Here is a 60948-nt window from a genome sequence, read left to right on the forward strand (position 1 = left end):
ATGTGGCCTGAAGGCAGGGTGTTGTTAGTAGTGAGATAAGGAGAAAGGAATGGTTACAATGAGCTTGGCAAAAAAAAAAGTGGATAGGGCTTGCAGCTACTTGGCTATCCAAGGGAACATAGTTAAGATAAAGATTAGGAATAATGCTAGGGGACCTACCACCAGGAACACAATTATGGTAGCTTTAAAAAATGATAGTTATGAATACTACAAGCAATACCGAGGAATGCTTTTGATATAATGATAAGTGGAAAGAACAGAATTTTTTTAAAATCACATGTACCTGTGATTACAAATATCTTTTTAATGCACAAAGAAAAATAAACTCAAACAAATTAAATTAATCATTTTACCCCAAAGACTTATTTCTACTTGGTTAGCATTACAAAGTGAATTGTAGTCACCCCCACACACACACATCTAAAATTCGTATGTTGAAGCCCTAACTCTCGACATAACCATATTTGAAGATAGGACCTTTAAGAAGATAATTATAGTTAAATTAAGTCATAAGGGTTTGGCCCTAATCCAATAGAACTGATGTCCTTATTTCGCACAAAGAAAAGGCCATGTGAGCACACAGCAAAAAGGCCCCATTTCCAAGCTAAGGAGCAGGGCCTCACCAGGACCAATGTTGCTGGCACCTTGGTCTTGGACTTCCAGATTCCGGAACTGTGAGAAAATAAGTTTCTAAACCCCGTCTGTCGTATGTTGTTATGGCAGCCTGAGCAGACTAATACAGTTAGCCAATTAGCCATCAAGTCCTGTGGATTCTTCCTTTACAATTCTCCTTGCATCTACTACCCCATTCTTACCTTTCCCACTGCCAACATGGCTCAAGGTCACCTTGTATCCAAGTGAATGCAAAAAGTCTCCCTTATCTTCTCCGGCTTTGTACTTCCTGACTAGCTTCTCATATTCCCAGCCACCGATTCTTACCTTGTTCCATCCTATCATCTCAAAATATCAGTTGTCAGATTCAAACAACTGAATCTGACAACTGATATTTTCCTCTAGCACCAGCCCTCAGCTCCCCCTTTCTAGAACTCTCTGGACTCACCTCTCAGATGTCAGTTCTCTGGCCTCTCCAGGTGAACTACAGTTTTTCTGTTAGAATTGCAGAAAGAAAGACAGTTCAGACAAGCACTCCAACGGCTGGCATGAAGACAGCCTCTTTCCCCTCTCTGGCCTCATCTCTGTGTGTCTTTCCTTACGTCCACATTCCCAGGCTTCTGTTGCAGACAGCATTTCCCACATGGGGAAAAAGAGAACTACCAGCAGCCTCAGCCTAAATCAACCCAGTTTATCAGACTTCGTGGGTAAACAAAGTTTCTTCCTCCAGCGTCCATATGTCAAATTCCGGGAAGGACAGCAACTGGTCCTTCTTGGGTCAAGTGCCCACTCATGAGTCAGTCACTTTGGCCAAGAGGAGAGGGGATTCTATTAGGCCAGGGCTGGGTCATGACACAATAGTTTGCAAGAGCGAAAGAAGCCCATTTTACCAGACGAGGAAAGAGATGTTGAGCAGATAAAAACAAATGTCTCCTCTTCCAGGTGACACTGCTCTGATGCAGCCCAACACACAAGACACCTTCCCCCATCACCCTCACTGACTTGCCACATCCCAGCCGGAGTGAAGGGAATGGAGCCTCCCTAGACAGAGTCCGACATCCCCGCACCGCCAAGGCCGCCGGTGATCCATTCCAATTGGTAATCCGGCAGAGACGCATCTGAGCACTTCTTGGAACAACAGCAAGGTTTTTCTTCTACAATGATTCACACAAACTTGGCCGTGGGGTTTAAGAGAGAAAGGAAAATAGACGTTGACATCTCTGATGCAGAACTCTCAGTCCTTCCAGAACAAAGCCAAGCCTCAGTTTGACAGGAAGGATTTGGTGGGCCATACAAACAGGGAAAGTCTCCTGGCTGTAAAGGTTAGGCTAACACTGGATCAGAGAGTAAAATGCATCTGCAGCACCTGAAGCCTGGGAGATCCTGGCAACGGGTCAGACAAGGCTGGCAGTGGGGAAGCGCGCCAGGCACACAGGCACGTTGCTGGTGGGGCTGTGAACTAGCACAGCCTTTCCCAGAGCAATTTGGCTGCCATGTCTCTAAAATGCCAATACCCTTTGACCCACAAAGTTCATTTCCAAGAATCTACGCCAAGGAAACAGAACAAAATGCTGAAGATGTTCACTGTGATATTATTTGTAACAGCGAAAGTTTAGAAACAACACAGAAATGGTTAGGTGCATTATGGTAAATCCTCTCCATGGGGCAGTTTTCAGCAATTAAAAACAATGTCTAGTCAGTTCCCGGAAGACAAAATATAAGCAGCTTTAAAAGGTTATTCAGCCTTTCTTAAAAGAAAAAATCTGTATTACAAAAAAACTGAAAGACTATTTTCACCTTTCAGTTTGTCGAGGGTCAAAACATTGTTAATCCTCTGGGCTGCCGATGGCATAGGGAAGTGGGTACTTTTATATGTTACCGAGTTTGAATTGGTACAGCTCCTGTGGAAGGCAATCTGATGGCATCTATCAAAATTTAAAGTGTGCATTGTTAACTGCATCTGTGGACCTAGCAAAATTTCACTGCTAGGAATTTATCCTACAGATATTACTCACATGTGTGCATGAAGGGCAAGTCTGTTGCTTGACACATTGTCTACAGGATCAAAAAAAAGAAATAGTCTTCCATAGGAGACTGGAAAATACATTATGGAACATGCATGCAATATATACTATTAGCTGTTAAAAAGAAAGACTATGTCAAAACCATATGTGCTTTTGTGGGATGATTTCCAAGATGTAGTAAGTGAAAAAGACAAGAAAGCAAAGTGCAAAACAGTATGTCTGGTATTCCATAATTGGTATAGAAAAGTTTTTTTGTGTTAAATATGCACAAAACTTCTTTGAATACATAAGAAAGCAATGACAATGATTCCTCTGGGGAGGATGACTGAGGTCAAGGGTTGGAACACCACACTTCACTGTACTCGCTGCAATATTGGGACCTTGAGAGCTTGTTTGGAGGTTCTAGCAGGGGAGCGTAGCTACTCCTATACCCTTGACCGAAGACCAGTCTTCTCCTCTAGTTGGGAAGGTCGTTCTCTTCGACCGAGCGCACAGCAGCTTTGGGAGGGATGCAAATCTGTGAGGGAGGAAGGGGACACCGGCCTAGCCAGCCAGATCAGCCTAATCAACCCTGGCGATCAATGGGGTGACAGATGTCACATTCAGATTGCCCTCACACCCATGCTGCACTATTTGAATTTTTTTTTAAATGCCAATAAGCCCTGGACAGGTGGCTCAGTTGGTTGGAGCATCATCCTGTGCACCAGAAGGCTGAGGGTTCAATCCCCAGTTGGGGCACATCCTAGAAACAACCAATCTATGCCTCTCTCTCTCCCCCTCCCCCTCTCCAAAACCTATGAACACATCCTCAGGTCAGGATTATTTTTAAGCCAATAAAAATAAAACAAATGGGCTATAAAAAGGATGTCTATATGTAGTTACAGTTATATAGATAAATACCTACATTATACTCATAAGAATATATAACTTAAAAATTGCTCATATAGTACATTCACAATTAAAAGGAGAAAAATGTTTACAGGAAAAAAATGAAAAATATACTAAAATATTAACCTTGGGACTAAGAGTGGTTTATCTTTCAACTTTTTCTGTAGTTTCCAAAATGTCTTTAATAATTATATTTTACTCTTACGATATAAAAAATAAACTTTCATTAGAATAAAAACTAAAAATTATGTTAAATTAAAATACATGCAGAAGGTAAAATCAAAGGAGACAAGAAGTTAATACACCACTCAAATTCTTTTCAGCCCCATGATTCTGCATTAATGAAGTTTGTTATGGTTTCTTAACTCCTTTTTACTTTTTCCGGCTTGGCAACCGCTGCTGATATAGACAAGGCCCAGTCCATAAATCCGCCAAAAGAAAACTGCATTTATAATACCCAATACCAATAAATATGCAGTTGGATGAGCTTTATCAGACATTATTGCACTGCAAATTGATACCACCTTTTTGGAAAGCAATTTGGCTATATAAATCTGAAGCTATAAAAAGTGTTTATGCCCTGTGACCCAGTTATTTGCCTCTGGAATCCTAAGGGAAAAACCTGAAATACTGGAGAACTTTCTGCATAAAGGTCTTAATTAAGAGTGGTATGCAGCCCATAAAAAAATTACAATTACGAATTGCATGTAGCAACACGGGGAAATGTTTACGACGCAGTGTTAAATAAAGGAAAAAGAATACAGAGACGTGTGTGTCCTACGATGACAACCACTTAATGAAATGCTGTGCGAAGCCCTGGAAGGAAGTACACCAGCATGTTCACGGTGCTCGTGTTCAAGCAGTGGGATCTTAGGGGAGTTTGGGTGTGCTTTTTTTTCTCCTTTCCTCTTTTCCAAAATATATATGATATTTTCTTTTTGAAAATAATGTTTTTAAATACTTGAAAATTTGAAGCCTGGGCTGTTTCATAGGAAATGAGTACTCTCTGTGTTGCGCCACCTGTATTACCCTTCAGTGAAAACAGTCCCCTGCATCTCGTGTAATAACAGCCACTGATAGTCACTGAGCAACCACGTTCTGCCAAGCTCTTTACTTATTTTACTTCAATGAGTCCAGTGAAGTGGAGAGTCCTCTTATCATTGTGCAGATGGGAAAACTGAGGCTTGGGCAGGCTAAGTGACCCGGCTAAGAGGTGACAGACTCAGGGCTCAAACCCAGGTCCCTCTAGCTTCAAACCCAGTTCTTCCCACCATATCACAATAACTTCCCGTGACAAGGAAAACGCAGGCACTCTGGGCCTCGGACACCGGGCAGCATTTCTGGCACTGCCATTGTCAAAAAAGAAGCATCTGGCAAGAAGGTGAATGCAATAGGAAGTGGGCTCCCAGAACAGTCGTGGCCGGGTGGGGCCGGCTCTGTGCGTTCTCACACACCTGAGGCCCCGGGCTAGATGAGCTGGCTGGCCCTGCGCACAGAGACGTTCATGTGGCCTGGCCTGTGGCCAGCACAGATGTCACGTCCTCCTGCCAGCGCTGACAGTGCTGGCGTTAACCTGCCAAAAGGCCTTTAGAAAAGCCATTAACGCTTTCCTTAAAGATTCCTGGTTCCAGGAGGTGTGGGGAAACAACACTGCCTCCTCTATGGTAGGAAATTCCAATGCTACCTGGCTTGGCAAAAGAAAGCGATGTCTAACCACCTTGACCCCCACACCCACAGAGCCCTCCTGGGACCCAGATCTGGAGCTAAGGCTGAAACTCTGTGCAGAGAGCTCCTACAGGCTGAGCCAATGGTACAAGCAAGGGCTCAAACTCTCGGGAAAGCAGGAAGTACAGGTCAGCCTGGGGGTGACCGAGCCAGAGATACTCAGGTCAGAGGCCAAGTGAGGCCTGAGTACAGCCACAGGGCCTCTGAGATGCAGACAGGGCTGAGTAGGAGACAAACCAGCAGCAAAGACAGCTTAAGAGAGGATGTGTTGGGGCCCCACATACACTGTTGATGGGGGCGTCAATAGGCCCAAGCCTTCAGAAAATACTTTGGCATTACCTGGTACATCCGGCAGTTCCACTCATCGTAACTTTACCTACAGAAACCCTCCCTCCATGTGGGCCCCAGACTGTTCACAACAGCACTGTTCATAAACACAAGACCTGCAAGTAGCCCAAACACCCGTAGACATGAGAATGGATTAGAAAAATATATAGTCGTACAACAGAATACTATCTAGCCGTGAAAATAAATAAGCTATAACTTCTTGATGAATTCCATAAACACAATGTTGAATGAATCAATGTGTTGATTAGGAACATGTGCCTATTTGGTAAAACTGTACAATCAAAAGAACGGAAAACACAAAATTCCAGATGAGGATCATTTGAAGGGGTGAGGGTGGGATTGGAAGGGAGCTCACAGGCAGGTGACAAAGTATTGCAAACACTGTCTGTGTTAAGTTGGGTTCTGGGTCCAAGGGCTTTGTTTTTATTATGACTCTTTAAACTGATCCCATGTATTATATACACTCATGTGTATACATAAAATATTTCAAATTTTTAAAAACATTTAAGAAAAATCTGAGTGGGGAGCTGCTGCTTGTTCAGCGAAGGTAGCCCAGCACCTGCCCAGCCCTGTCCAGGCCCCACTAATTTCAAAGGCCTGAAGAAGAGGGTAGGGGCACAGGCCCTGGCTGGCCTAGAGAAAGGGAGTGAGGAGGAGAAAGTATAGGTCTGAAGTCAGAAGGAAAGTTCAGATCTCATCTTTGCCTTTGACCGACTACTTGACCCTGGGCCTGGGCAAGTAAATTAAAATTCTCTGAGATCAAATGGCATCTGTAAAATGAGCATAAATTAAGCTTCTAGGCTTTTACCACTGAATCTTCAGCATCTGGCATCTTGTTTGGAATACAGTGATAAATAAACATCAAAGACCAAATCTTATCATAAGGAAAACATCAGATGAATGCTAATAGTGGGCCATCCTACATACCTGACCAGTAAGTAACTCTTCTCGGAACTGCCAAGGTCAACCAAAGAAAAAGAAAGAAAGAAAAAGAAAAAGGAGGAAAGAAAGAGAAGAAAGATCACAAAAGGACAAACACTGCCCAATTCCACTTACTGAGGAACCTAGAACAGTCAGATTCATAGAGAAAGTAGAGTCGAGGTTACCAAAGAGCTGGGAGGGGGGAAGGGAGACTTGCTCTCCGGTGGGTGCAGAGTTTCAGTCTGGGTTGGGAGAAAGTTCTGAGGATGAACGATGGTGACGGTACAACGGTGTGAATGCACTCAATGCCACTGAACTGCACACGAAAAATGGGTGAAATGGTAAATTTTATGTATGTTTTTACCATGATTTTTAAAAATCCAACAAAAAAATATAAATAAATGAAAAACAAGAAAAGTCTAAAAACTGCCACAGCGGCCAAAAAGAGCCTAAAAAGACAGGACAATTAAATACAATATGATATCCTGGATGGGACCCTGGAGCAGAAAAAGACATTAAGACTAAGGAAATCTAAATAAACTGTAGACCAGGGGTGTCAAACTCATGTTCCCTGGGGGCCACATCAGCCTCACCATTGCCTTCAAAGGGCCAGATGTGATTTCAACTCCTTAACTGTTAAGGAGTAGTTACATTTATATAGTACTAAAATTACATTCGGCCTTTTGAAGGCAACCGCGAGGCTGATACGGCCCCCGGTGACAATGAATTTGACACCCCTGCTGTAGACTTTAGTTAATTATAATGTATCAGCATTGTACCACACTCATATAAGATGCTAATAATGGGAAAACTAGGTGTGGGGCATATGGGAACTCTCTGTAGTATCTTCTGAATTTTTCTGAAAATCTAAAAATAAAGCCTATTAATTAAAATGGCATATAAATTAATGTATGTAAGTTCATATAGTTATATGTAAAATTACAAATATAAAATTCTATGTGTACGGGCATCTATACGAAAAATGAAGGAGAGAAAGGAAGGAAGCGGGATGCTGGCCAGGTCCTAAGCCTCTGTCTTCAGGACCTTCCTTTGGAAGGGCCCAAGGGATCAGCACGACCGACCACCGAAGGCAGAGCCCTGCACCCAGGCAGACTTCGCCCACACACTGACCACACCGGCACTGTCATCCTGCCTACCCACCCAGAAACAGTGGCCTTCATCCCGTGTGTGACATCCATCTCTTCCCTGCTCCCCTGCCACACACTCCCCCAGACCTTTGAGGATTTGATCAACTGCTCTTTATTTCACATCTCTTACTGTTGACCTTCGACATTTGTCATCTTTTTTCACCAACCAGACCCAGGGCCTGGCAGATACTGAGAGAATACAGTGAGCCCACCTGAACTGGGAGCTTTTGCCCCTCACAGTCATGAGCTCCATCAGAACAGATAGTCTCACCCTGGCCGGGTGGCTCAGGTCATTGGAGTGTCGTCCCATTACATCAAAAGGTTGTGGGTTGGATTCTCGGTCAGGGTACCTACCTAGGTTGCGTATCCAGTCCCTAGTCAGGGCATGTATGGGAGGCATCCAATCAATGTTTCTCTCTCACATCAATGTTTCTCTTTCTCTCTCTCTCTCTCTCCCTTCCTCTCTCTCTAAAATTAATAAATATATCCTCAGGTGAAGATGACCAAAAAAAAAGCAGAAGAAGTCTCTCAGTAACATGGAATCACAGAAGCTTTGGGGCCACGGACCCTAAGCCCTTATTTTACCAAGTGAGAAACTGAGGCCCAGAGGACTCATGTGACTTGTCTAAAATCCCAGCGAGCTAAACACAGGGCTGCGATTGGGACCAAGGATTCCTGAACACCTGTCTTTTCTCCTATAATGTGCTGCTTTCCTAAAGCTGATATTTAATGGATTTCTGTTTCTGGCAATAAAGACGAGACACTCTCTGAACTACTTCCTGCTGAAATATTTAAAATGCTGCATAAAATGTTTCCAATCATTTAAAGGCAACCACGTGAGCTAGCAAAAAGGGTTTAAAAGGCAAAAAAAGAAGGAAAAGCAGGAAACCGGAGAGGATGTGGAAGCTGCGTTTCTCCCAGAGGACAAATGCCAAAGCCACGCGATCATCAACTTCAGCGTTCAAGGCCTGGTGGAGTGCACCAAGGAGGAGACAAAGCCTAGCCCGCGCAAGGTGGAGAACCTAATGGGGAACTTCCTGTAAAGCTGGGCCACGTCTGTCTCCCAGACAAGAGTGGGCTAGAAATAATCTCAGGGGAGCAAAGGAAATGGCCCAGAGTAAACACTGAAAGTGGGGGGAACAAAAAAAACATATTTACCCTGAGAATTCTTTGACCAAAAGCCAGTTCTTATATTTAAATTCCTCAGTAGTGGTCAAAAATCCTCAAGCCAATTGAGCACGACTTTCAAAGGGCGAGAGATGACTCGTAAGAATACCTGGGGCAGGCAGGGGCAATAGCCAGCTCCAAAGCCCTACAGCAGGGTCATGCCTGGCTTGTTCCAGGAACACAAGAAGACCTAAGGGCCTGGAGGGGAGAGAGCCAAGGAGAAGGAGAAGCAGGAGATAAAGTTCCAGAAGCAACAGGAGACAAGGCCGGGCAAGGCCTGGTGTGCTGTCGTAAAACCTTGGAATCTGCCTCTGAAATGCAGAGCCACGGGAGGAATGAGGGTTGCTCAACAATGTGAATGTTCTTGTTGCCTCTAAGCTGTACGCATTCAAATGGTAAATGTTGTGGTATTTGACCACAAATTTTAATACAAGATCACCCCAGCTGCTGTGCTACGAATGTGGGGAATGGAAGTGGGGAGACCCACCAGGAAGGTCTCCCGGTAAATGAGGTGAGAAATGATGGCGGCTCCAGCAAGCACAGTAGCAGGGTGAGGGGTGAGGTCATATTTTGGATGAGTTGGAAGGAAGAGCCTTATAGGTTCCTGACATTGGACGTGAGGGATCCAAGAAGAGAAGATCATGGTCACTCTAAGGTTTCTGGCCTGAGCAAACTGGAAGGACAGGGTTGCCACCGGCTGAAGAGGGAACCGGTTTAGAGGAGAACGCGTGGAGTTAAGCTTGGGACTTGCTGAGTTAGAGATGTCTATTGAACATTCAAGTGGAAATGTCATATGTCGGTGAAGCTATGCAGCAGCTGGAACTTTCACACACTCCTAGGGACATGCAAATTGGAACCTTGGAAAACCCACTGGCAGAATCTCTAAAGCTGAACAGGTGCGTCACCTGTGACCCCGACATTCCATTGCTAGGTATAGGTCTCACTGCAATCTGTACGTGTGTTCCCCAAAAGACAGGAACGAGAACGTTCAGGGGCATTCTTCATAGTAACCTCCAACGGGACCCATCCACAACAGATGAGACAAATGGCAGCGTATCCACGCAATGGCACACGGTTCAGCCGTGTAAATGAGCGAGTTACTGCTATGCAGTAATGTGGACGGATCTCCTGTTATCAAACATGACCTTCATAGAGTATAAAGTCAGACAGAAAAACAATGTAAGTTGTGCGGCCAACTTAAAGTTCAAAAACAGGCAAAACGTGTTCAAGCAAAACTTGCGCGCAATGGTTCACGGCAGCAATGTTCCTGTCAGCCAAAAGGTGGAGACAATCCGACTGTCCATCCACGGCTGAATGGACACAGAAGTGTGGGACAGCCGCACAATGGAGTGTTATTCAGCCATGAAAAGGAACGCGGTTCTAAGGCATGCCGCATCGTGAATGGACCTTGAAAACCTTATGCTGAGTAAAAGACGCCAGACACAAAGGACATACAGTGTGTGATCCCGTTCATCTGAAATACCCAGAGTAGGCAAGTCCATAGAAACAAAAAGCAGATGAACGGTTTCCAGGGCCTGAGAGGATGGGAAATGGGGAGTGACGGCTGACAGGTATGGGGTTTCCTTCTGAACTGATGAAAACAGTCTGCAATGAGGCGATGGTTATGGTCGCGCCACATTATTAACGTACTAAGTGCCACTGCACGGTGTGCTTCCACATGGTTACTTTTATATGTATGTGACCAGGATAAAATTAAAAATAGCAAGCCAATCCATGGCGTTGTCAGGACAGTGGTTACCTTGGAGATAGAGAGGGGTGAGTGACTGGGAGGAACACAGGGCTTCTGGGGTGCTGGGAATATTCCCTACCCCCTTTTTTTTTAATCTGGAGGGTAGTATCATGAGTGTGTTCATTTCGTAAAGATTCACTGAGCTCAAGTATAGACAGTCCTTCCCAGCAGTTTGGTGCACAGTGGAGCTGAGAAAGTGGATAGGAACTAGCGGGGGGAAGTGAAATCAAGGGAGGGCTGTTTTCAGGAGGGAGAAACGGTAGCAGGTTTGTGCACAAGACACCAATTGATTGGGTAGGAGAGTAGGAGAGAACTGCTTCCGTGGTCCTGGAGTAGGAGAAGAGGTGAGATCCAATGCAGGGGTGGGCGGGGTCTGCAGTTAGTCCATTTATAGAAACAGGCAGGACGCCGATTGCCTGGGCCAGTGCCAATGGGAGGGTAGAGGGTGGTTAGTCTGTGGAACCTCACTCCTGGTTTATTACCAGGTTTACTGTCCCCAGTTTACCAAGGGACAACCTGAGATTCAGAAAGAAAAGAAGTTGGCTCACAACCACACAGCCAGATCCAGGAGCGAAACCCAGGTCTTCCTGACTCCAGCTGCACAACACAAAGCCGCCCAAGCGCCTCAAGCTCACCTCTGCACTGTGGAAGGAGCACTTCCTATCGTTCGCCCTGAAACAACTTCTCAGACCTTCGGAAGTAGCACCCTAGGCTGCTAAGGATTCTGGGACTTGGTGAACAAGTCTGTCCTGCCTCATGGACACACCTTTCACATAATGGACTTTAATTACATCGCTCCTCAGCCTCCATCTTTCCAGGCTGAAGAATCCTAAATGGGGAGCTTTCCCTGATGGTAAAAGCCCTCCATCGCTCCATCGTCTGGCTCCTTTCCAGTTCTATTACGTCTTTCTTGGAATGCAAAGGCCATAACAACACAAACCACAGTGGCTTCCATTTTGAAAAGCTTTCTGCAGGGACAAGGGCTCCATTTATATATTCAAACTGGTGGTCAGTGAGGCTGCGGCTTGCCCAGGGTCACACAGAGCGACAACAATAGAGCCCAGCAGAGGAGAATTCCAACTGCTGTGATCTCTGCCCCACACCCCACTAACTGCCGGCATGCGGGACGCCAGATGGGCAGGAGTATTAGGCAGGGTACATTCAGCAGCAGGCAAGGGGAAAGGTCACGTCAAATTGGCTTAAACCAATAAGGAGGATTTATGGAATTACATAACTGAAGTCCTGAGGCAGGCAGGCTTCCAGGATGGCAGATAAGAGTTCGACGATGTCATCACAGCCCCAGTTTCATTCTGTCTTGCCCCTCACAGAAGCAGTATGGATTGAATGGCAGCCTCAAAAAAGGTATGTTTCTCTCCCAAACCCTAGAACCTGTGAATGTGCTTATTTGAAAAAAGGGTCTTCGTAGATGCGATTGAGTTAAGGATCTTCAGATGAGATCATCCTGCTTACCGGGTGGGCCCTAAATCCAATATCAAGTATCCATACAAGAGACAGAAGACAGGCATGGAGAGAGCCTTGTGAAGATGATGCAGTGATTGGGCCGAGCAGCCACCAGCCATGGACTGCGGGCAGTCCCCGGAAGCTGAAAGAAAAGGAACAGGCTTCCCCTGGAGCCTCTAGAAGGAGTACAGCCCTGCTGGTAACTTGATTTTGAACTTCTGGACTCCAGAACTGTGAGAAAATAACTCTGTTACCTTAAGCCACCAAGTTCATGGTAATTTGTTAGGCAGAACCAAGAGACTAATACAAAGGGCAAGAAAAACAATTATTCAGGCCAATTTAGGCTTGAACCTCACGTTCTGCCCTTTTTTCCGGGGTGGGGTTAGCATTCCCCAAGGCCCACAAGAAATGGGTGGTCATAGGGAGGAGGGGAACACCTGTAGGAGAGGCTGCGGCGTGTCCACCACAAGACACCCTGTTCTAGAAAGATACTATTCCTGCGGATCTGCTCTGAGAGGAGAGCAAAGGAAAGACAGAGGGCACCCTAAAGGTGTGACCTTCACAGGTTCAAGGTGCAGGGCTAACACAGCCCAGGGGCATCCTCCAAACCCTGAAAACTAAGTTGAACATCTGGAACATGGAGCACCTTCCTCCTGAAACGGCAGGTGTGAAAGTGCTTAGGAATTGTCAAGATCGCTCACACTTAAGAAACCATTCCATCTGCCTGGTTGCCCAAGCCAGGACAAGCTTCAAGGTCATCCTAGACTCTTCCTTTCCCTTCCCCCTTCCTTCACAGGCAATCTGTCCCCTCTCCTGTCAGCTCTACCTTCTACAAAGAGTTCCAATCTGTCCCTCTCCCTCCATCTCTCCCACAGCTATTACCCTAATTTAGGCCACCATCCTCTCTTCCTAGGTTCCAGCCCTGAACTAGCCTCCCCAGCTGAGCCTCAGCCTCTGCCCACCATTCCACCAGAAACTAGAAGGATCTTTTTTTTTTTTTAATTGAACTCATTGGGGTGACATTGGTTAATAAATTATATAAGGATCATTTAAAAATGTCACATTCTTGCTAAAAACTCTTCAAGCCCCTTCATAGTTTTCAAGGCCCCTTGTTTATCTGATCTCTTCCCTCACCTTGAACCTCACCAGTTCCCCAAATACATAGGTTCTCTCACATCAGGGGGTGGGGAGGGCTCTGCACCCCCAGCTCCCTCTGCCTGGTTGATCCTCCACCACCCCTGGCCCAGCCAAGTCCTCCAGGACTCAGCTTTGAGGCGATCTCCTTTGAGTGACTTCCTTGACCTCCCACCCCTTCTTCAGGGTTCCCACTGGACCCGGGGCTAAGGTGGTTCTCCTGTGGTGTTTCTTTTGTATGCCATCGCCTCCCCCCTAGACTCGGAGCCCCCCAAGAGCAGGAACCTGTTCTTCCCCCCTCTCTACCCTGAGTACACATTCAGAAATAAATCAATGAATAAAGATCACATCTACACTGGATTCTCTTGCTTTTTCTGAAACAAAATTCATCCTAGACTTTTGCTAAATCTAGTTATCTCCCACGCCAGTAGAGCAAGCATACAAGCCCAAAAGCTTAGAGTCAGAATCGTGGGTCACATCTTTGTGAACTTGGGCTGATCACCTTACCTCTGTGGGCCTCAATGTCTCTTTCTGTAAAATGAGAATCATAAGCCTTTTTTCATAAGAAAAACCACCTAATGTATCATCTGGCAGAGAGGTGGAACACAATGCATTTTACTTTCCTTTGCACACAGGCACACGTTGGCTGAAGTCAACAAGCATCTGTTAAGCACTTACTATGTGTCAGACTCTGTGGTAGGTATTGAGTGATAATGACAACCCTGGCCCTAGATTTCACAGTATTCTTTTCTGAGAAAAATTCATCTATAAAATCATAAGTAGGGGAGAACCAAGATGGCAGCGTAGGTAGACACACTGTGCCTCCTCGCACAACCAGAACTGACAGAAAATCGAATGGCTAGGAAGTCCGACACCAAGGAAACAAAAAATAAACATTCATCCAGACCGGTAGGAGGGGCGGACATGGGCAGCCGGGGCGGAGAGGACTCGCTTGGCCGTGGCAGGACCCAGACTGGCGGAGTGTGGGACCAACAGGGCAGGCAGTCTGACCACTAGCAGACCCTGCAGCCCCACATTCGCACAGATAAACCGAGAGGGCTGGACTCAGAGTGGCGGAGAACGGGGCAGGCAGAGCGGCGGGTAGCACCCGGCGGCCCCACATTCGCGCACAGATAAACCGGATGAACGGTGGGGAGCAAAGCAGACCACACAACCCAGGGCTCCAGCTCAGGGAAATAAAGCCTCAAACCTCTGTTTGAAAACACCCGCGGGGGTTGGGGCGGCAGCAGGAGAGACTCCCAGACTCACAGGAGAGGTACCTGGAGAGACCCACAGGGGCCTAGAGTGTGCACAAGCCCACCCACTTGGGAACCAGCACCAGAGGGGCCCAGTTTGATTGTGGGTAGCGGAGTGAAAGACTGAGATCCGGTGGAGAGTGGAGCGGGCGCCATTGTTCCCACTCGGCCCCTCCCCCACATACAGCATCACAGCTCAGCGACCAGTGTTACCCCACCCCGGTGAACACCTAAGGCTCCGCCCCTTTAAGTAACAGCTGCGCCAAGACAAAAAAAAAAAAAGGCCCAAATGACAGAACACTTCAAAGCTCCAGAAAAAATACAACTAAGCGAGGAAGAGAGAGCCAACCTATCGGATGCACAGTTCAAAACACTGGTAATCAAGAAGCTCACAGAATTGGTTGAATCTGTTCGAAAACCAGATGAAAAAATGAAGCCTATGCTAAGAGAAACAAAGGAAAATGTACAGGGAACCAATAGTGATGAGAAGGAAACTGGGACTGAAATCAATGGTGTGGACCAGAAGGAAGAAAGAAACATCCAACCAGAAAAGAATGAAGAAACAAGAATTCGGAAAAATGAGGAGAGGCTTAGGAACCTCCAGGACATCTTGAAACATTCCAACATCCAAATTATAGGGGTGACAGAAGAGAAGAGGAAGAACAAAAAATTGAAAACTTATTTGAACAAATAATGAAGGAGAACTTCCCTAATCTGGCAAAGGAAATAGACTTCCAGGAAGTCCAGGAAGCTCAGAGAGTCCCAAAGAAGCTGGACCCATGGAAGAACACACCAAGGCACATCATAATTACATTACCTAAGATTAAACAGAAGGAGAGAATCTTAGAAGCAGCAAGAGAAAAGGAGACAGTTACCTACAAAAGAGTTCCCATAAGACTGTCAGCTGATTTCTCCAAAGAGACCTTACAGGCAAGAAGGGGCTGGCAAGAAGTATTCCAAGTCATGAAAGGCAAGGGCCTACATCCAAGATTACTGTATCCAGCAAAGCTATCATTTAGAATGGAAGGGAAGATAAAGTGCTTCTCAGATAAGGTCAAGTTAAAGAAGTTCATCATCACCAAGCCCTTATTATATGAAATGTTAAAGGGACCTACTTACCTAAGAAAAAGAAGATCAAAAATAGGAACAGTAAAAATGACAGCAAACTCACAGTTATTAACGACCACATCTAAAACAAAAACAAGAGCAAACTAGGCAAACACCTAGAACAGGAAGAGAACCACAGAGATGGAGATCACATGGAGGGTTGTCAATAGGGGAGTCGGGGGGGGGGGGGGTGAAGGTACAGAGAATAAGTAGCATAGACGATAGGTAGAAAATAGACAGGGGGAGGGTAAGAATAGTGTAGGAAATGTAGAAGCCAAAGAACTTATAAGTATGACCCATGGACATGAACTATAGGGGGGGAATGTGGGAGGGAGGGGGTCAGCAGGATGGAGTGGAGTGGGGGGGGAATGGGACAACTGTAATAGCATAATCAATAAATATATTTTTTTAGAAAATCATAAGTAAATTCTACTCACAAATTCACAGGTGAGTTTGCCAACCAGCAGGAAGTGCACTAACAGGAAGGTAACCTTGAGCCTGCTCAGCTTTTCCTCCAGGGCCCTTCACTCTCCCCATTCCGGGCTCCCAGTTCACTCAAGAGACAGCAGAATCGATAGGTCTTCACTGCCACCTGCTGGAGCAACAGAATAAGCCCACAAGCTGCAGCCAAAAATTCAGATGCCTGCCTGGAGCTGCCAAACACATGGCTCTAACTTATAGCTGCCACATTTGTTCAACAGCTAATGAGAACTTGTGAGAGGAAATTGCTTTTGAAATCAAAATCACCTCACCAGGGAAAAAAAGAAAAGAAAAGCAACTGCACCTTGTAATGGTCATAAAGTGGAAGCAGGCCTCCCGGGGAAGTTAACCCAAAGGCAAGGACCAGACAACCCTGGAAGGTGGAGAGAAATATCATCTTCTGAAACCATGGTTGCGGTTTACCGCCCAGGCCATCATCAAGTACAAATCCTGGTGGAATTCTCCAAGCCTTGGTGCCCGGGACCCCAACCGACCTATCCCTCCAGCCCATAAACACCTGCAGAACCTCGCTCAGTCCCTGAACAGCTCAGTAGAAACTGCCGGAAGCAGGGAGGCCATTCTTTCCAAAGGCCTTGGCTTTGCAGCCAGACTCGCTAAGTCAACAAACTGGGAGCCAGCCCTGCTGCTTGCTTTCCTGTTAGGCCCTCCAACTTCTTCTCCCTGGCCTGCCACACTCACACACATGTGTTCGCTCTCCTTCTCTCTCCCTTACCCCCCCCCCCCCCCGCCACACACACACACACACAGTCCTCCAGCTCCAGCACCCTCAGTTGTTTGGGTGAGGAGTCTATTCTGGGAGAACTGGGAGGCAGAATCCAGATGGGCTGTAGCCAGGGTTTGGGGTTGCTTTTTTGTTTGTGGGTTTTTTTCCTCTTTTTCTCCGTATTCCAACCACTCAGAAAAAAGTTGGGCCCAAGCAAGCAAACGCTGGAACACCAAGGCCAGCAGCGCCAAGATGTTCACTCAGCCAGTGAGTGTGACCCGCTTCCCTGGAAGCCAGGCTCAGATGTCCTCGGGGCGGTGGGGCTTCACTGCACCCAGCCAGCTGCTTCTGGACATGCAGACAGCGGTCTCTGCAGCCCCTACCCTCCTCCTGCCCAGCCACGCAAGCGGCTGAGAGCAAAGCTTGAGGAAGCACTGCCTACTGTAGCCCCCTGGGGTCTCAGGATGACCAGCCTATCCCCACCAAAAACATAGCACCAAGCTGATTTAGGAGTGGGGTGAGAGGGTTTGTTCCCCTACAATTCCCCAAAGGGGAGAAAGTTGTAACAGACAGACACACGCAGGAGTCATCAAAAACACAAAATCACCTTTACAAATTGTGAATGGCAATTCTGCTTGGTCTGCCACCAAAATTGCAAGGTTTTCATCCAGATAGAAAAGAAAGAGAGAAAAATGATCAGCATTTTGGTATTAATCAACCCATGATACTTAAAATACGCCACCTGTCCCTAGCTGACAGTCTGTCTACACCCCACCCCCACCCCCCACCCCCGCGCCCAGCAGTAACTGGTTCTCATCCAGGCTCGTTAACTTTGCATCTCTTTCATCTTAGGGCTTCAAGAACAAAGTCTGGTTCTCTCTGACCATCCTACTTCCTTCAGAGGCTCTCCTCACTTCCTCCTTCAGTGCCAAGGCAAATGGGGGTGGGACAGGCAGGTCATCCAATGTCCATCTTCAGAGGTCCTCCCTGTCCCAAGGCCCCTCTGGTTCCACTAGGTTTTCTGCAGGCTCAAGGCATGGGCATTTTTTAAATCTTTTATGTTTTAGTTACAGTTGATATACAGTATTACATTAGTTTCAGGTGTACAACATAGTGATTAGACATTACATGACTTACTAAGTGATCATCCCGATAAATTTCATATCCATCTGCCACCATACATGGCATTACTGACTATATTCCCTGTGCTGTACTTTCCATTTCCAAGGCCATGGGCCTCTTTTGCAAGACAGTCCTTACTGCCTAAAAGCACCAATACCCACCACTCTGAGGGCTTGGCTCCCCAGGGACACACCAGGAAGCCGGGCTCGCATTGGTTCTGCTCCTGGCACCCTCAGATGTCTCTCTGCTCGGAATCTTTCTTCTCACACCCGGGGTTTCGTCTGTTTGTTTGTGGGGTAGGAGGGGATGACCTGGGGAAAATTCTTTCCCTCCAAATTTCTTCAAGACACATAATCTACGTGGATAAAACAACTATGGGACATTTACACAATGGACTACTCCTCGGCCGTAAAAAAGAAAATTTCATCCTTTGTGACAGTATGGATGGACCTGGAGAGTGTTACGCTGAGTGAAATAAACCAGTCGGAGAAAGACAATTACCACACGATTTCACTCGTATGTAGAAGAATCTAATGAACAGACTGAACAAGCACAACAGAGACAGACTCATAGATGGAGAGCAGGCTGGCAGCTCCGGGTTGGGGGGTAGGGGGTGGAAGGATTGAGCAAAAAAGAAAAAGGACTCAGACATGGACAACAGTGCGGTGATTGCTGAGGAGAGGGAGTTTAAGGGGATAAATGGTAATGAAAAAGAATACAATAAAAAAAAATTTTAAAAGACACATAATCTGTTGGCTTAAAATCCATTGCTTCCTTACCAAAAAAAATCTTCTTGTGAAACAGAAGCTAGAAAGCCGTCTTGGCTGGTTTGGACCGCCACATGCCTCCACCAGGGCACAGGGCAGAGGGCCAACCACCTGCTCACAGGAGAGAAACGAGCAGATCTCAAATGTCATCCAGCCACACTTGATAAACACAATTTTACTCTTTTTCAGTCACCCAAGATTTTGGCTGTGGGCAGGTGTGATTTCTTGCTTGGTGAATGACAGTGTTTGAAAACAATGTCAGAATAAGTTTTTTTATTCCCTTAGTAGCTGTGTTTCTCCAGCAGCTTCAGTCCATTTCTGTCCATCTCTCATTCCCTCCTTTTCTCTCCCATCACTGCCACTTCCCAGCCTGGGTCACGCCTTCTGAGAGAAGCTGGCCAGAATTCCCCAATGCCCGCCCCCCATCAAGACCAACAATAGTGCTAAAGGCTCAGGTGGCCACACGCAACCCCCACGTTTTAGCCTGCAATGCCCCTGCCCCCACCCCTGCACCTGGCCCACGTCACTACATTATGTGAGCGCGTTAATTTCCACATCCCAACATACCCTCTTTAGCCTTCATCTTACTTGGCCTCTCTCTATAAAAGATGGCCAGTCCTTCATTAAAACTCTCTTAAGATTTGGCTTGAATGATGCTCACCTGGCTATCCTCCCCCTCCGCTGCCACAGGCTGCCCTTGGTATCCGACCTTCCATCCAGCCTTTGATGGCTGATGCTCCCCGAGGTCCTGTCCTCACCCCTCATGTCACTCTACGTGCCCTCAACAAACAATCTCAACCTCTCTCGATGCCTTAACGCCTACCCAAACCTCAAACATTCCCAAGACATTCCCTCTCCCTCCCTCCTACTCTCTTCCTGCCCCTCTTCATCTCCCTGATTCCAGGCACATATATGTCTGTTGACGGTTTAGCCTAGAAAACAAAAAGCCAGAGAGAGGATAGATTGCTAATTTCCTGTGTTTGAAAGAGTATCAGGGCCACAGAGCAGAGCAGGACCATATGGATAGATTTTAACTCTCTAAGGGAGAACGGTTCTACCAACAGCACTAGCCAGCAACGGATGGGCTCACTGCCTCAGATGGGCTCCGTCTGAGGCAGCGAGCCCCCCACGACCACAAGTGGGCAGGGAGGGTTCCTGCAAGGCCCTGCTCAGCAACACCCATGTTCTCTCCCTCTTCTGAGACTTATACTTCCTGGCTCGGCGTCCAAAGATTTGGACATATAGAAGGGTTTTGGTTTTTATTTGTTGAGTACCTAAAATTACAATTCTTAATTTTAGAACACTGGTTACAAATTGTTGTGATAGTTTTTTTATTCAATTATTTTAAAATAATCAGTTTGTTATTTATCAAATAATTTGTATTATAGATTCATTTGTCGTACACACTCTAGTTTTTTTTATTTTTTTAAGATTTCATTTATTTTTATTTTTAGAGAGAGGGGATGGGAGGGAGAAAGAGAGGGAGAGAAACATCAATGTGTGGTTGCCCCTCACATGCCCCCCACTGGGGACCTAACCCACAACCCAGGTATGTGCCATGACTGGGAATCGAACCAGTGACCCTATGTTTTGCAGGCTGGCACTCAATCTACTGAGCCACACCAGCTAGGGCCACACTCTAGTTTTTAAAGAACTATTTATTTAGTCATTGATTGAAGGCTTTCACATTGAAGCATATTTGCAAAGCTCACTTCTTCTAGACATTTCTCTCTGTTCTATTTCTACACAGTTTTAGAAAATAGTAGGTCGATAGAAAAGCAATCTGAAATAAATCCTAATCTGATGTAACAGAGACTTTTTAAAGGTTCTTCAAATACTTTATTCATCAGCAGCCTGGATTCTTCATCAGCAGCCTGGGACATTCAACTGTAAATACAGGGGTGCGCAAAAATAGGTTCACAGTTGTTTGTATGGAAAAGAATCCAATAATTAACAAATAATAATAAAAGAATAAACTGTTTCGAGTACTCACAACTGTAAATCTACTTTGCCCACCCCTGTACAGCCAAGGCAAAGAGCACCCGATTCCTCCGCCCATGCTGTGAAACAGGGATGCTGAGGAGTACGACGTGGTCCCACACGCAGGGTTCTCGCCCTCTAGAGGGAGGCAGGCCCCCAACCCGTGCCTGCAGCAGAGTGAGGAGGGCAAGTGCTGGGAAGTTTGTCAGACAGCAGGGAAGACTAGGCAGAGGCGGCAACTCTGTCTTCAAATAACATCTTCTCCTTATTTTAAATATCTCATTGCAAAATCTGTATTAAAATAACAAAAATATAAATTGTCAACACCGCCACAATTTAATCAAGTTGTTTCCATGTGTCCACATTCGCAACATTATCTGAGTAGTTTCACTGTATTTTCACTTATTATGTCATTATTTTTTTTCCATTTCACTACCTTTGTTCCTTACTCTCCACTGACAGCCTTGAGATAACCAGTGTTCACAGCCCCGGGAGTTACTGTTCTATCCAGTTACTGTTCTCGCTCTATGCTTGATTCATCCTATAGGGGGCACTAGAACAGTATCTACATCAGATCAATTGACTAACCCCACCCCTCACTTTGGTTGTTCTCCTGACATACCCAGTGTTCCAGCCATAAAAGCCCTTCTGTTTTTCCTTTTTATTTTTTATGTACTTTTATTTATTTTTAATTATATTTTATTGATTATGCTATCACAGTTGTCCTGATCTTTTCCCCTTTGTTCCCTCTCCACCCAGCACCCCCCACTCCCTCAGGCAAGCCCCACACATTGTTCATGTCCATGGGTCATACATGTAAGTTCTTTGGCTACTCCATTTCCTATACTGTACTTTACATCCCCATGGCTGTTCTGTAACTACCTGTTTGTGCTTCTTAATCCCCTCACCTCTCCACCCATTTCCCCACACAACCTCCCATCTAGTAACCATAAAATGCTCTCTGAATCCATGATTCTGTCTCTGTTCTTGTTTGCTGTTTTCTAGATTCAATCGGTGATAGGTATGTATTTATTGCCACTTTGTTGTTCATAGTTTTGATCTTTTTTCTTAAGTCCCTTTAACATTTAATATAATAGTTTGGTGATGGTGAACTCCTTTAGATTCTTGTCTAGGAAGACCTTTATCTGCCCTTCAATTCTAAATGACAGCTTTGCTGGGTAGAGCAATCTTGGCTGTAGGTCCCTGACTTTGAATATTTCTTGCCAATCCCTTCTAGCCTGCTATGGAGCTCCCCTGTGGATAAAATAACTGCTTTTCTCTTATCGTCTTTCAGATTTTCTTTTTATCTTTAACCTTTCACATGTTAACTATGGTGTGTCTTGGAGTGGGCCTCTTTGCACCCATCTTGTTTGGGACTCTGTGCTTCCTGGACTTGCATGTCTATTTTGTTAACCAAATTAGGGAAGTTTTATTTTTTCAAATAGATTTGCAATTCCTTGCTCTTTCTCTTCTCCTTCTGGCACCCCTATGATGCAAATGTTGGACCTCTTCAAGTTGTCCCAGAGGCTGTTTACACTATCCTTTTTTGGGATTTTTTTTTCTTCTTGATCTGTGTGGTTGTTTTTCCTTCCCTATGTTCCAAATTATTGATTTGATTCTTGGCTTCACACACTCTACTCTTGTTTCCCTGTAAGTTGTTCTTTATTTCAATTAGTGTGTCCTTCATTTCCGACTGGATCCTTTTTATGCTGTTGAGGTCCCCATTAAATTCCTTGAGCATCCTCATAACCAGTGTTTTGAACTCTGCATCTGATTGCTTATCTCCATTTTGTTTAGTTTTGGGAGGGAGTTTTGATCTGTTCTTTCATTGGGCCATGTTTCTCTGTCTCCTCATTTTGGCAGCCTCCCTGTTTCTATGTATTAGGTAGAGCTGCTTTGACTCCCTGTCTTGGTAACGTGGCCTAATGTAGTAGGTGTCCTGTAGGGTCCAGTGGCACAGCCTCCCCTATCACCCAAGCTGGGTCCTCAAGATGCACCCTTTGTGTGGGCTGAGTAAACCTCCTCTTGTAGCTGAGCCTTGGTTGCTGTTGGCAGGTCAATGGGAGGGATTTATCCAGGCCAGTCAGCTGCAAGGACTGGCTGTGACCACTGACCACCAACATCTGCCCTCCATGGAGGGCCAGCCGTGCAGGGGCATGGCAGTGGTGCTCCAACATGGTCTGTAGCTGTCCACTAGGTGTGCAGGCTCTGGGGTTTCCCATGTGGTGCAAGCCAAGGTCAGCCCCTATCTGTGTTTTGCCTGGAGCACCCTGCCTGAGCTGTAAAGCAATCTGAGATGGCTGCTACTTGTGCTGAACTTGGAAGATTCCCAGGCAAAGCCAAGCTGTGACTCTAGGCTGCCTGCTGCTAGTGCCAGGCCTGGGGCCACTTAGCAAGAGGTATAGGGGCTGAAGGCTCACTGAGGCTGGCTGTCACTTTTTTGAGAAGGGTTAGGAAGTCATGACGCATGAGACAGGATCAGCCATTTATACAGAAAAGCAGCTTGGGTGGGCCTGTAAATTCGGTGGGACAGAGTCTCAGGGGTCTCCAACGCAGGGCAAACAGTATTAGCCAGGTTGATGGAATCTCAGATATGGTACCAGCCTGCCAGCTCTGTGCGGGGAGAACAGAAAAGGGACAGTGGTCTCTACCCACCTCTCTGTCCCCAGCTCTCACCTTGATGACAGACACTTCGTTTTCTCCCTTGTATGCCACCGGTGCCTTCCAATCTGCTACCCGTGATGGAGCTCAGAGGGGATGAGTATGATTAATTCCACGTGTGGGTTAAAAAGAACTGCTTGGGACTCTTCCACCAACACAATTCCCACTGGTTTTGCAGCCAGATGTTTGGGGGACTTATTTTCCTGGCACTGGAACCCTGGGTTGGGAGGCCTGGGGTGGGGCTGGGACTCCTCACTCCTGAGATATCCCTCCCAAATTTTTATTCACCACACGTGGGTGTGGGACCAACCCGTTCCACTCTGCACCCCTCCTACCGGCCCGGATGGATGTGGTTTCTTTAATTCCATAGTTGTCAGACTTCCATTCAACTCAATTTCTGATGGTTCTGAGTGATGCTTATTCTAATACATTTTAGTTGTAATTTTGATGTGGTTGTACGAGGAGGCAAAACGCAGTGTTTACCTATGCCACATCTTAACCGGAAGTCCTGTTTTTTTCTTTTTAACTCTAAGAGAATAGTTTCCTAGGTCCTTGCTCCAGTAGACCCCACTTCCCTCCCACCTGCTTTGCTGAAAATGAGCAGGAGGAGAAACCACAAAGGTTAACTTCTCAAAGCCAGAGTCCTAGACCCACACCTGCTCCGTGGGTCACAGCAGCAGCTGGAGAACGCTCTCTGCCATTCCCGCTGCACAAGTGCTTTTCATGCGAGTGCTCTTTCTCCCCTCCCTCCGACTCCCGTGTACCCTCCCCGCCTTGTGACCTCTGCTTTTACTGCTTCAGCTTACACACGAGCCGAAGTAGCCCAGCAATAACACGACCTTCCCACCCAGCACTTCTGCCATCCTCCTCTCGCCCCCTCGTTTCTTGGTTCAGTTTCTCAAATTCACCTCATCATGCCACACGTGCTCATTTTCACACCAGTCTTATCAGCTCTGGCATGGAGAGGGGAGAAGAGCGATGTGGCCATAGGGCCTATGACTGTCCCTTCAGCAAGGACGGTGGAAGGAACGTTTCCTCGCCCTAGGACAGCCTCGGCCGTGAAGGCTGTCAGGTAAAACCACCGCCTTTCCTCGTAAGGTTCTGCCCTGCTCATACTTTGTGGTGCCTCTGACAAAGTAGTTTAAAAGGTTAGATGTTCATTGAATTGCTACGGAGTTGACTCAGACTTCAGATCTAAAACCTTTTCTTGACTCAGCTTCAATAAGACGGCAGGGAGGTAAAGAAGCAAGCCCTCAGCCTGCCAAAAAGGCAAAGTTGACTTAGCGTGATGCGTCACAGACTTGCCAAGGCATGGCCCCCCGATCCCACCACTGGGTCCTCACACACACACACACACACACACACACACACACGGGGCCCACCAAGAGAACAGACTTCACGTCAACCGTGGGGTCAGGTCCCAGCTCCGCCATTTCCTGCTTGTGTGATCTTGAAGAGGTCAACATTTTCAGTCTTATTTTCCTCATTTCTAAAATGAGGTAATTTTTTTAAAAAAACAGTGATTTCATGTAAGTAATTACAAGTCTTCAAACATTAAATGGAAAATAATTTTAAAATCCTCTCATGCCAACTGAGGGTTATATAATTGCTGGTGTAATCAATTTGCCATTTAGTTTTCCAGGCCACAGAAAGTCCTTGTTAACTAAGTGAATGATCAATTTTCCATCAACAGGAAAAGAAGTCAACCACAAAGTCACCGACGTTTCTTGGATTCCAGTCCCCAGCCAACGGTGCCAGATCTACAGACTCAAAACTAAAGAAGTATCTTCTGTCACAAAGTAGTTTTAAGCCTCCACGTCCTCCAATCCTGAAAGTGTAAATCAGAGGCTTTCGATGAAGGAATAAGGCTTTGCTCGGAAGTATCTAATTAAACGGGGAGGGCAGGGCGAGTAGACAAAAACACATTGATTTTTTTGCTACCTTTATTTACAAAGAACACAACTCCTCCTCCTGACACAGCAACAAGACACACGTCCAAAGAGGAGCTCTTTAAAAACAACAACGACGACAACAACAAAAGAACTAGGGGACCGTGGAACCTTATTTAACACCAGTCTGTGAACCTGGCTTGGGGATCACTGGGAATATTTCCTCAGATATGACATCTCACCTCAAAGGAAAGGAGACCTTGATCTTGAGGGCCCATCTATCCGCCAGGCAAAAGCTGCACTCAGTCTTCAGCATCATCAAACTGTCCAGTTTCAAAGACCATCTTGGAATAATGCGGTATCAGTGGAGGGGGATGGTGCCAGCTGGGGTCATAGAGCATTTCTCCTTGCGGGGCACAGCACACCCAAGGCTTGACCTCTTGAGAAATGCAACCCTGGATGTCGTCAGCATCTGCGGGCCATTTTTAAGAGACAAGGTTAAAGGAAGGAGCGAAGGTGAAAACATATAGCCAAAAAATGGCTAGAAGGAAAATACTCGCACTCCTGTTTAAACATACACACACACACAGAGTCATCCTTTCCCGAGGAACTGCGAGCATGTTCTTTCTGAGGGTACCCGTAGCTGGGCTTCTCAGCCAACGGTTCTTGGCAGTGCAGAGGAAGCAACTGGATAACAAGGCGCTTCTGTCTGCAGCTGCTCAGTTCACACAGTGATGTTTGGAGAGAGTAACATTGTTTCGAGGGTAAAACCAACCGATACATTATGGAGTCAAATGTAAAATTTGCATGTATTTTTTTTTTCAATATGAAAAAGCAGCTGTCACAGAAACTGCGGGTCTGTAATAAACAACAGCCAAGCTCATAGATGTGGGTTCCTCTGCTAAATCCTGTCTGCCTTCAGGGGTAACCTGGTAGGAGAGTCTCAGACCCTGGCTTAGTACCCCAGAAACTCCACACCTACCATACGGGTTCCCTTGATCTGCTTTCAACTCCAAGTCCCAGTCCTCATTAAGAAGATCAGCAGCCCGTTCCTTGGGCAGACAGCGGGGCATCCTTTCTGACAGCTCCCAGGAATTCAGTTCCCCATCGGAGTCTTCATCCCCCACAGCAAAGCCTTCCTCTTCTGAAGGGGGGCCCTCACCACCAGCGGGACTATCGTTAGGGATGCTCTGCGCTCCACGGGCTAAGAAATCAACAAAAGGAAGAAGGTCTTAAAACAACTGGCAAAGCAGGGGGCCTACTCGAGTGCTTGGCGAATTTTTGGCAGACTTACTAAGAGGGCTGCAGTAAAACAAGCATACAGATTTCTTTAGCCACCAGATAATTAAAAAAAAAAAAGTTCTGTTGACATTTTTAGAAGTAGAGTTGATCAATTCTGTCCAATAGGATATTTTGCCTACAACAAAGCCATTGATAGCTGGGTCTTGTAATTCACACAGGGGGTCAGGCACAGTTTACATTTTTCGGTAGCTTACATGTCATTAAAGCAAATGATAAACTTTCACAATGCAGGTGTGAATTGAATTTTTGCTCTTCTATTCCTCCTCCCTTCATCCTCAAAGAGCACGTGAGAGGTGAGCACAGGAAAATGGGAGTAGGGCAGAAGGGAGCCGAAGAGCAGAACCCATCTAGTCACAAAGCACAGCGACCACATCTCCTTCCCCCAACAGAAGAAGGTCCACTTTCAAAAGGTCTTGTCTATGGCCATCCCACCCTGAACGCGCCCAACCTCTTCTGATCAAAAGGTCTCGAAATAATGGGAGAAAGTTGGGGGAGGACAGAGAACCTCCAGGCACACGTGCTATGGTGATGCCAGGTAAGACCTGGAAAGTGAATCAGCCTATTAACACTGCCTAATAATGACAGCGATAGAATAAAGCAATACTTCAGGGCATGGGTTTGAAGCCAAACCGCCTGGGTCCAAACCCCAGTTCTGCCAATTACTAAAAGTATTACTGAGCTTAATATACTCAGCTGATTCCCACAATAGCTTAAACACAGAATTAACATACAACCCACCCCTACATGGATACCCAGAAGAAAAACAGGTGATCAAACAAAACTTGTACAAAAATGTTCAGAGCAGGACCACTGACAATCCCCAAAAGGCGGAAACAACCCAATACCTACCGCCTGATGAATGGGTAAGCAAAACTTGGTTTATACACATGATGGGACTATTCAGCCATAAAAAGGAGTAAGCATAGGCAAACTTTGTTTTATGGCATTTTGCTTTATTGCCCTTCACAAATTTTTATAAAGGCAAAACCCTCTACCAGCAAAAAGATCACAACTAGCTTTATTGAGACAGCAGCTTTACTGCAGTGGTCTGGAACCAAACCCTTAATATCTTTGAGGTATGCCAGTGCTAATACATGCTGGATGAATTAATCTTGAAAATATTATGCTGAAGGAAGCCAGACATAAAAGGCCACATAGTACATGATTCCATTTACATGCAATTTACATTTGCCTGTCCAGCATAGGTAAATCCATAGAGACAGAAAGCAGATCAGTGGTCACCAGGGGCACAAGAAAGGGGGCAATGGGGCGTGACTACCTTCTGGGTAGAAAGTCTCCTTTGGGGGGATGAAAATGTTCTGCAACTAAACAGTGGTGGCGGTTACATAACAATTGGAACTGTGCTAAATGCCACTGAACTATATGCTTTAAAAGTGTTAAATGAGGCCCTGGCTGGTGTGGCTCAGTGGATTGAGTGCCGGCCTGCGAACCAAAGAGTTGCCAGTTCAATTCCCAGTCAGGGCACATGCCTGGGTTGTGGGCCAGGTCCCCAGTGGAGGCCATGTAAGAGGCAACCACACACTGATGTTTCTCTCCCTCTTTCTCCCTCCCTTCCTTCTCTCTAAAAATAAATAAAATCTTTTAAAAAATTATTAAATGATAACTTTTATGTGGTGTGTCTTTTACCACACTTTTTAAAAAATTTTTACTCTGCGCCTCAGTTTCCGCATCTGTAAAATGGAGATACGACTGTTGTGAGAGTTTTTAAAAACAGAAAAAGGAAAAAGAAACACTTCAAATTGTGCCTGGCACACAGCGAGAACTCAGTCAGTGTTAGTTGCTGCGACTACACTTATGTGCTTCGTGCTTTCACCCAGAGCAGCAGCATCCAACAGCACTCCCCGTGGTGACGGTAATGTTCTACAACCCGTGCCGTCCAACAGCCTGGCATTGGCTGCGTGTGACTATGAGCACTTGACATGTGGTTAGTGCCACTAAGGAACCAAATATTTCATTTTATTGCATTATAATTCCCTTAAATTAAAATAGCATCAGAATCAATTATAGTTCTAGATCTTCTCCTCTAATCCTCAGAACCCTTTGAGGTAAGTATTATTATCCCCATTTTGAAGATAAAGAAACTACAGCCCTGGCTGGTGTGGTTTAATGGACTGAGCGCCAGACTGCAAACCAAAAGGTCAGCGGTTCGATTCCTGGTGAGGGCACATGCCTGGGCTGTGGGCCAGGTCCCCAGCTGGGGGTGTGCCAGAAGCAACTGATCAATGTTCCTCTCACACTTATGTTTCTATCTTCCTCTTTCTCCCTCCCTTGCCCTCTCTCTAAAAAAATAAATAAAATCTGTAAGAATAAAAAAAATAAAGAAAAAATAAGAGACTTTTCTAAGGCCATAAAACTCTGAGGCCAGGGCTCTAACCCAAAACTGAAAGTGGGATGCCTGGCTCCAAAGCCTATACCGTCGCTGCTTTCCTAAGTGGTCTTCCTCAGTAGAAGGGGTAAGTTTGGACGCAAGTTCAGGACTTCCCTTCAGGAAGCTCCAGTGGGGCTTCCAAACAAGGGTACTATTGAAACACGAGGCAGAAAAGGCAATTTGGCAGCTAAGAGGATGACCTGCTAGAAGGAGAAGGTAAGCAAGACAAAGGGACTGTCCCTCTTGTTGCTTCCTGCGTCTCTCCCCACATTCCCCCAGTCTCTGCCATCTACTTGCCTAGGCGATCCGTGGCCTTCTTCGTCTGTCTCTCCTGACCGGAGTTGTCATCTGGGCCAAAGCCAGCCTGCCAGGAGAAGGAACAATTACCCAGGACTTGGACATCTGGGGTAGCCCCAGTATTAAGCTGTGTCTCAGCCACAAACCCATCCAGCTACACATCCCCCTCCGCCCCCTTGTGTGTAGGGCTGGGACTCTGCAACCCTGGAGGCACCACCCCACCCACACTTCACCCCTGGCAGCAGGAGCCCCTTCCTACAGCAGCCACTGAATCCAACTTAGAATTCGCCAGCACTTGCAAAGCCAGCCGCATTGCCTGGCTCTGTCTTCAGAGCTCTGACTCCCAGGTTCTCAGGACCTCTCCTTCAAGCTCAGAGACCCCAGCACTAACTGGGGTGGTGCCCCCTCCTCAGAGGCTGGAACTTCAACTCTGCAAAGCCTCTCCTCTGAGCTTATACATGTTAACCATTCCAACCTCATCCCTTTGTTCCCTCAGCCCCAAGGTTGGTAGCTGTTTCCTGCAGTTGTTACCTCTGTGTTCATTTTTAACTTTTCAGTTGCTTAACAATTTCTTATCTAATTAACAACTCTATCAAATTCTCTGTCTCCTGACTGATACACCAGGGCAAGAGAGCTTTAGTTTCTCAGTGATGCTGAAGGACATCTTTCCCCCGCCAACCAACCATAGGCCTCTCTGCTCTCACCACTCCAAAGTTCCCTAAGTCCTATCACCTCTAAAACCTCCTGCTAAATGGAACAAGAAATGTTCACAGCCTGCATGAGAAGACCTGACATCAGTCCCAGCGCTGCCATTCATTCAGCATGTGACCCTGCCCGCATTGCTTCAACTTTGTCTGGGTTTCCGTCTCTGTAAATTGAGGATGATTGTTCTGACCTTGCAGGGGGCTTATGATGACACAACATTTATGAGAACACCTAGCACATAGCAAGAATGTAATGTTTGTTGAATCTAAACCCACCTTCTGCCCTGGCTGCTGGGGCTCAGCGAATTAAGTGCAGGCCAGCGTACCAGCACCAAAGGGTCGCAGGTTCAATTCCCAGTCAGGGAACATGCCTGGGTTACAGGCCAGGTCCCCAGTAGGGGGCGCATGAGAGGCAACCACACACTGATGTTTCTCTCCCTCACTTTCTTCTTCCTTTCCCCCTCTCTAAAAATAAATAAAATCTTTTTTAAAAAATAAACCCACCTTCTTTGCTCCTATATCTACACTGCATTTGGCACCTGTCCCAACTAGCTCATGATCAAATCACACCTAGATTTAAACCATCAACTCCACCCCCTACAGTCAGTGACAACCCTTAGTCACTACTGAGGGCCAGCCGATGAGACCTCTCACTTCCACCACTGCCATAGCCCCGTAACTGCCTCCCCACTCACCCATCCTGCCTAGCCCTGCAGTGTTAATTACTACGCTCCTCAAAAATCTTCACCTTTACTGCAGGAGCACAAAATTACCCATGGCAGTGACCACTCCTCCTCACAGCCATCAACCTGTTGAGCATAGTGCTCTCCCGGCTCTGCTGCCCAAGTTCCCAGGCATTTGCCCCACACTCCCTCATCTCCACACCTCCGCAGGCACCGCCACCCTCTCACCTTGGAGAGGGAGCGCACATCCCTTCCCACTATGCCCTGACAAAATTAGTCTCGTCACATCTGCACTCCAAAGCAATTTTCTTTTTAAGTCTATCACTACATTTCTCTTACTTTGGTTAGTACTATCTTTGATGCTTGAACAAGCATGCCGTTTCTCTGACCAATTAATAAGCGTGTCTTCTGTGCCAGGCACTATGCTAAGCGCCAGGTTAACAGCAGTAAACAGAAGATTTTTACCCTTAAGGAGTTCACCACCTAGCAGAAATTACTGACTGCAAACAAGGCAGGTTATGTATGACGGTAATAACGTCTTGGAAAAAACAGGAGCTGCCTGGCACGCCAACGAAAACAAGTTTCGGAAACCCTGCGTCAAACTGGGCCTGTGGGTTTCACTGAATAGAGAAGAGAACGCCTGACACCTCATCTGGTGCTCAGGGATAGCTGAGCATGCCCACCAGTGGACACAGGTCCTTCGGGAAAAGTCTCTCTCTCACCACCCTCACCTGGCCCAGGTCCAGGCCCCCCACAGTGGCGCCATGCCCCGGTCCACCGCATCACCTCCCATTTAGCAAGTACGCAGTGGTGCCCGGGGGCCGAAGCCTTCCTTCCCCACCCTGCGCGCTCACCCACGCCTTTGTGGTGCCCCGCCCCAAACGCCCGCACCCTGCAGCCCTTCGGCCTGGCGGTTTCAAGCACGCCTCCAAACCCCGCTCAACGGTCTCGGGGGCGGCCGAGGCGCTTCCCCCCGGCTCTGTGGCCCGCGCTGCAACTTCCCGACCCCAGCTGCAGGTAATGGCCTTGCCCTGCCCCCCTCGCGGTGCTCACCTCCGGGCTCGGGGGCACCTCCCGCGCGCTCAACAGCGACGGACCCCGAGGCGGCTCAGCAGCCCCCAGTGCCATGGCCCGGGTGGTCTGCGGGTCCATGCCCAGCGGCTCGCCGCTCCACGCCCTCGCGCCCTGGACGCTGCTCGGCCACGTGATGCACGGCCTGGCTGCAAGCCCGAGGATACGCCGCGGAGGGGCCAATCAGCCAGGGGTGCTCCCGGCGGAGGGGGCGGGACACATGGTGGGGGGGGAGGGGGCGGAGCGGCGCAGGAGGGGCAGGGCGCCCCCAACCGCGAAAGCCCACCTACCAGTCCCAATCTGATTCTTGTAGCTCCGGCCCCTGCAAGTCGGAGGGCTGGACAACTGAGTCTGGAATGCCGAGTATCATCCCTACCTAGCTTCAAAACCTCTAATTCCTGTTATCCGAGTCTACTTAATGATGTATAAACGTGAGCTGTAAAAACTTTTAATGCAATTGTAGCTCGAAGCACATTTCACTTTTGCCTTTATAGATTTCTCTAGAACGCGTGCTGGAATTGAACTATAATCCACAGACAACACAGCAGCCCAGTGGTTCTCCACCGTAAGTTAATAATAGTTCTTAAAGTCAGTCCATCAGAAACCAGGACAGATGATAAAAACAAACTCCGACAATGTACTGAACACAACATTACGACACTTAGTAACCCTTAAGTCTGTGCTGACCATAGTCTCGCCTGGGAAAAGAGCTTTTAATTGCTTGGGTCTGGCCCTGCAGAACCTGAAGGTGGCAGAAGACAGGCAAGAACAAGCTTCACTGCCTTTCCCACCCTGCCCACCCCGCCCAAACTAACAAATCCCCTCGAGGTGTGATAAGCACGTTAACATTTAGGTAGCAGAAAAGCTGTAAGCTGGCTTACCAGACGTTAGTACTAAGGTAATACCTTTGTACCTTAATAATACAAAGGTAGTATTAAGACCACGTTAATACTACCTTTGGGAGGTTCTAGAACCTAGTCCTTCATCTCCTTCACAGTATGTTGCCTGAAAACCTTGTGAGACATTTGAAAAAACTAGTGTAACAGTTGGTACGTAATATTCCTTTTTCTCTTTCTCTGTGTGTGCTTTCCCACAGGGGAGAGAATGTGCCAGATTAATGTGTGCTCTGCTGACCCATGAGTCAGCTTCTCCACATCTAATGTATCTACAGGCCAACTCTGTCCCATAGAACCTTCTGCAATGGTAAGAATAAAAATTCTGTATCTGTGCAGTCCAATGTGGTAAACATATGGCTATTAAACACTTGAAATGTCAGTGTAAATGAAAAATTGAATTTTAATAAATTTGAATTGCCATATGAGCTGGAAACTACCGTAGCTAACAGTGCAGCCCCAGGCGAGGCACCTAGATGCCTTTCCATAACCTGCACGGAGAGAGCCAGACATAGCGTGGTGGTAACAGGGTCCTAAAGCCGACTAGCACCCTCTTTGCTCTCATCTCACACGCAACATGCATCTCCTTACTGAAATAAAAATGCCACGTGTGGGTTTAGAACGATAGCCATCCCTGGACTTAATCAGAAAGAGGAAATTTTTCTTATTTAAAACAAATGACAAATATTTCGAGTACAAAAGCTCAAAATAAAAATGACCTAAAACTGACTCTAATATTCATAGGAATTTATTAATATAAAGGTATTATCACAAATCAGCAGAGAGAAAAATGGCCACAAGTAGTTTTGGAGGAAAAAATCTGAGCTGTCCTTGGTAAGAAATGAGGCTATCAAGAGTAAAAATCATACGGACAAAAAAAAAGAAAGAAAAGAAAGGCATCCAGGGCAAATTATCTGCAATAAAGGAAAGACAGCCTAAAGATTAATATTCTTAATATGTTAAAAACTCTTACAAATTAGTAAGAAAAGTTTTAAAAAATTGTCAAAAACATGAAAAAAATAAGAGAACCAGGAAAACTGTATTAACTTCATTCATGTCAAAGAAATGCGCATGAAAACAATGATGTATTATTTTTCGCCTATTAAAATGACGAAAATTAAAACCATCCACTGCAGCTACAGGTGCTGACGTTTCCACCCATTGCGTGACAGTGTTTCCAAACATTGCAAACTGGCACTCTGTGTCAGCATCCCTTTAATAAGTTGTATCCTTTAATCCAATACTTCTGTCAGATGTCAACCTCCTAAAAAAAATGACCAGGGATATAAACAAAGATTTACAAGAATCTTCATCAACATTTGTAAGAAAAAATTAGAAATGACAAGGTCCAACCATAGGAGATTAGTAAAGTCAGTCATGGCTTATCTATACAACAGAATGCTGTGAGCGAAACGTTCTTCAGGCTATTTTAACATGAAAAATAACATTAAGTGAAACATAACTGTACCGAACGCTTCTCATAACATCGTTAAAGGATACAAAATTCAAACTGCCTCTCCTGCTCCCAGCATGCCCTTCTCTGCTCCAAGCCATCCTCCACCATCGCCCCGAAGCCCTTCTCGGCAGCTCTAAACTACTCCCTACCCCTGCCCTTCTCTGGTTGTCAGGCCTTCCTGATAGGGGAACTGAGGAGTTTTCGCTTCAGTTATAATTGATAGGCTTCAGTGACTGACACATGTGGAAAGTTGTTATTCCAGGAACCAGAATGCATGACCTACAAGACTGCGGGAGGTTGACGAGCAACTCAACCTTTGTGCCCCAGGGGGTCTGCAAGCCTGGGATATCTGAGCCCTTGTGTTCCAGGCAGTGAATGTCTGTGATGCAGATACAGAACTGTTGACCAGTAGACAAAGAAATACTAGGAAAATCGCCCCTGGAGTGCAACTCTCATCTGATTAACCTTTTCCCAAGCTCCTAACCCACCCTTTTCTTCTCCTTATAGAAAGGTCAGGTTGAGGTAAGATATGGAGAAGGTTTTTAGGGTATGTAACCCGCCATCTTCTCAGATCACCAGCATATAAGTAAGGCACCCATGAAGATTCAATCCTTGTCTCTACTTATTGGTTCTGGTGGTGAGAAGCAGCACAAACGCTGACTTTTCCAGTTTCATTCCCACTGTAAACATTTCTCTGTAGATCAGTCCCGGAGATAGAAGACACCTTTACACTGTCTTAATCTTCTTAAAGGACAACTTTTCCCCCAATACCCAGCACCCTTCTCTGCTGCTTCAGTCAGCTCTCAGGACACCCAGCACTGTTCCTCTAACTCATGCCTCCACCCCGGAGAACTTCCCTTCTTTCCTGCTTATGATGGGCATGCAATGAATGAATAAATGATCGAAGAGGATAAATCCAATTCTGATCAAGAAAACCAAATTACTGAATTTAACTCTAGATGATATTACATGATGCTTTTATTTTCTTTTCATTATCCTATTCTCACCATATTTTCTACAACAAATGCATACCATGTATACTTTTATAATGAGGAGAGAATAAAAAAACCACAGTGCCTTCTCCTCCACTTCAGCTGGCCCCGAGGTCTAGATTAGAGACATTCATCCTTGAGCAGGAGTAATAAAAGAAATTCAGTTGCACAATTTCCACAAATTTTGGAAAACATTTAGCACCTACAGTAGATCCAGCTCAACAAGTAGCCTTTGGCCACTACACAGCAGTTCTCTTTCCTGGAATTAAAGATTAACACAGTAACAAAATGAGAACATGTCACAAAATCTTGTCTGCAAATGGCAGATGAACTCGTAACATAGAACTGCCCAGAGGGCTCACAACACTGTATCACTAGGCTGTGGTCTTCCTCTTTTCACAAATGGCCAGCTTGATGCATAGCGTGTTTAGCTACAAACGCATCTGCTGACTCTCCCTGCAACATTTTCATGGCTCGCCAATGTATCTGTCCGCAGTTCTCGGGTCTACCCAGGGGGTGGTTCAATTCTTCTTTGATGTAATCCATCCAAAGATCTTTAAAGGAAACCCAAAAATTACCATAAACATACAATTAGAGAACTGATGAGGCTCTATTAGGTAAACTTAATTATTTACTTCAACACAAGATTTCTAAGAAACTTACCTTCTTGTTTTTTTATTTCCATAGAACCCTATGTGAAATACCTCTCTCATCACCCTCACACTCAAGTATATCCAAGTTATTTTTTAAGTATGAAATTTTACTTTAATCATGACAGTCTATATATTTGACAAACTCAAATATACTAAATATTTTAGAGGCAGGATTTTGTTGAGTCTCTTTCAAGGTGAAACTGACCTCAATGAGTTCACTATAACCTCGGCACCAAAACTTGTCTGGGTTAGCAAAAATGCTGTTTTCACCCATTCCATCAGAAGGTCTGTTGAAACTTCTTAAGAATTAATGTATTTTTTTAAATGGGAGTTTAACTACTATACATGTCAGATGTTACATGACACACCTACACCCAGAAGTATGTTTTGCTGCAAGACCTATAAATGAGGACAATGTGGCAACAGCCAATGACAACTAATGTCGATTAGCATGACACTACCCCTTTACTGTAGCTCCCACTCCTTTTTGTTCTGACCTACAGTATTAACCTTTCCCTTAGAAATAACCACATTTTTTAAAGAGAACCAAACCAAGCAAATCTTTCTCTAATCCAGAGTTAATAGAAGACCCATGGACTCTTGAGCTTGTGAACTTGAAATTATAAATAAAATTGTATCTGCAAGTATTTATGCCCAAAGTGAGGGAAGAGGCAGGGGAAAATGCAAGTTTTATTCTCAAAGACGACCATGACCCAAAAAAGTGAAGAAACACTCTTCTAACCAAGCTGATAGGTTACAGACCACAAATGCAAACAGACTCGTGTGTCCATGTCGTAAGTTTACTTACCAGAATCTACAGATCCAAACTCTCTCAAAGCCCTCTCATAATATTCTCTCAAGTTCGCCATCTTGCAGGATTCCTAACAAAAATAATCAGACAACCTTGCCTCAAAAACCTTAATTTATGTCACGAATTCATTTCAAGCACAGTTAGGCAGCTACCATCTATTTCAAGGAGAGGAGGGTGTGGTTTAAGATGAGCACAGCCTGGCTTTCAGCCTACCCAGAGAAAAGTCCTGTGCATTTACATCCAGAGTGAGGTAAAAGCTAAACAGCGACAAAAAGCACTTTACTTTGGTAGCATATAAGAAGCCTAATTAATTCTCCGTCGGAGAAACATGGGCAGCTTCACGGAAAAGTATATTTGAAAGCCCTGAGGGAGGAGTAGGACTGAAATAAATAAACGGAGACAGTGCTACTCCCTATGGCTAGGGGTTTCTCTCTTTTGAGTAGCTGGGCTCTCGCACTTATTAGCGATATTCACCTTAAGACTTTCTATATAATGGCAAAGTATATATAAATACTGGTCATGAGAACTTCAGCAAATTTTTAAACCCTCTGACCTTAAAAGTTTCCTCACCCATAAAAGAAGGATAATGACATCTCGGAGTAACTACAAAGATTAAATTAAGATGCCAATTAATTATACACCTAACCCAATAGCTGGCACTATCTTCACAATCAACAAATCTTAATTCTTTACCTCTACTTCCACTTAAATGTATTCTTTCTCATTTTCAAAGCAGATTAACATCTTCAGTTTAGAAATCCTTCTGTATGGTCAAATAACTAGTTCCTCATTCAAATTTCTCTTCCTTGAGACTGTATTATTTTATAGAAAGTCCATTTAACCTCACTATCTTACACATGCATGGAAATCAGAATTACACTTTGTTTAAGGGCTCATAATGTGCGTGGCACTAGGCAGACCCCTCCCTATCCAATATCCCCTTTGCCTTATAACCCTCACACCCCTGAAAGTATTATGACCTCCTTTACAGATGAGGATGCCGGGGCTTAGGATTAAGTGACTTGCCGAAGGCACATTAACTATTACGTTATGAATCCAGAGCCTAGCTATTAATTATTATTCTATACTATCTCTTATGCTACAGGACTAGAACAGATCACTGACCCACAAAATGATCACAACTATGAAAGTAACAGTTCAACCTCTAACTTTTCAAAATTCAAGTAAAAATAATAAACACCAATCAAAATACCAAAATAAAGAAAAAGCAAAACTGAATACTTAGAGAAGGTGTGACTATCACTATGGTAAGTATAATCTTTTTGGAGAACTATATGGCAATATATAAACCATAAAAAACTAGTTTCTACAGTCCTAGAAATTTATCTCAAGAAGATAATCAAAAGAAAAAAAATGCTATGTAAACAAAATGCTAACAACACTGTTTTCGTTATCAAAAAACTGGAAACACCCTATATGTAATGAAATAGTTAGGAAAATTACGGGTTTAAGAACAAGGCTACAACCATTAAAATATGAGCCCTGGCTGGTGTGGCTCAATGGACTGAGTGACGGCCTGCAAACTAAAGGGTCGCCAGTTCAATTCCCAGTCAGGGCACATGCCTGGGTTGCAGGCCCAGTCTCCAGGAGGGGGCACAAAAGAGGGAGCCACACAATGATGTTGCTCTCACTCTCTTTCTCTCTCCCTTCCCCTCTGTCTAAAAATAAATAAATAAAATTTTTTAAAAAATTATAGCCATGTGAAAATACAGAAATGTTTAGAAAAAAATGTTAAAAGAGAAAAAGAGAGAACCTCCATATACAGCACAGAAGTCAGAAATAAAACAGCATAAAAACTGTGTGTATAAAAGTAAACAAAAACATTAAAAGAAAACAAGAAAGGTAAAAACAAACACGGCTGGTAGTGTTTGTATGATGGGATTACGGATACAACTGGATTTCATGTATTTTTCCTCACTCGCAGGTTCTGTTACAGAAACCAGCTGCTGAGTGCCTACTCTTTACCTCCCTACCCAACCAAGGAGACAGGCAGGATGCTGTGGAGGCAGGAGGCAGTGCCTCAGCCAGACGGGCAGGGAAAATGTGACATCTAAGTTTTCTGTTTTCCAGACAGGTACTTTCTCTTCTTTGCTTGATTACCACTCCTGAACCATCTCCGTGAAAAAAGGAACTAGACAAAGGGATTTATATTCTATTATAATGAGAGCTTTTTAAACATTAAAATGCTGCCATAAATTAGTGACCACCAATCCTTTTTCACAGACAAGAAATGCATAGACAGAATACTTACTTGCTCCTTTTCAAATTGGATCATTTTCCTGAAAAAATCAACTGAAAATGGACGGCTTTCCTGTAAACTGAAAAAGGAGGGGGCAACTGTCACCTTCCACTACAACAGAAAGCCACTCACCTCCCATGAACATAAATAACTATGCCGGTGCCTCCACCAAACATGGTTTAATTAAGACCTGCCCGCAATTCAGTGCAAGGACTCTCGATGCTTTGTATCTCCAACGACATTCTTCACAGCCCCAAATCCTCTCCTATCCAGTTTGCTTCCTGTTCTTTCCCACTTGCAGAGTCCTAAGTTCCCTCTTCAACCACCTCTCAAGGTCTTTTGAAGGAGACCAATAATTCTACTTCTAAGAATATATTCTAGGGAAATAATTTCCAATATGGATAAATCTTTGTGCAGAAATGTTCATCAAAGCAGCGTTACTGTGCCAAACAAGTTAGGACACACCTACAGAGTGGTGTATCATACAGCTACTTCAGTAAACGATGAGTGAAAAATTATTACTGATAGCGAAAAGGCCAGTCTCAATGTTCACCAATAGAAGTGGCAAAGAAAATGTGATTGTAGTATAACCTCATATATGTGAGAGACAGATTTTAAAATAATGTATCAACATGGTTTTTCCTCAAGGATAGGATTACAATGAATTACTAGTTATCTCTTTTTTAAAAAATTTCCACAATAGGTATGAACTGCTTTTACTGTTCCAAAAAAGGAAAAGAAAATTTATTGAAAAAACCTCTTGGATTACTTCCTCAGATACTATTGGTGATACGTATAATCTGGGCACGAGGAGCTCAGTACAGAGTGGACGGACTAGTAACAGTTATGAACGTATGTGGTACCTTTTAAACACAGCTCTGGCCTTTTTGTAGCCACCACTTCGGTGAGCCCAATCCAGGTACTTATCCTTCAGAGTGACGGAGTCAGCACCCTTAACAGCTAAGAGAGCTTTCTACAATTTAACAGAAGAAACACACAAGCTGTGTGAGGAAATTTACAAATATCAAAACAAATTTTTCCAGAATCATCCTAGGCTGCTCAATTAATAGTGCTTTAGGAATAGCTAATATCCAAGTAAGCCTAAAGCTAGCCAACGAGCAAACCCACCTGCTCATTCCCCGCACACGACGAGACTCAGAACATCGGGCCTATACCTTATAGATGGCTTCAGTGTCTTCTTGGCTTTTGGCACCTTCACTCCACTCTGCCCAAGAAATCCACAACGGCAGACAAACCTGCTCACAATAAGAATAGTTAGAAAATGACAGTGTAGTACTTACACTCTGCAAACTAGTCACTATAAAGACAGGTCCCTCCTAAGGTAATCAATGCCTAGGATACCGATCACCCCTGGTCTGTCCTCACTGTGACGTACCCAGCGGGAACAGCGTGCCAGACCACCGCCTTCTGACCAAGTCCTGTTGATTCTCGCTCCCTCATGCTGGGGAGTGCGGCCTGCAGTTATCATCATCGATTATGTGTTAGTTAACTAAGCCGCTAACAACCCACAGCTGCCCCGCTAACGACTGCTGTTTAGGACCCACGACACCATCGAGGCTGAACTATCTGATCTTCGCTCATGTCTGTCTCCGAGAAACACCAAAGCAGCCGTCAAATAACTAGGACTCTTTTTCCCACTTTAACTTCTGGAATACTTTTCTTCATACTAATATAAAAGATTCATCGCAAAGCTTTAAGGTTTAGTCTTTTTAACTTTAAGGTTCAGGTATACATGTGTGTTTAAAAATCAGGCTTAAGTTCAGCTACAAAAGCAAGTGAGAATATGCTATTAACATTTCTCACTTGTAAGATATCTAGATGGAATATAAAATTTTATATAATTTTGTCAATTTTCAAATAAAGAACTAGAAATAGGCCGTTAAATGGAAGTAAATTTCTCCACTCTTGACCTTTAAATCATCGGCACAAATGCTTTCTAGGGTCAGCTCTCATCAGACAAGTATACTCCAAATAAGCTTTGGCTGAAGCCTTAAAAGGCTTCCCAAACAGAATGAAACAAAAGACCCAACTCACGGACCTGGGGTTTCAGGCACACAAAGGCTTCTTCAAAAAGCATGGCTACGTCCGGGCTCTTTGCTTCAACCAGCACCTGCAGCTTCACCTGCCACATCATCACAGAGTCTCGGAACAGCTCAGTCCCGGCCACTGCCACCTGCAGGGCATCCTCAAGGAGGTCTTGATGCAGCAGCAACTCAATCTAGGTAAGACGAGGGATCACTGGGAAATTAACTACTGAAAGCTAAGTTAGCTACGTAATGGGGGATAAATGAGGCGGTAATTTCAACAGCCTGTCCCCCACGGCTGTCAAGGAGGCACAAAGTGAACAATGTGGAATCCTCCTCCATTCCCTGCTCCTGCTCCCAAGGGGTATCAAAAAATAAGGAAGAGGTAAAAAGTAGAGGGCCTAAATAATTTACAATGAAAGTTAAGTTTTTAATGAAATAGCTTACTACAGCATAATAAAACCCATACCCACTAAACAGAATATAAAAATCAGTAAAGACAAAACCAGTATTTGTGGGCTGGTAAGGAAACAAAATTTATTCATTCAAACAGAGGTGGCACACTATAAACTGCTATAATTTCTCTGAAATATAATGACATTATGTAACAAGAGTCATAAAAGTGTTCATAACTTAAACTCAGGGATTATATTTTAACAAGTATGACCCAACAAGTACATGAACAGAAGATAATCTGTTCAAAATGCTTGTATCCACATTATTTTAATAGGAAGGAAAAAAGCCTAACCCCAATTATAAATTTGTGAAACAGCAAATAAATACAGTGTATAATCCATTCATTCAACAAGCATTTTTACTGCACACTACGTTAAATTCAATAATGAGAACATCGGGTACATCCTCTACCATCCACGGAGCTTCCAGTCCAGCAGTCTGACATCTGCCGTGACAGAAAAGGCATCGTATGCTGCCGAAGTACAAAGCAAGAGCACCCAACAGGTCCAGCGATGGGAAAGAACTCCAAAAAAGGAAGCACCATTCAGACTTAAGAAAGAGCAGGCAGTAGCCAGGTGAAAGCAGAGATCCTAACCAGCAGGTGCAAGAGGCTGAAGACGAGAGACAGCTTGGATACAAAAGGAAATCCAAGTTCAGAATGGCTAGAGGGGTAGAATGTAAACGGGACAACTGGTACATGAGTCTGGAAATACAAGCAGGGGCCGAATGAATGAGACTGAGCAGCTTGGTCCAAAGGACAGTGAAGAACAACAGAATAATCTGATAATCTTACAAAATCACTCTGTGACACTCTGGAGAAAGGGTGGATGTAGAAATCAGCAAAGCTTATTTAAGTTCAGTGGCAGCACACTGACAGACTCTCATTAAAGGCACAGTCACCAAATTAGTGATTAGGCAGTAGGGTTCGGAAGGACAATGTGAGAGATTTGGAGAGCAGAGGATGGTTGAAATAGCCAGAGTAGTGAAAGGCAAAATAAGCCATAATGGACACAGAGCATGACTGCCAGACGATACTCAAAGCAAAGCGCATCTGGATATACAGGGTGTGACTGTCCTGCCAGCACTCTGTGACTCCAAAGGGGGGGGCTGAACTCACCCAGGTCTGGGATTTCTGCCACATAGATGCCACAGTGGGAGAAGGGTGCCTCGGTGGTGGTATAATAGGCAAGGCTAGTTGACAGGACATGCATTATGTAAGTATATGTAAGAAGTATTTTTTAGATTTTTAAAAAGATTTTACTTATTTTTAGAGAGAAGGAAAAGGAGGGAGAAAGAGAGGGAGAGAAACATTGATATGAGAGAAACATTACTCAGTTGCCTCTCATACACACCCAACCAGGGACCAAACCCACAACCCAGGCGTGTGCCCTGACCAGGAAACAAACCAGCAACCTTCTGCTTTGCAGAATGACGCCCAGCCAACTGAGCCACACACTGTTCAGGGCTAAAATGTATTTCTAAATGTTAGTGTAAAATAGAATATAGAATGGCAAAATTACATAAAGATTGCATGATGATATGAATTCGGAGTTAAACAAGTTAGAGGCACTAGACAAATACAAAGATTTTTGTCCTTGCCGTGGCTGTTGTGGCTTAGTGGATTGAGTGCCGGACTGTGATCCAAAAGGTCGCTGGTTCAATTCTAAGTCAGGGCACATGCCTGGGTTGCGAGCCAGGTCCCCATTGTGGGGTGTACAAGAGGCAACCTATCGATGTATCTCTGACACATCAATCTTTCTCTCCCTTCTCCTCTCTCTAAAAATAAATAAATAAAATCTAAAAAAAAAGATTTTTGACCCGTTTGCCCTATAAAAGTATGTAAATACACTAACACATTCATTGTCCCACGTTAGGCTCTCAACAACTCTGCAACATGACAAAAACAAGGTTCGCTACCATTATTTTAAAATCAAGTAAACTCAGAAAGGTAAGTGATTTGACCAAGTCACCTAGCTCTTAAGTGGCAAAACCCAATCTAGAACTGTGTATCCCACAGGACATTACTCTGGTCTCTATAACAATCCTTACCCACACCAGGGGTAGGGATGGGTTAATATGCCTCTTACTAGAATGTCAGCTTCTGAAATACAGGGAACACATCTAACTAGTTTTTACTGTACCAATGGTTAATCTGGGCATTTTTTCTTTAAGATTTTATTTATTTATTTTTTAGAGAGGGGAAGGGAGGAGAAAGAGAGGGAGGGAAACATCAATGTGTGGTTGCCTCTTGCACGCCCCCTACTGGAGACCTGGCCCACAACCCAGACATGAGCCCCGACTGGGAATCAAACCAGTGACCCTTTGTTTCACAGGCCAGCGCTCAATCACTGAGCCACACCAGCCAGGGCTGAGCCAGGCACTTAGATCTAAAGCTCAGGAAAGGGATGTTCAATAAAAGATGGAAGGGTAGACAAACAAAATAAAGCCAAACTGTGACTCCTTGTTCTGAGTGTTTTCCGCTATATAATATTCTTCCCTTTAGTGGTAGATTTCATTTCTGACAGACACCAACTACTACTGACAGCCAAATGTCAATACTTTCTACAGCTATCACACCAAACTTCCAAATGGCCTTAGTCATAACTATATATATAGAAACACATGCCAACAGGAGGAACCAACTGGAATTAAGTACATGTAACTGACAGTGAATGTGTTCATGTCCTTACCCACTGCTTATATAGGAATTCTGGTAGAAGTTTAAGTTCATGTGCCTTCCTGAACGCAGTCGTGGTTCTCTCCAGCCTCTGAAATCAGAAAAATGCCTCAGTTCATTACCAAGACCTCTGAAAAGGTCTTTGGCCTCTGACAGGAACCAGTACAGTTCTGCACCTTTCTGAGGACCGAGAGAAGGGTCTGGGGCAGTTTCACTTATGACTGGATGAGTGGGGACAGCTCACCAAGCACAGGCCAGTAAGTGAGCACCTCCCAACCTGGTGGCCAGTGTCAGGGCAAAGCAGACTCAGACCTTCAGAATGACAGGTCACTCAAGGAGAAAGAGGAACTAAGCATGAAGTTCTTAGAAGCTGTCCCAAGCCCCCAAAGAGTCTGTCCTTCTTTCCAAAGACAGTCATTTTCTGGTCAGCCACTATACCCAAGTCCTTACCTTCCCTCTGAGGGACTGACTACTTGTCTTCTTCGCAAACCTTTCCAAGCAAAAGCTGATGTAACACTTCCACATGGCCTCTGAAAAAGTCAGAAAGATTACATGATCAGATCACCAACTCTTTTAGTGTAACCTTCATCCTACATCTTTTCTCTGAAGGGAAAACTCCTCTGAAGAGTTTAAACTAATCTGGTAAAAAAAAAAAAATGTTATTCTGATTACAGCCAATAAACCATCTCAAATACTGGGGATAAAAAGACTGAGTAATGACGTAAATCTAAAAATTAAGAGCCTATTCATGTTATATGTCCCTTCTACCTTAACACTCCAATATTACGAAGTTAGAAAAATCTATAATCAAAAGACAAATAAAGAATTGTAATTAAACAATCTTCCTAAGTACCACAATTTGCCATATATAATGCACTCCCATGTATAATAAACACCCAAGTTTTTGGCCCAAACCTTCAGGAAAAGAATCTTTCACTTTAATTTTTTTAATTCAGTTATTCATTTATTTATAGATACTTGTTTTTTGCATTATAATGGAATTTTAGCATTTAATTTTGAACATACAGATATCGTTATTGCTTTCTAGAGTCACACTTTTAACACATAAGCATAAATAAAAGAATTTAAAATATTTATATAGATACAAAATTAGCACTTAGCCACATAAAATAATGCACATCCTTATTTTTCCCTCAAAAATTTGGGCAACAAGTGCACATTATACATAGCAAAATACAGTATCATTTCCCACAAAGGAACACATTTATCCACCACTGCGAAGGAAGGTCATAAAACGTCCATCCTTCACCACGAGAGAAGAGCAAGTTGGAAAGCCAGGCGCTGTAAACTACCAGAGAGGTTCCTGAAATCTGTTTCGGTCATGGCGATGGGAGCCTCGGTTTCACATTCACGAACACTATCATTTCTCCCCCACACCAGCGTCTGGTGCACTTTACCTGTAGGGAGAGTCTTTACCGCCTCTTCGTATACAGCACAGCACCGCTCCTCCCTCCGGCCCGCCTCCTCTGCTTTGGCTTGTTTGGTCACAGGCGGCTCTCCCCCTGGCTGCGACTGGATCTCTAATTCTCGCCGTGCCACGTAATCCCAAGTGAGGGGGTCATCTGTGTGCATCGCCTGAAGGCTGAAAAATAGAGTTTACTGGCATGACTCCTATGATGTGAGACTAAATCAGAGTATCAAGCAGAGACAGTTCCCTATGCTCTAAAAATGTACCCAGGACACCCTTTAACAATTCTGTTACCGTAAATAGGCTCTTTAGGTATCTTCACAGACACTGTATATATTTTGTCCAGGGATCCGAGTTGTCACACATTTATTAGGTTTCAGAATGTTTCAGGAATCATTCACAAATGTTAACTCTCAAGTCAAATCAGCAGGGAGGTGTGACGAGACAATCCTCCTGGTGCCCCGGAGAACCTTGTTATGACCAGGCTCTTGCATTTCTGTACTAAAAGCAGAGGAAAAGCAACCACCTAATCCTCTGTCAAAACCCTGAAGATGTCAAGGGAGAACACTGACTCAAGTTGTATTTTATCTCCTGTGAAACTAAGAGGCACTACCTAAGAGTGAAGACCCACAGGTAGGCTGCAACTAATTTTCAAACCACGTAATCAGACATTAAAGTATAAAATCACCCACAGCACTCCAACGCTCACGAGTACAACTCTTATTTTATGGACAAAAGACATGCCAACAAAGAAGAAATACAGATTTTTATAAAAGCTACAGGATGTACTAGTTTTTGAATAAAAGCAAACTATTTTCCAAGGAAAGCCAGTAATGAGTCAACTTTCCCAAGAATATATTTTTTAAATAAAATTTATTATGATACAATGGTCCTAAAATTTAGCTTTCCTCCAAGGATTTAGTATGGTTTCTTCTTTCCCACTTTCTAAATATCCAACCTCAAACCCTTACCACAAGTAAGAAACAGCCATATTCACCTTTCCGCTATTTTACTTACTCTTCATAAATTTCTCTCTGCAGGTCTTTGGCAAAGTCGAATAGCTGTGCAATCGAAAGCAGTGACACATGAAACTCAGCACCTAAAATTTTAAAAGTGGGGAAGGGGCATAAGTCTCTAAAGCAGGGGTATCAAGCTCATTTTTTCCCACAAGTTTGTTATCCCCTTTATCCCCCTCCTCCCTGCACCCTACCACCCTCCAGCATTGCCCCCCACCACTTAGTTCATGTCCATGGGTTGTATATATAAGTTCTTTGGCTTCTCCATTTCGTATACTATTTTTAATCTCCCCCTATTTTGTGCCTACCTATACTTCTTATTCCTGTACCCTTTCCCTCCATTTCTGTGACTCTATTCCTGTTCTAGTTGTTTGCTTAGTTTTTGTTTTTTAGGTTCAATTGTTAATAGTTGTGACTTTGTCATTTTATTGTTCATATATTTGATCTTCTTTTTCTTAGATAAGTCCCTTTAATATTTCATATTAATAAGGGCTTGGTGATGATAAACTCCTTTAACTTGACCTTTTCTGGGAAGCACTTTATCTGACCTCCTATTCTAAATGGTAGCTTTGCTGGATAGAGTAAATCTTGGATGTAGGTCCTTGCCTTTCATGACTTTGAATACTTGTTTCCAGCCCCTTCTTGACCACAAGGTTTCTTTTGAAAAATCAGCTGATAGCCTTATGGGCACTCCTTTGTAGATAACTCTCTCCTTTCCTCTAGCTGCTTTTAAAGATTCTCTCCTTATCTTTAATCCTGGGTAACTTAATTATGATGTGTCTTGGTGTGTTCCTGCTTGGGTCCAATTTCTTTGGGACTCTCCGGGCTTCCTGGAAGTCTATTTCCTTTGCCAGACTGGGGAAGTTTTCCTTCATTATTTGTTCAAGTAAGTTTTCCATTTCTCGTTCTTCCTATTCTCCTTCTGGCACCCCTATGATTCGGATGTTGGAACATTTAAAGTTGTCCCAGAGCTTTCTCAGCCTCTCATTTTTTTGAATTCTTGTTTCTTCATTTTGTCCCGGTTGGATGTTTATTTCTTCTTTTTGTTTCAAATCCTTGGTTTGAGTCCAAGTTTCCTTCCCTTCACTTTTGGTTCCCTGTATATTTTCCTTTATTTCACTTTGTATAACCTTCATTTCTTCCTTCATTTTGCGACCAAGCTCAGTCATTTCTGACCATCCTGATTACCAGTGTTTTATATGCTGCATCAGGTTGGCTATCTCATCACTTAGTTCTTCTTCTGGAGTTTTGATGTGTTCTTTCATTTGGCCATATTTCTTTGTCTTGCTTGGCATACCTGTTATGTTGTAAAGGGGGGAGCCTTAGGTATTCACCAGGGCAGGGCAACCCTCTTTGCTGTATTGTGGCGCTGTCTATGGGGGAAGGGTCAGAGAGGGAACAATGCCGTTTGCTGGCTCTGCTCTAGCCCTACTTTCCATCACTTCCCTCACTTCCCACAAGCAGATTGTGGCCTTTAAAATGCTGATTCGCACAGGGGTGGGTTTGTGTGTGTTCCAGGACCCTGTGGGCCTCTCCCAAGGACTCTCCCGTGATCCTGAGAGTTTCTCCCACTGCCACAACTCCCGCGGATTTTTACATCCAGAGGTTTTGAGTCTATAGTCTCCCACGCTGAAATCCTGGGTTCTGCGGTCTATCTTGCTTCCCAATGGTTCTTCCCAGGTTATCAGCCCATGAATGTGGGAACAACTGGTCCACCAGCCACCTCCTTAGCTATGAGTCCTCTCCACCTCGGCTGCCCATCTCTGCTCCTCCTACCAGTCTGGCTGAATGTTGCTTTAACTCCTTGGTTGTCAGACTTCCATGAAGTTTGAATATCTGGCAGTTTTGGTTATTTTTTGTCTTTAAATTTGTTGTTGCCCTTCTTTTGGTTGAGCAAGGAAATGACGCATTTCTACTTATGTCTCCATCATGGCCAGAACTCCTGGGTTGCTTTCTCCAAATCCTTGGCATATCAGTGCAGGAGCAGATCCTCAAACTCATTTTCACGAGGGGCCACATCAGCCTCATGGTTGCCTTCAAAGGGCCGAATATAATTTTAGGACTGTATAAAAGTAACTACTCCTTAACTAGGGGCAAGGAGCTCGGCACTGCCACCAGGTAGAAACAAGGTGCTGGGCCGGATAAAACAAGGTGGAGGGCCGATTCGGCCCGTGGGCCTTGTATCTGCCACCTGTGCTCTAACGTATAACTTTACTCTGAAAGTATCACCTTCTTGATGTACTGTAGTTTTTTGGGTTTTGTTTGAGAAGTAGGACAAAAGACAAAAAAATCACCCATAGTCCCATTACACAAACAAAGCCACAATTAATATTTTGGATTATTCATAAGTACTTGTAGCTTTTATTCTAAACTTAAGGGCATAAAGGAATGCACTAAATCATGTACTTCTTTTCAACTCCCCACAGGAAGTAAGTACTAATAAGTAAAAACTTACTGAAACGTTCAAGTATACCCTAAGGGGCAATAAGCCTTCTGAAAGAAACAGGACATCATTCCTACAATCAAAGTTTTATACACATTCTAACAGAATTTCTAACAGAAATTTTCATAATTAGCTAAAGGTCTTCCTCATTACAATAGATTGTTTAACTTTCCCACCATAAATAAACTTTCAAAAGACACCTACCTTTAATTATGCTTACAGAATTTTTGTAGATGATCCGTGCCAACTCGCCCGTAAGGATTTCTTCGGGATAATCAAGATTTTCCTAAAGAGCGTTGTATTGGACACAACTTAGCAAGCAGTCTAAGTGGAAAAAGCACTAGGGTAGAAATGAACAGTCCTAGCCCATCCTGCCATATGACCTCTGGCAATCACGTCTCTCTCGGGGCCAGTTCCCTCACTGGTAAAGTGTGTGGCTGAACAAGACCAGTGATCTTGGAACTCGGTTCTCTCAGGCTCCTGGAGTGGTAGCGGGGTCCCTCGGCTTAAGGTCCCACTCTCCATTTAGACCAGAATATTGACTTTTGACTTCCACACGCCCTGCGGACCCTTCTGTGCATGACTTTATTTGTGTAAAAAATGTCAGAGCTGGGAACCACAGTAACATATGACGGCCAAGTTCCTTTTTCTCTACTAGCATTGTAAAACTTCTTTAATTATTCTGTCACGTAAAAAATTACATAAAAAAGAAAGGAGGCTAGAAACCACACAGTTCCCCCCCTTTCTTGAGCACCTTCAACCCATTAGTACACTGCTTCATGACATCATAAAGTATTAAGAGTAGGATTTGGCCATTCCATCAGTAGTAATTTTGAGGACCACTCCAATTGGTCCAAATGTCTATTTTTAAAGCACAAAATTCCATTTTTATTTCTAAGCCCATTTTATAAAGTCAACCCTAGACTCATCTTTAAGTCTCAAAATATGGCATTAAATGGGAAAGAAAATACATTCCAAAGACTTTCTCTTACACCTAAGCAGGCTCAAAACACTAGACATTAACAAGTAACAATACATTAGGATCTTACCATATCCATTTTGGCGTTTTCAAATTCTTGCTTTTCCTTCCTCAATTTCTCAGCATGCATCAGCTCCATCCTGAAGTACTACAGAAGGGAAAGGATGAGCTGAGAAGCTTGGGAGATAATTTTTTAAATTAGAAACACATGAGAAGCCATTTTCCCCCCATGATTACTGGTCTGGAAAAGTTTGGGGAGAGTGGTGTATTTGTTACTACACTAGCTGACAATGAGAAGAGGGGAGGTCTCTGCGATCGTGGATCAGTTCTGTATTTTTTTTTTCAACTATGCTGGCATTCTGGTACAGTTAACAACAGTGTTGGCATGAACCAGGCCCAGAATGCCAACCAGCGACTGGCTGCTGTTCTCCCAGCAGTGGAACACTTGCCTGGGTACAGGGCAACCTAGGCAGTTGCCTACAGCTGGGGCAGTTCTGTATTCTGATTGCAGTGGCTACACAAACCTATACATGTGGAAAAGACAGAACTATGTGCACATTATACCAACGTCAATATCCTGACTTTGATATTATACTGTAATTTTATAAAATGTAACCATCAGAGAAAACTGCGTAAATGGTACACAGGACATCACTGTATTATTTTGTAACTTCTTGGGAATCTATAATTATTTTGAAGCAAAAATCAATGGTAAATATGTAAGATCAGGTATATAAAGAGAAAAATAATGCACGATTAACATGTACTGTAAAGTTGACTTATCCAAAAATTTTAGTACTTTGAATTCTATGTTACAAGACATATTAAATGACAAGGTTTTTAAAAATATTTAGCTCTGGCTGGTATGGCTCAGTTGGCTGGAGCATCGTCCCATGAACCGAAGCCTCACAGGTTCAATTCCCAGTGGGGGCACATATCTAGGTTGTGGGTTCGGTCCCCAGTTGGGGCATGTACAAGAGGCACCTGACCAGTGTACCTCTCTCTCATCCATGTTTCTCCCTCTCTTCCTTCCTTCCCCCTCTCTAAAAATCAATAAGCACGTCCTTGGCTGAGGATTAAAAAAAAAAAAGCTGGCTACAAAATTTCACATACATCACCATTACCACTATGTGAAAAATTTTGCACAGAAAAAAAATGCACATTATTAATAACATTTGCCAGCCATCGGTCAAACTTATTCCCACTCAGTGCTTTTGCTTTTTTCCTACAAGATTTTCTATAAACATGTTACTTTGCTAGTGTAAAATAAAAACAATATTTAGTGGGTTTTTTAAAATGTGACTTTTAGAACAGATAATGTTCATCAGAGTTTCTCAAAATGTGACTTGGGGCTACCAAGGGTTCCTTGACACCCCTTCAGGGGGCTTGCAAGGCCAAAATTATTTTCGTAATAATACTAATATGTTACTTGCCTTTGCTCTTACTCTATTCAGAGTTTAAAGTTTTTCAGAGGCCATATGATGGGCCCTATTACCCATACTGAATGCAAAAGGAGATCTGAGGCCCTGGCCAAGTAGCTCAGTTGCTTAGAATACCGTCCTGATATGCCAAGGTTGCAGGTTTGGTCTCTGGGCAGAGCACATACAAGAAGCAACCAATGAACACATGAACGCATAAGGGGAATAAAAAAATCAATGTCTCTCTCTCTGTCTAATCAATAACTAGCAATTTTAACAAAAGGAGATCTGAGGATCCAGCTGTCCTCTATTAGGTCAGATATTCAAGACTAACAAGAATGTGTAATAATGCCATTCTTCTTTTTAAACTTTGTTCTAGAAGAGCTATTTTCATTTAAAAATAACTAATTTATATTAACATATCATGAACTTGTTTTTAAATAAATATATTTAGATTTCTTGGTTTTAATTTTCTATAAAATAAAAACCAATAGATATAATCCATATAAACAAAAGACCTTTGAGGTCCTCAGTAATTGAACATTTAAAGAGGACCACAAAGTTTGACCACCACCATTATAGATCAGTATGTACAAACACGGACCTATATTCATGATATATTAGGTAAAACTACAGAACACAATAATATGTAATAGAATCTCCCTTTCCAGAAATAAAACTGTTTTAAATATCTGTGACAGGTATCAAGTATGAGTGATAAGATATGAGTACTGTTTCTGTTACTTTTTCATTGAACTTTTTTCTGAACTATTTATAGTAAACAAATTCTAATTACTCTGGATAAGAATAAGCAATAAATCTATTAGGATTCTGGAAAATACAAGTATGAGCATTTATGAAGGCCTCCAAAAAACATGCAAAATAGTACCAGCATACAAGAACCCTCTAACATTGGGAGGATGGAGTCTCACTATAGTTTCTCCGTAAGAATATTACAGGCAGCAAAGGAATGTCTAACAGCATATGAAAAAAACAAAAGGATGCAAGACAGCAATATAAAACATCATTATTACCACAAGACCACAAACACGGTTGGGACAGCTACAATACCAATGAGCACGAAACCTGTATCTTTTTCCCCTCAGCACACAGACTTAATTTCCATTTGAAGACTAAATAACAATTTTTCCCTTATCCTGAAAAATACCTCAGAAAAGGGTGCATCTCCAGCATCTGTTTGGTTTTCTTTCAGCAAAAGTATGGCCATCAATATTCTAGTGTACCCCTCCAAGGGGGAATAAGTCTACCAAGAGAGGAAGGAAGTATCTATCTCAAGAGACAGAGAATGAGAAGAAAATGGGGAAAAAAGGGGGAAGAAAAGCTGAATGGGGGGTTGAGGGGGTTAGAAGAAAAGGAAGAAATGGATAGAGGGAAGCAGAGAGGGTGGGGGGGAGGGGAAAAAATAAGAACAAAGGTATAAAGATGGCTGAACCCTGGCTCTCCAATTTAAAAAAGGAAAGGCCCAGTTCCCTAGGCCTCCCAACTATAATGGGCAGGTACAAGTTTTAATCTCTCACTAAGAACCTGGAAGATGCACATGGCCAAAACCTCCTACTGGCCAAAAAATACCTTCCTGGCCCCCTTGCCACAGCAGCTCCCTGCTGATTCCTAGCCTCCATAATGCGAAGCCTTTTTTCACCTAAAGAATATGTGTCTCCGGAGGACCAAACTGAGACTTCACTCTGTCGTGTTATGTACATACACACTCACTTCCTGATAAAGCTTTGGGCACTGTGGGTGAAAGCGCAGAGCTCGAAGAAAGAGTTGTCTTGCACTTTCTGAAGACAAGCGATCTTCCATTTCCCATTTGGCCGCCATAATCCACAAAGCTATAAATGAAAAACATCAGACTGTATTTTAATAAATTAATCAATTCAGGCAAAAAGAAGACTAATGTTTAATACTCAAAAGAATTCTTTAATCCTATCAAAAGCAGGAGGAAGTGGGGAGGAGTTTGTGATAGTTATCTATAAAGTATTGTTGCTTTATCTAAAATTACAAAGACTATCCTAAAGGAAATAGGTAAATGTTAACATCTGAGAGTACTTATGTGCCTATTACTGCTTCATCAGATCTAAAGGTCAACAGCATTTTAAGTCACATACAAATTTTAAGTGTTAAAATGCTGGGAAAAAGTTGTGCATCTTAGAATCAATGAAATAAAATTATTTTGTTCTTTTCTCCATATTTAAAGCAGTTCATAATTTTTTAATGGATCATAATTTTCAAAATAAATTTTTACCATACCTGTGGAAATAAAAACTTTAAAAAAAACCCCAAAACTTTTGTCCTTCTACATGAGAAATTAACCTTGAGTTAGCATTCTAACCATTTCCCTAGAAACTTAATGAAGATGAGCTATATTACCAGGCAGGATTTTTTTTGGTAAAAATGACCTATGATTGGTAACCACATCTGGACTAGGAGGACTATAAATGGTAGAAGGCCACTGCTCTGGGCTTTCTTGAGCATGTGATTCCTGAAATTGAGCACGGTCCTTCCTGGGATCCCTGGAAGCTATGCCCATCCAGGTCTTCTAAGGCAGCGTGGCTCCTCTACTCACTCTTTCCCTCACACCTGAACTGTTACTAGCCTCCAAAGCAGTAACAGTTGCTAAGAGCATTCTACTGAAGAAATGCACCAAAAGCTACCCTGCTGTACTCTTCTGAATAAACTGGTGCCAAATGTAGCCAATGAGTCTTGTGTACTGTAAAATGTCTGGTTGAGCCTCATACTCGAGCAAAGGCACAGGAGCACCTCCACTGTAAAATCACGTGCCATGCACACAGCACACACAAGAGAAGTCTTTCTCCTACAAGACATAAGCACCTACTCTGTGCCAGGCACTCTTGTAAAATCTGTAGTAATCTTTTCCCCTGTCCCTGTAAGTTTCTGAAATCCCTCAAAAATGACTGCCTTCCAATAGAATGTCCTTCCAAGGACCAAAGAGTTTCTTTTACCATTAACTAAAAAAGAAACATAGTTCTACTTGCCCACAGGTATAGTACCTAACACAGTAACTAGGACTCAGTAGGCAGGGATGACCAAGCAGCAGCTATTCAGGAACCAGATGTGCTGAGGCCCAGTGCCTAAGCTCAGGTTCACAAAATAAGTTCTTTTAGGCTTATCAGGCAAAATAAATTCCAAAGTAGTGTGAGTCTACATAAAAGGCAGAAAAAAAACTGACAAAGATTTCACCATACCTGGCTTGTTTGAATGAATGGCCAACATGGCAGAGAATACCTTGCTAAGTTGAGGTTTGGTAGCCTGAAAAGAGGAAGAAAAATTATACTTCCTACACAGCAAAATCACTACTTCTCTCTCTAAGTGATCTGTCCCATACCATTACCAACGGTAAAATCCAATGGGGCAAGACCTGCTACCGCCAGGGACAGATAAACAAATACAGACCTTCTGAGTTTTCTTCTACTTAAACCTCACTACATAAAACATTCTAAATATCAAAAAAATGTTCCACTTTAATGAACAAAATACACATAAAGATATTTTCTTTTCAACTGAAGTGAAGCCCCCGAGTCATTCAGATGTGCAAATGTTGTTACTCAGATGGTCAGCCTTCTTGGGTTCTTTCTCCCTTTGTTAACCCTACACCTTTGGAGAAAACACGGAATCCAGAATGAAGCATGGGGCTTAAAAGGCCAACTAACCAAAAGAAGGAAAGAGGGAGTAAAACATAACTGCCCAAATACTCACCCATTTCTTGCAAAAGACTACATAGGAGAGCCAAAGTTGAACATCATCCTGCAAGAAAAGCAACGTAGTAAGCTCCCTGAGTTTGAACTTGATACCTAATACACCTTTGAAACAGAAGCAGACTTCAGAAAATCTACTGTGTTACAACGCCCCTCAGCCTATTAGGCCTTAGATCTCTTAACTGCAGTAACTCAGTCTGTTCCCTACTCCCAACTACCATGCTCCACAACAAAATCTGTCATATATCCAATCTGTTCAATGTAGTTTTTACATGGCCTCAATCAAGGATAGCAACCCAAAATCTGTCATTCCCAGGAGTCCAAAGTACTTCCCATATAACATGTCCCAGTCCCAGAGCCCAATGTGAAGAAAATCAAGGTACTGAGGTACTGCCCCTACTCTAACCATTTATCTTCCACAGCCAAGTCTTCAGTATACTTCAGAGATATGTACAAACAAATCCCAGACAATTTTCTGACCCTTAATTATGTATCAAATCCACTGTTTTCAGCACCATCCTCACAGAATAACTATGAGGTAATAAAATCAATTTTCTGAATAGTTTGATAAGTGGTTTCAAGTAATGATACGATCATTAGAGTAAGTATCAAGACGCTAAAGATAAGAATAGACAATAATACATTTGAATATCCAAGTCATAATATGTATAATACATATCTTCACATCTCTCACAGTTAGGACGCACTGGCCACTCACCTTCCACTTCGCTGAAGCACGCCGGAAGACCCCTTGCACCCGGTGCACAACAGAACTCTCAATCTCCTCCTTCTTAAATGAATACCCAATGCGCTAAAAAGGAACATAAGAAACAAAGCCTCAGTTTAACCACATTTATCCAAAGCAGCATTCCTACTTGATCCTCCAACAGTACTAACAGAGAAACAAATAATTACAAATATCCATTATGAGTACACCAGCATGCAATTCATCAATGCCACCTGCTTCCCAAACCCAAGTTCTAGCTATAGAGCCACCCTCTTTTATTCTATATATTTTCCCAACTCCCAGAAAATCATCTACTCACAGCTCTCCGTCTCTGGATCAGCTCCAAAAGGTTAATTTCATACTATGGAAGAAAAACGTACAAAAAAAGAGAAAAACAAGGAAAATCATGTCCTTTTACATGTATAGGAAATACATTTACTTAAAATCATAAAATAAAGCACATAAAACAGAAGATAATTTGCTATCAAGAAGCATAATCTATAGTAAATGTCTATCATTCACTGAAAATTCACCTTGCAGTTGCATTAACTCAAAAATACATATATTGGCAAGCATATAAACAACTTTGCTACTAAGAAAACATTGTACTAAAACCATAAGACATAAGGTTTATAACATCAATCTAATTTTCTAGTCCCTAACAGTGTATTTAAACTTTTAGTAATTAACCTTTCAAAAAGTTTAGCTAATGCACAGGCAAATAGAACATGTAATAGGTCTGTACCAGCTGAAACAGGATGCCTAACTGGCTCTCTCTACTCCCCTCTAAAGAACCACTTAGAACCTCTAAAGCTCTCTAAAACCCACTACTACACAATTTCCCTCTAAGCCTTGGCTTACAGGTTATTAAAGAGTGAAAGCTCAGAACCTCACAAGATTGCATGCTTCATTTAAAAGTTTTTATGAAATACTTCAAGAATATGAAACACCCATGTAGCTAGCTACCACACAGCTACATCAAAGTCTACGTTTACTATATTTGCTTCAAATCTTATTTCTAAAGAAGACATTCAATAAGAGTGAAGGCCTACGTACCTTATCTGATTCTACTCTTCTCCCTCCACAGAGGAAATGACCATCTTGATTACTCTTCTCCCTCCACAGAGGAAATGACCATCTTGATTTGACTGTTTATCACTCCCAAGCACGACTTTGGACTTTATTAAAATGCTGTCTTGAATGCTTTCAAACTTTACATAAATGGTATCATACTGTACCCCCCCACAACATATTTTTACTCAGTACCGACTTTAGATATACTCCTACTGACATACGAAATTGAAGTCCATTTTAACTGCCATATAATATTTCATTGTATGAATGTACAATTTACCTATCCTTTCTGGTGATGCGTATTTGTTTCCAGTTTTTCTATTACAAAAAGTTGCAATTAATATTCTTGTACATATCTTCTTGTGGACACATCTAGGAATTTTTCCAGAGTGTAAACCGTGATGACTTTTGTCTGGTTAATTTATTCTTGTACCCACACTGGACTGAATCAGTGCCACGTACAGAGTAGATACTCAAAATTTACTCTACAGCTGAAAGAATCAAACTGCTAGATCATAGAGTATACGTATTTTCAACTTTACGGAATATTACCAAATTGCTGTCCAAAGTGGTTACAGCAATTATATACTTGTAGTATGAGTCTTTAAAAGCACTTGCTAATATGACAGAGATAAAGTAGTACTGTACCCTGGTTTTAATCTATATTTACCTGATTACTGAAGAGGCTAATATCTTCTCATAAATTTATCAACAAATGATATTTCCTCTTTGGGAATTTCATGTTCATGTTTTTCCAGTTCTTTTCATTTTCTTCCTAGTATTTTGTCATTTTCTTCTTGTAGTTCTTTATATAATCTAGATCTTAATTACATGTGTTCCAAATATTTTCTCCCAGTTTGTGGCTTGTCTTTTTATATTATTTATGGTGTCTGATCTGCACAGAAATTTTTACTTTTAATACAGTCGAATAATTTTTTTCTTCATGGCATGTGCCTTCACAGTCTCATTTTAGAAATCTTCCCCTACCTGAAGTCATTCTTTCATTGTTTTTGCAGATTTAAAGGGTTTCCCCCACATTTAGCTTGCCAATCCAGCAGGAATTTATTTTTGTGTATTACGTGAGGAAGGGACCTAATTTATTTTTTTGAGGTGGATAACCAGAAACTCGTTTCAAAATGTCACTCACAGCAAGTTTATATGGTTGTGTGCAGGTGGGGAGGGAGGGTAATATGTATAAGAGAGTGCTTACTTGTGGTTTTCATCTCATTTCAGTTATGCTCTTTTAAAACTAAACAAATCAGCCCTGGTTGGTGTGGCTCAGTGGATTGAGTGCCGGCCTGTGAACCAGGGGGTCACCGGTTCTGTTCCCAGTCAAGGCACATCCCTGAGTTGCAGACCAGGTCCCCACTGGGGGACGTGTAAGAGCCAACCACACATTGATGTTTCTCTCCCTCTCTTTCTCCCTCCTTTCCCCTCTCTCTAAAAATAAATAAGTAAAATCTTCAAAAAAAAAAAAAACCTAACTAAAATCAATCTAATAGCTCTTAGCTCTTAATTACTTGAAGAGTGAAATGATTTGCCACTTCTTAAGTCTCTTTAAGGTTAAACACCTCTATTTTCTTCAACAATTCCTCCTAGAACGAGGTTTCCATCCTGGCTGCCTTCCAATCAACCTCTCAAAGTCTTCTTAAAACGTGATCTTGAGCCTAACACAGTACCAGACGTGGTCTGGTAAGTGCAAAACACTTTTTTTCAAACCCGCATTTTCTGAGTGCACAATGTCCTGTGCTCAGCTAACTTATCCAACACTCTACGTCTGCTAAAGTGATCAATTAGATGGTATTTTGTTGACATAATACGCTCATTTTGAATAAGCAACCTACTATGAGCCCTAGGACCTCTCCCAGATACAAGACTCTTAGCCAGGCTCACATAGTGTTAGTTGTTTTTAATTTAAGCTTAGCTTAGAACCTCTAGTCTTAGAACATTTCATCTTATTATTGGGTTCTTTCTGAATCCTGATTTTGTCATCCAACATACAAATTACTCTCTCCCATCTGAAAATAGTCTAGCATGTATATTGCATCTTCACTCAAATCTTCCATTCATTCACAGGGCTGAAGAACCTTGCAGCATACTTCTCTCTACGCTGACAGACTTACAGACACGTAAGTATTAACTTTCCAACCAGCTGCTATAATCAAACCCACTCTCCTTTTTTCCCCCCACACAAGATGGTTTGTCAAATCCCTTGCTGAAACCCTGACACCATGTGTCTTTGGCAGTCTCTGATCCACTAGCCCCATAAAAGAGAAAAAAAAAGTTCAGTTTGCTAGAACTATAAAGCCTTAGTGCAGTAATGCTACTCCTAAATCACCAGTTTTTGTTCAGAAGTCACCCGTCTAATCATCAGTTCTAGAAATTTGTTGAAAATTGACATCAAGCTGGACATTCTATTAGTAATTTAAAATTTGTAAGAGTAAAAGGTAATGAAATTATTCACTTACTTGAACATAACTGATAAAGTCTTCCTTACAAAGCGCTCTTCGCTGTATTCTGTATTCTAGATCCGAAGCTTTCTTAATGATAGCCCTGAGGAGAAAGCCACTTAAAATATAACGCTTGAAAAGAACAAAATTTGAATAACTTTGGAGGTTTTGTTAAGTTTCTTAAATTTCAATATATTTAAAACATATTTATGAAAACATATTAATTCCCAAATAATTATTCTTCATAACCAAGTATTCTCTTACAGATTACTTCAGTGTTCTTAAGGGAACCAGTATATACTTTAAAACATCCATGAAAATCATCTTAATCAATTGCCAGGACCATTAACAGACCCACCAGCAAAGTAAATAATCTTAAGTATTTTACATTATTTTTGTGTAGTATTAATAAAGATTTCTTTTCCTCCAAATTCAGCTCACTTAAATTTTAACAAATTCCTAAATCCCTCTTGCTTCAGAGTTCCCAACATGCAGACTTCAAAAAAAATAGATAAAATAAAAACCTTACATTGTCTCTACCTAGAAAGATTTATCATCTCTACAAGATTTATGGAAGAAGATTCACTGCATTTAGCTAAGGAACAAACACATATTACTATGCACACATTAATGTGCACATTAAGGGAATTTAATACAAGATATGCAAGACCAATAACTCCCTCTAGTTAATTATAACAATAACATTTACTGAGCCCTTATTAAGAGTCCACACTGATATGCTGCGTTTCATTAACAATGTTTAAGGATCCCACATGTAGTAATGTAGTCACATTACTACATTCAATCATTGTAAAATTTAGAAATAGTCGCAGAAAACCATTTAAAACCATTAAACTTAATTTTAACAAATTACTGAATGCCAACTTTGTGCCAGATATTGTTGGCCAAGCGCTGGGGTAGAATACTAAATTGAAGTAAACGGTCCCCCATCTTCAAGCCTTGTTAGATTTGTCTCCTCTTCCGGGGCCCCCTCGGCCCACTCTTCGCATCTCTAGAGTATACAGTTCACTATAACCAACTGAGAGTAGTACACCGCCCTGTAATCAATACGTTTAATTCGTCTGTCGCCCCCACCGTACACAAGGCAGTTAGCTCGTGATGGGAAGGGATCCTGGTTTTATCACCTTTATAGTCCCAAGACCTGGCTCCCTGAAGAGCTATCAATATGTTTGGTGGGACAGATGACCTTGCAATGAAAAGAAATTAATTCTAGGCGTCATAAATATTAGACACGAGCTTCCGCCGCGTGAGGAAAAATAAACACAACTCAATTGCTCCCCATCCCCGTCCCCGCCACACTCCACACTCGCCGCAACCTCCTCTCTGCCCTCCCCAGCCCTTCCTCTTTCTCAGCTCACTTAATCTCCGCGTGACTGAACAGTCCAATGCGCTTCAGCTGTTCCAATTCGGGGAGTCTATCTTCTATGCGTTCCTGAATTATCTCCGCCATGAGGCCCAAACTCTAGAACCCAACAGGCGCGGGAACAGCCCACCTTCCACTCCGGAGACCCAGCCCTAACGCTCGCACGTGCTGGCGTAACGAGAGCTCCAGGTTCCGCCTCTTCCGCTTCCGCCGTCGGAGCAGGCCCTCGGCACCGGCGGCTGCGTCTCCTCCCTGTGACTGACTGTGGTATTGCAGCGAGGGACCCCGCCTCACCGGAGGGCTCCAGGGGACTGGAGTGGAAGGGCGGGGCGGGGGGGGGGGGGGGGGGGGGGGGCGGTAAGTCCGCGGAGGATGCACGTGGGCGGAGTTGGGAAAAAGCGGCTGCAGGTCTGCAAAAGTTACTTGGAGGAGACGTGAAAA

The 60948-nt window shown here is 43.5% G+C and overlaps 2 protein-coding genes across 2 annotated transcripts; both read right to left on the minus strand.

Moving 5' to 3' along the window:
* Window positions 1-25217: 25217 nt before the first annotated feature.
* On the minus strand, window positions 25218-31750 carry COPRS (coordinator of PRMT5 and differentiation stimulator). Its single transcript, XM_024565185.4, has 4 exons — window positions 31593-31750; window positions 29153-29219; window positions 26147-26368; window positions 25218-25636 (listed from the first exon to the last, which is right to left on the minus strand). Exons 1-4 carry the CDS (start codon window positions 31689-31691, stop codon window positions 25467-25469), a joined length of 558 nt encoding a protein of 185 aa, XP_024420953.2. The 5' UTR covers window positions 31692-31750; the 3' UTR covers window positions 25218-25466.
* Window positions 31751-33235: 1485 nt separating this feature from the next.
* On the minus strand, window positions 33236-60697 carry UTP6 (UTP6 small subunit processome component). The gene is made up of 19 exons (XM_024565134.4): window positions 60503-60697; window positions 59142-59226; window positions 55919-55960; window positions 55591-55683; window positions 54874-54921; window positions 54363-54426; window positions 52870-52988; window positions 49791-49868; window positions 48946-49027; window positions 46300-46381; window positions 45272-45456; window positions 44304-44383; window positions 43867-43944; window positions 40735-40914; window positions 39851-39931; window positions 39539-39648; window positions 38688-38754; window positions 36413-36485; window positions 33236-35505 (listed from the first exon to the last, which is right to left on the minus strand). Exons 1-19 carry the CDS (start codon window positions 60592-60594, stop codon window positions 35348-35350), a joined length of 1797 nt encoding a protein of 598 aa, XP_024420902.2. The 5' UTR covers window positions 60595-60697; the 3' UTR covers window positions 33236-35347.
* Window positions 60698-60948: the final 251 nt, after the last annotated feature.

Source organism: Desmodus rotundus, chromosome 9 (assembly GCF_022682495.2).
Source record: "Desmodus rotundus isolate HL8 chromosome 9, HLdesRot8A.1, whole genome shotgun sequence".
Lineage (NCBI taxonomy): Eukaryota > Metazoa > Chordata > Mammalia > Chiroptera > Phyllostomidae > Desmodus > Desmodus rotundus.

Bases quoted from the DNA above. Each gene is read 5' to 3' on its own strand.
- UTP6 (XM_024565134.4), bottom strand. From the start codon at position 60,594: ATGGCGGAGATAATTCAGGAACGCATAGAAGATAGACTCCCCGAATTG. The intron at 39,932-40,734 runs GTCCGTGAGTTG...TATTGTGAGCAG, and splicing joins TTGTGTGCCTGAAACCCCAG to GTTTGTCTGCCGTTGTGGAT. The intron at 39,649-39,850 runs GTATAGGCCCGA...GTTAAATTGTAG, and splicing joins ACACTGAAGCCATCTATAAG to AAAGCTCTCTTAGCTGTTAA.
- COPRS (XM_024565185.4), bottom strand. From the start codon at position 31,691: ATGGACCCGCAGACCACCCGGGCCATGGCACTGGGGGCTGCTGAGCCG. The intron at 26,369-29,152 runs GCAAGTAGATGG...TTGATTTCTTAG, and splicing joins GAAGGCCACGGATCGCCTAG to CCCGTGGAGCGCAGAGCATC. The intron at 25,637-26,146 runs GTAGGTGTGGAG...AATGGCCCGCAG, and splicing joins AGATCAAGGGAACCCGTATG to ATGCTGACGACATCCAGGGT.